We start from the raw sequence: 72,089 nt of genomic DNA, 5'->3' as shown, positions 1-72,089 counted from the left end.
TTAATCAAAGCTGACTTTTAACTTTGGCTGGGAGATTGATGACCCATGTAGATTTCATTTGCAATGAACTGACTTAGTAATCTTAGCCTTGCCTTGTGTGCTGACCCTCCCTGACTCCATCAAATCTAACCAACAGAAAGAGGGGGGAGGGAGGAGGATTGGCTCTAAACGAATAAATTTTGGAATAACTAAATTCACTTGTATCCTAAAGTATTGTTTACACTGGACTATGGCTATAAAACTGATTGTAACAAAGCCCAAAAGGGAACCCAGAAGATGCCTGCAGTCCTCCCAGGAAGTTGTGCAATGCTCCAGGGATGTCACCAGGGGGCGCTGCACCTCCCTCCACCTCTGCCTCTCCAGCATTCCCAGCAAGAAGCTACAGACCCTAAACGTTGAAGACAAAAAAACAGGAAAGCTAGAAAATGGTAAAAAGCAGTGGAGCAAAAATTCAGGAGTGGAAGGCAGGCCAGCTTCATCAGCGTGTGGCCTGTGTAGAAGCACAAGGCTCCACATACAGAGGGTCTGTCCTTTGTTCAATGCTCTGTTCAGTCTTGAAGTTTAGTTTTTAATGCAAGGGGCCTCATAATTTGTGTAGCCAGTTCTGGTCAGAGGGTTTGGAGGCTGGCACTTCCAGCCATATCTAACCTTCCCTAAGGAAGGCTTTGATTTTTTTTTTTTTTTTTAAACACAACCCATGTCCAACCCTCATGGTTCAGTGATAAAGAATCCTCCTGCCAATGCAGGAGACGTGGGTTTGATCCCTAATCCATGAAGATCCCACGTGCCTAGGAGCATCTAAGTCCCTGTGCTCTAGAGCTCACGTGCCGCAACTACTGAAGCCCACACACCCTAGAGCCTGTGCTCCGCAACAAGAGAAGCCACCGTGATGAGAAACCCATGCAACGCAACTAGAAAGTAGCCCCCACTCACCACCACTAGAAAAAAGCCCGCACAACAGTGAAAACCCAGCACAGCCAAAAAATCAGTAATAAAGTCTTTCAGTCACATCTAAAACTAGCTATAGGGTATTGCTGGGCTGCACCCCGCAGGCCTGCAAGCCTTGTTTCCCAGTCTCAAGACCAAAGAAAAAAGCCTGAAAACAGCTACAGAGACAATCAACTGTTCATTGGATAGAGAATCTTACCAGTCCAAAGCAGAATGTTCTGGAGTGACAACCGACTACCTATGGTAGAGAACAGGCAGAACATGACAGCAACCTTCACTACCTGTGGAGAAGAAGGCTACCATTTATAGGTGAAATTGATATCAGGTGGGCTCATCAGTTACCAGGGAAACCAGCGACTGGGGCGGAGGCAAGCACAAGGGCTTCTCTGATGGCTCAAATGGTAAACAAATCTGCCTATAATGCAGGAGACCCAGGCTTCATCCCTGGGTTGGGAAGATCCCCTGGAGAAGGGAATGGAAACCCACTCCAGTATTCTTGCACAACTTTCACTATGTGGTCTAGCTACTGATTAAGCCCTATAATTAAGAGGATTGAAGGAATGTATAGAGAGAGCAAGACAGTAGTCATCTTAAGTGGCCTGACTACTCACTCCACCCCTACATACACTGTACAACCCTTACAATCTTGGTCTGCCCCTCTTCCATGATATCCCTGGGGTCAGCTATACAGAAGTGCGCTGACACCAAATACCACAAATGCAATACAAACAGCAGCAGCTAAAGGGTGTCAAGAGTTAAGATACTTAGTATGCTAAAAAACAGTGATTCACCAAGAGGTGGGCAAATTCTGGAGCCAGACTCCTGGCATGCAGGACAGGAAGGAGGTAGGCATTTTCAATTGTCCCCACATAGTGGCATTAGCCTGGTCAACTTTCCATAGCGTCTCACTGCTGACCCAGCAATCAGACTCACTTCATAGTGAGACCACCCTTGTCACCCAGTCCTCAACAGATTTCCTCTGCTCAGACTAGGCATGAAACGTGAGATGTTTGACAGGCACAATACAGGGGAGACATGACTATTAAGCACAGTCCAGGCAGTCACAGCATTCTTAGACAATACCACCCCTGCCTGGGGTTTTGTCCTGGCTGGCAGTGCCACACTACCTGTCCAGCCTCAGCTGCCACAGTTGGAGCCGAGGACTGGAGACCACACACATCAACAGACGCCAAGGTTAATGTAATGGTACCTCTCCCATAAGGGCCCAGATTACTTTAGTAGTTTTAGGTGTGACCAGGTAGAAGACAGGTGAAATCTAAGTCCCTTTTTGATCCTATTCCCCAAAAGGCAGAAAACCCAAACTACCAGGGATTTACCTGCCAGTCTCAGGCCCGTTTTATGGTTTGTTCCCCTGGCAGGGTGGAGGTGGAGGGGTTAGATCCTTTGGCAAAGGTGAAAGTGAATTATTGTCTTGAGTGAAGGACCTAGTTGCCTCTAGGTTCGTGGGGCAAACACTGGACATTCAGTTATAGTCCACAGGGCTTGGTTAGCTGCCTGGTCCTGAGCAAGTTTTCGTCCTAACTGTCCTTTGAGTAGTCTACCTACACTTCCCATGAGCCCGGCAGCAGTGGGATTGTAGGGCAGGTGGAGAGGCCAGTGTGTGTCATTTCTGTTGGCCCAAACCTGAAGTTCATGGCTGGTAAAGCAGGCCCCTTGGTTTCTATTCAAGTCCAGGAGAGTCCCATGCATCACGCACAGCTGTTACAGGCTCCCAAGGAGTGGTTTTATTATGTTGTTCAAGGACTCAGGTAGGCCTTTCGTAATGTCTTGCACCTGTTGTCACACACTAGCCCGCATGTAGCCGTTAGCTCCAACACACAGTGTCATTACTCTGCCCCTTTCTATAGCTGGGACCAGAAGACCAAAGGTACTCATTTTGTCATTGCCACAGGCCCCAACCAAACTCTTCCGGTTAACTGGCCACATCGAATTCACAAGCCTGTGCCTGGGTTGATATCCCTAAAACCTGTGGCCGTAATTCTGTAGTGTAAATGCTTATCTTACCCAACCACGTAACACCCAAGTATTTGCTAGATAATCCAGATTCCTGCATTTTGTCTGTATTCAGTGGCCACCCCTATGCAGTCAGATGAGCACAAATGCAGGGCTGCTACTTTTAAAAGTAGAAACGAGCCTCTGAGGTTAACAGAATATCATCAGTATCATGATAAGCATCTCTCACAGTAGTCAGCTGCCTCCGCTCTGAAGAAGGGAGCTGCTCTTTGCCTCTATCCCACGAGACGGGGCCTCTGTGGCCTCCTCCCAGCCTTCTTCCTCTTCTTCAGTGCCCTCAGTAGGGTCACACACCTTGGGGTCCCAATTCAGATGGGCCCTGACCATCTGGCCTCTCTTGTGGGCACCCATTCCTTAGTGCACAGCCATGCCAGGGTTCCCCCAGCAGCTTTCCATTCCCCGTTCTTATTTCCCGACATCTTGGCTCTCACAGGAGTCTGTCTCTTCGGCCTCCTGGTTCACCCATCAATTGTTGGGCTGCACCCCACAGAACCGTAAGCCTTGTAGGTGCCAGCCTCAAGACCAAAGAAAGAGCCCGGAAATAGCAACAAAACATCAGCTGTTTACTGGGAAGGGAATCTTACCTGTCTGAAGCGAAAGGTCATGGAACTACACCCCACTGTGGCTGGCGGTGGCGGACTAACGACGGCAGGAACCTTCACGACCCGAAGCAGAGGAGGATGCACCACTTACGGGGCCAATGACGTCAGCGTGGCTCATCAGTTACCAGGGAAACCTGCAGCTGGGGGGAGGGGGGCAAGCACGGTAGGCAGTCACTGATGATGCCCTGTAATTAAGAGAACTGGATACTCATGTTATTAATGCTAGTTCACATGCTCAACGCACAGTGAGCCCAAACAAACTAAAACTTCAGAGTTTGGAGCAAACAAATTTTACTGCCGGGCCCTGTGAAGAGACGGGTGGCTCGTGCCCTGATAAGCCCTGAGCTCCCTGAAGGGTTTTGGCATAACACTTTTAAAGGCCAGGTGAAGAAGGGGGAGGGTTTCTGGGTCTATGGTCAGCTTCTGCACAACTCTCTGGCTGATGGTGAGGTAGCAGAGCGGTGTCACAGGGGTTAACAGTATCAGTCCTTAGGCTGCAGGAGGCCTGGGGCTATGTGCTCATGGTCATCAAGTAGCTAACTGTCTTCTATTTGTTGGAGAGGGGGAGTTGTTACAAAAACAACCCAGGAAATGTGCATCAAATACTATTATCTAGGTACTTCAGGGGAGAAGGTAATGGCAACCCTCTCCAGTACTGTTGCCTGGAAAATCCCATGGATGGAGGAGCCTGGTAGGCTGAAGTCCATGGGGTCGCTAAGAGTCAGGCACAACTGAGCCACTTCACTTTCACTTTTTACTTTCATGCATTGGAGAAGGAAATGGCAACCCACTCCAGTGTTCTTGCCTGGAGAATCCCAGGACGGGGGAGTCTGATGGGCTGCCGTCTATGGGGTCGCACAGAGTCGGACACGACTGAAGCGACTTAGCAGCAGAAGCAGCAGGTACTTCAGAGAGGAACCAAAGCAGAGGATATGGGGGAAGGCTTGTCGTTCCCTCCCCCTCAAGGCCCCGTGGGGTCCTGCTTGGTTACAGTGTGAGTGAAGCAGAGCCTGGTCAATCAGGGGATGCACAGAGAGCAAGAGAACAGCCATCTTGAATGGCCTGACCCTACAGCTATCTCACCAGTATTCATTTTATACAACTTGCTAACCCTGGCAGCTGGTTTTCCATGATTTTCTGTGATTTCTTCAGTAAGCAAAAGGATCCAGGTGGAAGTTAGCTCCTTTTGTTTCCCATGTGCTTATTTCCCATTCTTTTTGGGGGGAGTCAGGCAATATTATTTTCCAATATTCCCCAACAGTGATGATGGAAAAAGCTTCATTGTTGGGAACTGGTTTTGTGTGTTTTGGCCTAAAGATTCAGATGGAGAGGTTGGTGCCTTCGGCCCAGCAGTTTAGAGGTGTTTAACCCTTCAGCTGAGTCTGTGAGCCCTCTGTAACTTAGGTTTCTGTAGTATTTCTTGTTCCTAAAACTGAAATGAGTCCTTTTGGTTCTCATAGATATTTTATTTTCCACTGTTATCTTGTTTGTTCCAAGACATGACTGTGAGGCAGTTCAACAAGTTTTAGCAAATAAAGAACCAAGCTCCTGATGGGAACCTGGTTGCAAGGTGCAGTCACACAGAGCAGCGAACAAAGGGGTCAAGTCACAGGTTGCCACTTCTTCCTCTTTGACCTGGATTCTCCCTTTAAAATCGTAACATAAAGTCTGTAGAGATTACAATATCAGCTTAAATGGAACTTTCTGCAGCAGCGTCAATTAAGAAGTGGACACCACGTGGTCTTAGGTCATGTCGTATAGCTGAGGAGATGACTCAAATTGAAAATCATGCAATGTCATAGGAAACTAATGGATAAATTGTTTCATATGAGTTATTATGATTAAAATACTATATATCTTTTTAAATCATTTCAAACTGTATGCACAACTGCTTTACAATCAAATTGTTATTAATGCTTCTTGGTAAAGATGGGAGATAATAAAATGATGACAGAATCTCACCACATTACAAATTAGTAAAATGAACCAAAAGGAAAAAAAAAGATGAAAGCAGTCACAATGTTCAATGACAAGAAACAGACAAGAGAAGAGTCATGACCTCATGTCGTATATTTAGAAGATGACAATCAGGAGAAGAAATGGAGGATGGTGAAGAAGAGCTCTTCTACCCACCCTCCCCTCCTGCAAGCCTCACTGTTGAGTCAGAAAAGTCCTGAAACTTCTGCTTATACCTTCTAATGATGGAGAGAAGTAGACTTAATATTGTTACTTTCTTGTGATTAGGAAAGGGTGGAGGAGGGGTTAAAACTACCAGGTGAGATGGAGGAAAGGAAAAACCTGGGCTGACTTTCTTGTAGAACACAGGCTCCCAGAACTCCAGATTGAGTTTAACAATCTCTCATGAAGATATTGGAGAAGGCAATGGCACCCCACTCCAGTGCTCTTGCCTGGGATGTCCCATGGATGGAGGAGCCTGGTGGGCTGTAGTCCATGGGGTTGCTGGGAGTCGGACATGACTGAGCAACTTCACTTTCACTTTTCACTTTCCTGCATTGGAGAAGGAAATGGCAACCCACTCCAGTGTTCTTGCCTGGAGAATCCCAGGGACGGAGGAGCCTGATGGGCTGCTGTCTATGGGGTCGCACAGAGTCAGACACGACTGAAGCGACTTAACAGCAGCAGCAGCATGAAGATATCACCCATGGAGCTGAAATGAGCTCTTAATAAAGAGACAAACTCTATTTGTGAAGATTTAACACAATCTCAGAGGAGACAGCCTAATCAGTTTTTCTAGGAAAAGCTGCAAACAGCTTTATCTGAGTTGTTCTCATATTCAAGACACAAGAAAGTGGTTAGATTTCACTTCCCAGTCTTCACATAGAATTTAGAGGCAAGCTAGATTAATGAAGTAACTTAAGGCATGATATGAAATTTATATTTGAATTTACAATAATAGATATAATAGACATTACATTTCCTCAAACTCCAAAGAGCCAAAAGCCTCCCTCTTAACTTGGTCATGAAATTCAAAGAGTGATAAGTGCCCTAAACCCAGGAAAATGAGAACCGACTTCCTTCTCCATGGTGAATGCCATAAAGTACTCTGACGGGAGATTCATAGGTCACTAAGAGAGATTAGTGAAAAGTAAAATATAAGAATACGAATAACTTCCCAAACTGTGAAAACATCAGCTGAACCAGGGAGATGGCTGAAGACCTGGGAAAAGAGTGAGAAAGAATGCCCTTCTTCTATTACAGGCAGACTATCTCCAGTGAGACAAACCTCAAGAAAGATGATTGGCAGTTCTGTCAACTGAGAGAAAGCTCAAAGAGAAAATGGGTAGAGTAGGGAGAGGTTATGATAGACAAAATTGGTGAAAACACGGTTTAAATTCCAGCTTTTTCCAAGTGGCCCTTTTGCCCCTACTGTTTCACATACAGTCCTGGGCAGAGGCCTGCGAGGATCAGGAGAACTGCTGATGATCAAGTCCTCAGAGAAAAAGGGTGATACTGTGAGGACTCAGGAATCCGGTGGACAAGCAGGTCTGATTTGGCTTTGCCAGCAGCCGACCTCTGAGCATCCACAGCCACAACAGGGCATCTAGCTGTGTTTTGTGTCTCTAAAAGTAATTCACTTCTTTTTAGTTTAATTGCAGTTATTTCACTGATGCTCGTTTTGCTCCTATTGAAGTTTGATAGAATTTTATCTTCCCCAAAAATGTTTTGTAATTAATGCTTATGAACATATTTCCAACTACATTTGACCACTCTGGAATCTAAAAGCATGCTGATGGTATTTTGATTGAATGATCACCTATTACTTCAAGCAAAATTGAAATTTTACATGATCAGATGGACCCATTTTAAATAATAAAGACCATCTTATAGGTTATGAGGATGTTATTTAAAATATGCAAAAGTCATTTAATTTACCTCAATAAATTTCATGTTTTAAAAGCAACAACCACCACGATACTGGAGCTAAACTTATTTTTATTAGTTTAGCTCTAAACTTATAGATTAATTTAGAGGAGTTGACATTCTGCAACAATTTGCTTTTTATTTTGCAATTTCTTTTTGATCTTTGTTATTTTGTCCAGAATATTCCATGTTCTTCAAATGTTTCTAAATTTTATGCAGTCAGTATGAAAATTTTTTTTCTCCTTAAAAAATTAACCCAGTTTGGCTCCCTGGTGGTCCAGTGGTTAAGAATCTGCCTTTCAATGCAAGGGATACGAGTTGGGTTTCTGGCCTAGGAAGACCCCACATGCTGCAGAGCAACTAAGCCTGTGTGCCACGACTACTACTAGGCCAGCTCTCTAGAGCCCCCAAGCCGCAACTACTGAAGCCTGTGTGCCTAGAGCTGTTCTCTACAACAAGAGAAGCCACAACACTGAGCAGCTCAGGTACCGCAATGAAGAGGAGCCCCCACTTGCCACAACTAGAGAAAGCCCACGTGCAGCAACAAAGATCACCACAGCCCATAAATAAATCTAAAAAAAAAAAATTAATCCAGTTTATTTTATATAATATATAAAATTAATGTGTCCCAGATTTCATTATTAATTCAAATATTTAGTATTCGGAAAGCATCTTTCTGTAGAAATGGTCAGATTCTATGATTAAGCATACCTATAGATGCTTAACAGTTAAACCTCAGTGTAACTGAAATGCTATACATTCAAGATGAAATTGTAGATTCTGTGCACTAAGAAAATTAATTCTGTGATTAAGAAACAATTTTTAAAGTACCCTTCTTTTCATGTTTGAGAAGAACATTTAACTAGCACAAGGTGAGGGGGCAGAGGGAGGCTTGTGTGAGAAGGATGAAGAGGACTTCAAGAAACTTGCAAGGGATTTGGAGGTGTTCACACTGGCTCCCAACTTTACATTTTCTCTTATGTGGGTCACATTGCATTTATTAGCCAAAACTAATTTTATTTTGGTAACATATGAATTAATCTAAGAAAGAAAGATTTCTTAAGGTTGTTGTCGTTATTCAGTTGATCAGTTGTGTCCAACTCTTGGCAACCCCATGAACTGCAGCATGCCACAATTCCCTGTCCTTCATCATCTCCCAGAGCTTACTCAAACCCATGTCCCTTGAGTCGGTGATGCCATCCAACCATCTCATCCTCTGTCATCCACTTCTTCTCCAGCCTCCTATCTTTCCCAGCATCAGGGTCATTTCAAGTGAGTCCGCTCTTCACCTCAGGTGGCAAAAATATTGGAGCTTCAGTTTCAGCATCAGTCCCTCCAATGAATATACAGGGTTGATTTTGTTTACAATTGACTGGTTTGATCTTGCAGTCCAAGGGACCCTCAAGAGTGTTCTCCAACACCACAGTTCAAAAGCATCAGTTCTTCGGTGTTCAGGCTTCTTTATGGTCTAACTCTCACATCCTGGAAAAACATGACTACTGGTAAAACCATAGCTTTAACTACATGGATCTTTGCCAGAAAAGTTATGTCTATGCTTTTTAATATGCTGTCTAGATTTGTCATAGCTGTTCTTCCAAGCAGCAAGTGTCTTTTAATTTCATGGCTACAGTCACCATCCACAGTGATTTTGCAGCCCAAGAAAATAAAGTCTTTCACTGTTTCCAATGTTTCCCCTTCCATATATCATGAAGTGATGTTACCAGATGCCATGATCTTCATTTTTTGAATGTTGGATTTTAATTCAGCTTTTTCACTCTCCTCTTTCACCTTCATCAAGAGGCTCTTTAGTTCCTCTTCCTTTTCTGCCATCAGGTTGGTGTCACCTGCATATCTGAGGTTATTGATATTTCTCCCAGCAATCTTGATTCCAGTTTGTGCTTCATATAGCCCCGCATGTCCAGTGATGTACTCTGTAAGTTAAATAAGCAGGGTGACAATATACAGCCTTGACATACTCCTTTCCTGATTTGGAACCAGTCCATTGTTCCATGTCTGGTTCTAACTATTACTTCTTGACCTGCATACAGATTTCTCAGAAGGCAGGTGAGGTGGTCTGGTATTCCCATCTCTTGAAAATTTTCCCCCGTTTGTTGTGATCCACACAGTCAAAGGCTTTAGCATAGTCAGTAAAGCAGAAGTAGATGCTTTTCTGGAATTCCCTTGCGTTTTCAATGATCCAATGGATGTTGGCAATTTGATCTCTGGTTCCTCTGCCTTTTTTCTAAATCCAGCTTGTGCATCTGGAAGTTCTTGGTTCACGTACTGTTGAAGCCTAGCTTGGAGAATTTTGAGCATGACCTTGCCAGCATGTGAAATGAATGCAATTGTGCAGTAGTTTGAACATTCTTTGCCATTGCCCTTCTTTTGGGTTGGAATGAAAACTGACCTTTTCCAGTCCTGTGACCACTGCTGAGTTTCCCAAATTTGCTGGCATATTGAGTGCAGCACTTTCACAGCATCATCTTTTAGGATTTGAAAGAGCTCAGCTGGAATTCCATCACCTCTATTAGCTTTATTTGGAGTGATGTTTCTTAAGGCCCACTTGACTTCACACTCCAGGATGTCTGGCTCTAGGTGAGTGATCACACCATCATGGTTATCTGGGTCATGAAGATCTTTTTTATATAGTTATTCTGTGTATTCTTGACACCTTGTCTTAATATCTTCTGCTTTTGTTAGGTCCATATCATTACTGTCCTTTACTGTGCCCATCTCTCCATGAAATGTCCACTTGGTATCTCTAATTTTCTTCAAGAGATCGCTAGTCTTTCCCACTCTATTATTTTCCTCTATCTGCATTGTTCACCTTGGAAAGCTTTCTTATATCTCCTTGCTCTTCTTTGGAACTTTTCATTCAGATGGGTATATCTTTCCTTTTCTCCTTTGTCTTTCACTTCTGTTCTTTTCTCAGCTATTTGTAAGCCCTCCTCAGGCAACCGTTTCACTTTTTTGCATTTATTTTTCTTGGGGATGGTTTTGATCACTGCCTCCTGTACAATGTTAGGAACCTTCATCCATAGTTCTTCAGGCACTCTGCCTATCAGATCTAATCCCTTGAATCTATTTGTCACTTCCACTGTATAATTGTAAGGGATTTGATTTAGGTCATACCTCAATGGTCTAGTGGTTTTCCATACTTTCTTCGATTTAAGTCTGAATTTTGCAATAATGAGATCATGATCTGAGCCACAGTCAGCTCCCTGTCTTGCTTTTCCTAACTGTATAGAGCTTCTCCAACTTCAGCTGCAAAGAATGTAATCAGTCTGATTTCAGCATTGACCATCTGGTGATGTCCATGTGTGGAGTCTTCTCTTGTGTTGTTGGAAGAGGGTGACAGACACCCTGGGGTAACAGGCAAGCTCGGCCTTGGAGTAAAAAAATGAAACACGGCAAAGGCTAACAGAGTTTTGCCAACAGAATGCACTGATCATAGCAAACACCCATCCTCTTCTTAAGGTTGAAGTGAAGTAGTGAAGTATTAGTTGCTCAGTCATGTCCAACTCTTTGCAACACCATGGACTATAGCCTGCCAGGCTCCTCTGTCCATGGAATTCTCCAGGCAAGAATACTGGAGTGGGTTACCATTCCCTTCTCCAGGGGATCTTCCCAACCCAGGGATCAAACCCAGGTCTCCTGCTTTGCAAGCAGATTCTTTATAGTCTGCGCCACCAGGGAAGCCCCTCTTCTTAAGTTTACTGGGCACAAATTGAGTATAGTAGAAAGGAGTTATTAAAGAGATTGTAAGAAGGTAATTATCTGAGGATTTACTAAACAAAGACAAATAAAATGGTGACGAAAAAGGAGGACTTTCATTAAAGGTCCAGACTCATAGAGTAATATTGATTTCTTTTCTGACCTGACTCAGTTTCTTTTCGAGAAGAATGTTCTATCTCTAATGTTTATAGTTACCCTGCTATGGTATAAGTATAGGTATAGTTACCTATATTGCCTATATATATATATCTAGCTTCAGTGAGTTAGTTTTTTTATTATTTGTTTTGTTTTTTACTCATGAATCCTTTCTGGAGTTCCCAATGGCAAGGCTGCTAATGACTCCCTTGGTGGAAGGCAAGAGTGTGGAGGACATCCCATTTACCTCTGTTTTAAGAATCGCCTGCCTCTTCATTTTCTCCATTTCTTTTTAATATTGCTTGATTATTTATAACTTCCTAGGAGAATACATAAACACCTGTATATGGATGATTAAAACTAGGAGTTGTCTCAAAAGACATTGCTATCTAACCACTGTTAGAACTAATGACCAAATTTCAATTTTTCTAACACAAACATCATTTGTCAGATGTCCTCCAAATTTTATTGGGTTTATACTTAACCATTATATACAACAGGCCATTTTTTCCCCTTTACTGAAGTATGCATTCTGTAACAATATTATTTTGACAGGCGTACCTAAAGATAATCTCTTTTTTTTTTTTTTTTTTTTTTTTTGCAAAATGACAATATTACCTTCCCTGTATTTATCCTGTTCAAAATTGGTGTCATCAAGAAGCGGAATCTGTTCCTTCACTACTTCTATCTGGGTGGCCCTGTAATGCACTTTGCCCAATATAATGGTGCGGAAGTCACCGGGGGCAGTGTTGAGCCTTGCCCTCTAGACAGCCTTGCATACCGCTGCTTCTGTCCTGAAAACCTGACACTCCCTAAGAACAAGCCTGACTAAGCCTGCTTGAGGATGAGAGACCAAGTGACAGAGTGAAAAGTCATCCCAACTCCTATCCCAGGATGCGAGAGCCCAATCATGACCAACAAAGCCACTTACCGCACTTCCTTGATCCACAGCTGACCCAAAGTTCATAAGCAAACCCAGGCAAGACCAGAAAAACTGCTCACTGAGCTCAGTCTAAATTTCTGAGCTGAAATAGCATTACGTAAATAAATGTTTGTTTCAAACCACTAAGCTTTAGAGTAGTTTATTACACCACAATAGTTTATTGATTCAGAAACTAACATTGTTCATTGATTCACCAAGTCATTCGACAAATACCTGTGGCCTACTCTAAGCCTGCCCTGATAAGATATAATATTTCATTTTATCCCTTCCCTGATCTTCAGAAGTTTGTTCTCATTTGAAAATTATAAAACTAAGGGGTAGAGAGAGAAACTGAGTTGCCTAGAATCACACAGCTCATAGGTGCAAAGCCAGGATTGAAGATGTGTTGTGCTGTGCTTAGTTGCTCAGTTGTGTCCAGCTCTTTGCAACCCCATGGATACCTAACAGTTTATTTATTCCCTTGACCCACAATCAAGTTATCACTAAGAAGGTATGTTATGAAAAAGTTGATGTTCTCAGGAGCAAAGGAATATTCTAGACTTAAGCCATTAAACTCATGACATATTATCTTTTTTTAAGTTTTTATTTTGTATTGGGGTATAGCCAATTAACAAACAATGTTGTGATAATCTCAGGTGAACAGCAAAGGGATTCAGCCATACATATTCATGTATCCACTCTCCCCCAAACTCCCCTCCTATCCAGGCTGCCACATAACATTGAGCATAGTTCCCTGTGCTACACAGTAGGTCCTTACTGGTTATCCATTTTAAATATTCATGCTATGACATTAAAGCCATCATGGATCACTTGTTTATGTACCTGTGCAGACTTAAAATTGTATTTGAGAAAAAAAAATCTGACTTCTACTGAGAGTACCCCCATAGTCACCTCCAACCAACTATGGAAGACCAAGCTACCAAGAGTTGGCTAGATTCATTAATTTTCACAAAAAATAAGTCACCTTTATCATATGCTCATGTCTAAACTGTATTGGTTTCTTCTGAGTAAATAGAATATTTGTACTTTCTGTCCTCAACCAAAAAGGCAAATTCTACCCAGTTAGCAATGTGATTCTAGTTTTAACAGAAGCCTGTTGAAAGATGGAATATTTACATATATAAGGATAATTGTTTCAAGAAAAGTAGTCCAAATATTCCATGGTTTAGGATTTATCCTGGAGTCATGCCCAAATCCTTCTCTCTACATGGAGAAGGAGAGAGGTCCAACCAACATAGTTCAATGGGGTCATAGACCCTATACACACCCTGTACAGAGTGTCTTTTACCCAATTATTGAAAATAATGCTGAAAACCAGGGAATCACAGAACTGGGACCTAAAGTTGTAGTTGAAGACAGGACAAGATGGTTCAGTAGCAGATAGTGAAATATGGGAATCAGATAAATACAGAGATAACAGCATGGAGAAGTGTGCCAAGAGTGCAGGAGGGGCAAATAAAAGCAACCCCAGCATCTATCTGTTGCCCCCAGCTAACATTCTGATGTATCCCTCAGGGCTTAGTTCCATCTTATCTGCTCTGAGACATTCTCCATGATAATGCACTATATTTAATGCAACTTCCGTTCACTTTTTAAATCAAAATCATGGATTTGTGTTTCTTTCCTTCCACTTATTATAATTTTTATTTATCATTTATTTACTTGTTGAAGGAAATGGCAACCCACTCCAGTACTCTTGCCTGGATAATCCCATGGACAGAGGAGCATTGTAGGCTACAGTCCATGGGGTCGCAGAGTCGGACACGACTGAGCGAACACTTCTTCTCTTTACTTGTTGATTATCTATTTTCCTCTCTACACTGTAAGTCCCCTGGGGTCAGGAGCCATGTCTGTTTTGTTTATTCCTAGTATTCTCATAGATCCTCAAACATGGTTGGTGCTCAACATGTTTTTGTTTTTTTTTTAACAAATAGATGAGTTAGTGCTGATGATCTTAAAAAAGCCGTCTTATAAAACTATAAGCTCTGAAGCAGAAGGAGAATGTCTTATTTGTCTTGCTCTCCCTAGCACCTAGACTCTTAGTAGCTGATACCTTGAAAGAACTTAAATATTTTAAAATGGATTAATAAATGAAGTTGTCTGCTATAAGAAAAACATCAATGTATCATTCATCTTAAGATCCTTACATACATTAATTGGTAACTTCCAATTTTCTTCAGTTGCATTTATTTTCCAAATCAAGGCACTTTTTAATAGATTCAAACATTAGTTTCTTTCTACTCCCTTTGTTACCATTTATAATAATGTAAGTTAATTTCTCTCTTATGGTTTTCCAGGCAGTTTCTGAGCAAATGTTCAGTGAGTCCTTTCTGTTTCTCAGTCAGATGGTATTGATGAATACAAGCGTGAAAGGCATTTCCTTTTTAAATGAAATCATGGGCAGTTCATATAGTTTCTCATCCACAGATATATTTTTAACTCACCAGGATTTTTTTCCAAAAAAAAAAAAATGCTAACATATACAAACTGGAAGAGAAGCTTGTGACTCATTTCAAACTAGAAGAATCAAGCCAGGTTTTCATGATTTGTTTCTGGCATGTTGGTTCATCTATTTATCCTAACTAAGCTGGCACAATACAGAAATACATACATATAATATTATACACACACAAACACAGAGTTTCTTTCTCCAAGGAGCAGACAGTGCAGCAGCAAAGATAAGATATCAATTCAAACAGCCCTAACAAATACCAAAGAAGGCCAGTATGATCCAAAGTAATGGAAAAAAAGTAATAAAAGCATAGAACAAGGAAAAGTAAGTCATTGATGATTGATAAAATCAGTGAATGCCTCATGGAGAAGATAACATTTTAGGAGGGTCTTAAAGTGGGTTCATCTCAATAAATAATATAAGTAACACAGAACATTATTTGCATACTTATTATTTTGAATTGGATTCCTTCATGGCTCAGTGGTAAAGAATCTGCATGCAATACAGGAGACCTGGGTTTGATCTCTGGGTCCAGAAGATCCCCTGGAGAAGGAAATGGCAACCCACTCCAGTATTCTTGCCTGGAGAACCCCATGAACTGAGGAGCCTGGTACAAAGAGTCAAACAAAATTGAGTGACTAACAAAACAACAATTATTTTGAATCAGCAATTCAAAGGGCCATTTTCAATATCCCTTTGTGTTGTTACTAATGTCAAGGAAAGCCTCTTGGATAGTCAGAAGTTTCATCTCTTGTAAGATCTCTAAAAATTAAACTATGTGTGTGTTTGTGTATGTGAATTTTGTGAAATCAATACAGTAAAGAACATGAGAAGATAACATTTTCAAAACATTTTGATGAGCTATGTTTTATCATAAGACAAATTTAAAACCTTAAAATTTTATCTGTTATTTAGTCCACTTTCCTTATTTTAAAGTGAGAAAAAAAAGACTTGGGAATCCCAATCTTTCCAAGATTACCAGCTGGTCAGCAGCATGAAGAGGTTCCCTATCACCACCCACATTTTTCCCACTTTGATCTAGTTCTGTTGCCACCATGCTATAATACCTTTCAGATAATAATGTATTATTTATCCTGCTACACTTTACATTTTTCTGCTTGCCAATTTTGTTCATAGAAAAATCAAATTAATAAATCTTCCCTCTCCCACTCAAAAAAAAAAAAGTAGACAGGGAAAAGATGGCAGTGGATACACTTTCAAATGGTTATCAATTTTTTTTAATTATAATAATTAATACTTTTAATACTTAACCTTTGGCACAAAGTACATTAAACACTTTTAAAGTACATCATTTCATTTAAACATTACAACAGCCCTATAAAGTAGGCCTTAGCCTACAGTGTTAGTCATTCAGTCCTGTCCAACTCTGCAACCCCATGGGCTGTCTCCCACCAGGCTCCTCTGTCCATGGAATTCTCCAGACAAGAATACTGGAGCAGGTAACCATTACCTTCTCCAGAGGATCTTCCCAAGTCAGGGATGGGCAGTTTCTTTATGAGCTGCTGCTAAGTCACTTCAGTCGTGTCCTACTCTGTGCGACCCCATAGACAGCAAGAAAGCCCGTAAAGTACGCATTAACTACTGTCTGTTTTTACAAAAAGACTGAAGCAGGTATAATTTAGAATCTGCTCACTGATCACCCCCTTGGTAAATAGAAGAGTTGGGGCTTGGACCCACTAAAACCCATGCCATTAAACACTGGGCTACTAAGACAAAAACTCTGTAGAAGGGAGATCATATCCATTAACCGACTCCAGACTGCACAGACTGTATTATATCCATGATTTCATCTCCATCACCTACCACAGTGTCTGGTACTTTATAAGCCTGCTGCTCCTGCTGCTAAGTCGCTTCAGTCCTGTCCGACTCTGTGCGACCCCATAGACGGCAGCCCACCAGGCTCCCCCGTCCCTGGGATTCTCCAGGCAAGAACACTGGAGTGGGTTGCCATTTCCTTCTCCAATGCATGAAAGTGAAAAGTGAAAGTGAAGTCGCTCAGTCGTGTCCGACCCTTAGCGACCCCATGGACTGCAGCCTACCAGACTCCTCCATCCATGGGATTTTCCAGGCAAGAGTACTGGAGTGGGGTGCCATTGCCTAGTTTATGTTATTAGAATAAACAGTAGTGGTGACTCATTAATCACAACTTAATCCAATGTGATTTATTATTTGCTCAGAAAATAATTATTGATCTGATAGTCACTACGTGTTGAATCGTATTCTAGTATCTACATGAAAATACCTAAGCCCAAGGAGGTAAGGCTGGGGGTGGGGCCCTCAGGGCAGGCTCAGTGGGGACTAGGAGAAGGGAGGGCCCATTGTTGGGGGAACACGCTTCCTGAGGAGGGGACAACAGTTAGAGCCGGACCAGTACCAGGAGGAAGCTGTGCATGGGGAGGCTGTGGAAACCGCGAGCGACAACAGGTAACGCTCCAGGCTTTTCCTCCGCGAATTCGAAATCTCCTTTTCCACAGGTATTCTTTACTTAGCACTTCTTCACACTATCCTGGTTTGAGACAGAAGTTTGACCCAGCCACCTCTCCCACCCCGGGGGATTTTTGTCGTGCTATAGAGTTGAGCTCCTAGGGACACCAGAATGGGAGAGGAAACCAGGAGCCCTAGGCCTCAGGACTGAGGGTGAATTCACGCAGTATGGTGAAGAGGGGGGTTGGGGAGATAACAAACCTATTCTGGGGTGCGGAGGGCCGGCCTGAGCAGGGTGGGGGCGAGGGCAAGGAAGGAAATGGGGCTGCCGCCCACTGTGGGGGTGGTTGAATTTGGGGTTGTAGAAGTCAGGAGTCAGTCCCGGCTTCTCAGCAAGAATTTGCCAATCACTGAATCAGCAGCCTGTGACCTAGTTCACCGGGCGAGAAGACCGTACCAACTGAAGAGATCTTGCTCTTGTCCCTCATGCATTGGAGGAGAGGTAATGAAGACAGCTAGAAACAATCAGATGGCTTGGCCAGTGTGACAAAAGTGATAGCATGTGTTGCTAGCCAGTGTAATATTAGTGATGATTTTATGAGGAAAAGCACCTCAAGGCTCTCATTAGGAGGAAAGAGTTGGGAGAAATCGAGCTCAAGTAAAACGAACTTAGTTCAGGAGCCAGATTCTGAGACAAAGCTGTAGTAAAACCTTTTATTTATTTAAAATGTTAGGAACTACAGAGAAGACATACAGATGGCCAGTAGACACATGAAAAGATGTAGGTCAAAGCTATAAGGAGGTACCAAGTCACACTGGTCAGAATAGCCATCATTTAAAAGTCTACAAGTAACAAATGCTGAAGAGGTTGTGGAGAAAAGGGAACCCTCCTACATTGTTTGTAGGAATGTAAATTCCTACAGCAACTATAGAAAACAGTGTGGAGCTTCCTCAGAAAACTAAAAGTAGTTACTATATGATCTAGCAGTCCCACTCCCTGGGCATATACCCAGACAAAACTGTAATTCAGATACATGCTATGAACCCCTATGTTCATAGCAACACCATTCACAATAGCCAAAAGATGCAAACAATTTAAATGTCTATCAATAGATGAATAGATAAAGAAGATGTGGTACATATGCATAATGAAATACTACTCGGCCATAAAAAAGAATGAACTAATGCCATTTGCAGCAACATGAATGCAACTAGAGAGTATAATACTAAGTGAAATAAGTCAGAAAGAGAAAGAGAAATACCATACAGTATCACTTGTATGTGGAATCTAAAATATGGCATAAATGAACCTATCTACAAAAAAGAAACAGACTTGCAGGCATAAACAGACTTGTGTTTGCCAAGAGCGAGGAGGGTAGGGGAGAGAAAGACTAGGAGTTTGGGATTAGCAGATGCAAACTGTTATATGTAGAAAAGACAAAGAACAAGGTTCTATTGTATAGCACAGGAAACTATATTCAATATCCTGTGATAAACCATAATGGAAAAGAATATATGTACATAACTGAGTCACTTTGTTGTATAGCAGAGCATGACTCAACATTGTAAATCATCTGTACTTCAATAAAATAAATTTTTTAAAGTTAGAAATTAAGGAAAAAAGTTGTGAGGAAAGATTTTTCATCATTCAGATTATCCTATAAATTAAACAAAAATATATATTGTGATGATTTCTAAATTTTGCCCCAAAAGGAATTTTACTGCATTTAAATATCACCATCCCATGATGCTATTACAGTTAGTCTTCTGTCTTAAGGATCAAGTTTTAACTATTTTAGAATTTTACTACTATATGTGATACAGAGGATAATAATTCAGTAAACTGAAAATACACAGCTAAAATTCAAACTTAAAACCACTAATAGTTGTTAATGCAGTATAAAATAAAAAGAAGAAGGAAATGGGATTTCTTTATACAGTAACAAATTGTCAAACAATGTCTATGTTTTGGAGTACCTCATTTTAAACAATATGTCCCCAAAATTATTTTGAGTAATTACTTTAGGAATTTTACGTACATTTTACTTTGGACTACTTATCACAGCCACTGTCACACACCAGGCATTTGCACATGCCCTGTTGGAACCAGAAATCAAATTGCCAACATCGCTGGATCATGGAAAAAGGAAGAGAGTTCCAGAAAAACATCTATTTCTGCTTTATTGACTATGCCAAAGCCTTTGACTGTGTGGATCACGATAAACTGTGGAAAATTCTGAAAAAGATGGGAATACCAGACCACCTGACCTGCCTCTTGAGAAACCTATATGCATGTCAGGAAGCAACAGTTAGAACTGGACATGGAACAACAGACTGGTTCCAAATAGGAAAAAGAGTACGTCAAGGCTGTATATTGTCACCCTGCTTATTTCACTTCTATGCAGAGGACATCATGAGAAACGCTGGGCTGGAAGAAGCACAAGCTGGAATCAAGATTGCCGGGAGAAATATCAATCACCTCAGATATGCAGATGACACCACCCTTATGGCAGAAAGTGAAGAGGAACTCAAAAGCCTCTTGATGAAAGTGAAAGAGGAGAGTGAAAAAGTTGGCTTAAAGCTCAACATTCAGAAAACGAAGATCATGGCATCCGGTCCCATCACTTCATGGGAAATAGATGGGGAAACAGTGGAAACAGTGGCTGACTTTATTTTGAGGGGCTCCAAAATCACTGCAGATGGTGATTGCATGAAATTAAAAGACGCTTACTCCTTGGAAGGAAACTTATGACCAACCTAGATAGCATATTCAAAAGCAGAGACATTACTTTGCCAACAAAGGTCTGTCTAGTCAAGGCTATGGTTTTTCCAGTGGTCATGTATGGATGTGAAAGTTGGACTGGGAAGAAAGCTGAGTGCCAAAGAATTGATGCTTTGGAAATGTGGTGTTGGATAAGACTCTTGAGAGTCCCTTGGACTTCAAGGAGATCCAACAAAAGTCCATCCTAAAGGAGATCAGTCCTGGGTGTTCTTTGGAAGGACTGATGCTAAAGCTGAAACTCCCATACTTTGGCCACCTCATGGAAAGAGTTGACTCATTGGAAAAGACCCTGATGCTGGGAGGGATTTGGGGCAGAAGGAGAAGGGGATGACAGAAGATGAGATGGCTGGATGGCATCACCAAACTCAATGAGTTTGAGTGAACTCCGGGAGTTGGTGATGGACAGGGAGGCCTCGCATGCTGCAATTCATGGGGTCACAAAGAGTCGGACACAACTGAGCAACTGAACTGAACTGAACTGTCCTCAATCTAGAATACTGAAGTGTCACATTTTTATTTTCTCCTTTGTGTTTGCTAGGGAAAAGTCTAAAGACAAGTATCTCATACATTTAGATTGTTTTAATCATGATTCTTCTAGCTGTTCTCCTACCCTCATATGTAAATACTTGCTGTTTTGCAAAAGTCAGTTTCCATCCTAACTAGATGAGCTTACCTCTGGAATTCTGCAGAATGTCTTATGACTGATTCCATAGAACTGAAACTGGAACTCTTATTCTTAACTTCAGCAGTTAGTTGGTTATACCCCAAAGTACTCTTATGTAAAATAAAAGAATAGAAATACTTAGTGCTTGCTTTAAGCATATTAATTTCCTTATGTTCATTATTTACCAAACAGGTTGCCAGCCAAAAAAAATAAGAAAATTAATTGTATATGTCTACTCAGGCTGCTGCTATAACAAAATACTACAGGCTCAGTGGCTTAAACAACAGAAATTTATTTTCTCATAGTTCTGGAAGCTGGGAAGTCCAAAATTAAGGTGACATCAGTGTTGATCCTCGTGAAGACTCTCTCCCTGGGTTTCAGAGAGCCACCACCTCACTGTGTGCTCACAGGGCCTGTCCTCAGTGTGAACGTGTGGAGAGAGAACAAAATCACTCTCTTCCTCTTCTTATGAGGCCACAGTCTTATCAGATTAGGGCCACACCTTTATGATTTCATTCAACTTCCATATTCTCCTAAATATTCTATATCCAAATATAGTCACAGTTGGATTTAGAGCTTCAACATGCAAATTTTGAAGGAGACATAATTCAATTCCTAGCAACAAGCAGACTACCAAGAAATTCAGCAAAAATTATTTGTGGCATGATAGTTAAATATTTTAAACACTTTAAATTGAGAATACATACAAATACAAGTGTCAGTCAGTCGTGTCCAACTCTTTGCAACCCCGTGGACTATAGCATGCCAGGCTTCTCTGTCCATGGAATTCTCCAGGCAAGAATACTGGAAATGGGTAGCTATATTTAAAAGCCATGTATCAGACTTAGTAATGCATCAGATTTTAAATGCAGTCATACTGATGGCAAAGAGCTGAGTGATGAATGGTGACATAATTTTTGTGTAATAGGGACAAATAATTTCTACATATGCACATATCATTGCACTAATTATAGATTGATTTAGAGAAAACTTGGCTGGAGAGGCTGTGTAGAAGAGTAGAGAAGCCTTAATTCATTTGATCGTTGTTAATAATGGGGGTATAATAAGAATTCTCTTGAGTGCAATGGAGCTCAAGTATGTGCTCTATGAGTGGAATACAGGAACTTTAGTATTTGAACTATTATCATTATTATAGTGCTTTGTATTTTGTTTGTTTGTTTTAACACTATCTACTCTTCACTGTTTAGATATGAATCAAAACAGCGAAGGATGTATGAAAAAGATTAGCAGTGTGAATCTTGACAAACTTATAAATGACTTTTCACAGATAGAAAAGGTATGTAAAGATATCCAACAATTGTGGAATATAAGGGAAAGTGTAACAGATTTTGTCAATGGAAGGAGTTAGGAAAAAATATATATATAAAAAAAGAAGCAAGATAAAAATAATGGAAATGTATTTTTTTAAGCCCCTTCTCTCTCATTTTTAAAATCTATATTTAGAATGTATGTGGTTGTAACTCATTAATACTAGTATCAAAATGTTTTGGGGGCAAGGGAGCAAACAACTGATATACTTGTGCTAAAGTTAAAGGGGAAATACATATGTATATACCCTGGATGTCCATAAACTCAAGAATGGTTTAGTAAGGATTGAAGTAGATCCCTCACTCCCTCAATCCCTTACTGTTATGACTAATTTCCTTTTTAGTCTTTCCTGTTCTATCTGTTCCTTTTCTCTTTTGCCTAAAAGCAGACCTGTTTGAAGTCCCCCTCCCAAACTCGACACAAATTGTATGTCAGACTATATCCCCAAGTATATACTAGGCTTTTTGTCTCCTCTGCCTGGGAGAGGAGTAGGAGTATCTGTTGAGAAATGTAAGTGGATAAATCAGATTTGGGAAGTGGATTTGTAAAATAGGAATAGGAGGAAGAATAATCCCTACCTCTATTTTCTCTCTTTTTCTTATCATCCTTCTCTATTCTTTCTTTTCCTCTGTACAGTGTAGTATTGCCATCTTAAAAAATTTTCATGATGATGGGTATTTTCATATAATGAGCTTTTTTTCCAACAATGGACTTGTATTTTTTTTAACCAAGTGATTCTGACCCAAGTAAGAGAGGAGAGAGAAGGAAATAACACTTTGGTGGGAATAGAACTGGTACAAAGCATTTGGAGCTTAATTTAGGATTATCTCTCATATTCTTAGATATTTTAAATTAGAAATATTGTTTTTTAATGCCATAATGGTATTGTGATTGTACTTTTGAGTCATCTCTTAGAGAAGCATATAAATGATAATATTTATCAATGAAATAATATAGTGTCAAGGAGTTGCTTTGAGATAAATTCAGAAGCGATGAGAATAAAGAATGGGTAGAAGTACAGATTATACAGGATAGGTTATGAGTTGATGATTTTTGAAGGTGTTTGAAGGGTACATGGCAGTTATTACATTAGTCACATATATGTTTGAGAATATTTATTCATTGACTGTAATAGCAAAAAATGGGAACAGCACAAATTTTCCTCAATAGGGAACTATTTAAATAAATTATATTCATGAATGAAACTCAATGCAGCTGTTAAAAAGAATGAGGTAAGACTTTTACATGCTTATATGCCATCATCTCTGAGAAAGTAGTACTAAGTGGAAAATCCAAGGTGCAAAACAGAGTATAATGTGACCCTTTCCTATAGTTGTTTAGTCATAAAATATTTTGGAAATATTTATAAGGAATGGTTAGTTTTAGGAGTGGAGGTTGAATAGTTGGAAAGAAGGGAATTCAAATTAGGTCATATTTTTACTTTTTATAACTTTTCATAACTATTCACCTATTTTAACTTTTTATTATGTTACTCTTTAAATTAAAGATAAATTAGGAAGTTGACTTATTTAAAAATGTGTGCCAAACTTAATTATTAGACTTTCAGGTATTAAATGGTTTATACTTTCATTCTTAGGTTAAAAAAAAATCAAAATAGCGGCATTGATTTGGGAATAAAATGTATTCTGTTTCTTCTATAGAAAATGATAGAATCCAGTGGGAAGAACAATATCCTGGATATGCAGTTGGAAAAAGCTAACTGTTTATTAAGAGTAATGCAAACAAAAGAGGTCGCAATGAAACAAGGTTAGTTCTTTGCTTCCTGTAGAAACAGTTATTCTAATGAGTGTGCTTTTTGCTATAACTTTACATTTGTAAAATATTTTGTAAAATTTGTAAAAATTTTACATTTGTAAAATTTACATTTGTAAAAATTTGTAAAAATTTTACATTTGTAAAATTTACATTTGTAAAATTTGTAAAAATTTTACATTTGTAAAATATTTTTAATTCACATAGAACTTTTCAGATTATCATTTCATTTTGCCCTTAATATAGCCCTGAAAGACTATATAGATAGGACTGATGTTATTATTCCACTTTAATAATGAAGAAACATAAACAAAGGAGGGTGATCTGTCTGCATCCAGTCAGCTAAGAAATGACAAATCCAAGGGTCAGTCCAGGCCTTCAAACACATGGAAAAAGTACAGTTGAATTCCTGCCTCACAGTTACACCAGAAGAAACTTCAGATGGGTCAAAAATTTTAGTGTTAGAAAGATGCTGTCCTAGTCCCGCTTACTTCTCAGACATCCATGCCATGTGCTCTGCTCAGCTTCCAGCTGCCACCATCCCTCCTTGTGTCTACTCTGCCCCCTCTCTGTGCACCCGTTAGCTCTCAGGGAGCGTGGGAGCCTGGGCACCCAGCCTGGCATGGTGCTACTCGTTGAGAAAGTGGCATTGCTCTGCAGCACAAAGGTCTGGGACCACACTCAGTTGAACAAGCTGCCTGGCAACTTCACCCCAGGCCTGGTAATGCTGTTCTTCCCATGCAACTCGTTCCTGGCATCAGGAGAACGCTAGGTACAAAGAGAGCCTGAATTCCCTCAAGTTCAGAGACTTTTCCAGAAGTGTATGGTGAGTGGCACGCAGATGCATCTGCTCTGCACCTTCCTGTGGAAGGCCTTGCCCTGGCCTTCTGACAACCACTGTTTTCAACAGATTCCAAGCTCATCACTTGATCTCTGTGTGCTGCAGCGATGTTGCCTGAAACTTGGAGAAGTTCCTGGAAGGTGCATCTGTGCCCAGCATGGAAACACTGCTGTCCCAGGAGCCCAGCTATGCCTAGGGCTCCCCTCCTACTTCTGCTGTTTGCCAGTCACAGTGATACCCTCTGTGTGGGTTTCATCCATATTTCCTCTAAACCTTCATGGAGAAACCACCTGATGACCAGGAAAATCCCCCTAGATGAATGTTAGTCCTGTCCATCCCAGCCTCCCCTTTCGTGGACCAAGCCTCCTTACTAATAAAGTGCTGGGCATCAGGAAAAGAAAAAAAGAAGCCATATACATACACTTCCTTGTTATGTCAACCGAGAGAGCACATAATCCATAGCAACAAGCAAAACTAGCACAAAGTTTCTAATACTATCTTATTACAAAAGGAACCAGGACTTCTTGAAGAAATGGCTGATTCTAAGACGGGGGCAAGAAATATATAAGTCGAAAGCATCTTGTAGTACCAGGAAATAAAGTACTCAAAAAGGAAAAACTGCATAATAATGGGGTATGTCAAAGATACAGGACTCAAGTGAAAAAGTACTCAATGACCAAAGCTGGAACAATTTGAGCAACAAAATAAAGTAGTATTAGATTAAAACCCCAGGTATATCCATGAGTACATATTCATAAAAATAAATGAATAAATAAATATATGGGATGAAGAGATAAATCTCTGCAGAATTCCAAATAGCTTATGTAAATGACTTGGCCTTAAGGAAATATAACACGGCACTCATCAGGTGTGGGCTGTGTATAGTGATTTTTTTCACTATCAGATCAGATCAGATCAGTCACTCAGTCGTGTCCGACTCTTTGCGACCCCATGAATCTCAGCATGCCAGGCCTCCCTGTCCATCACCAACTCCCAGAGTTCACTGAGACTCACGTCCATCGAGTCAGTGATGCCATCCAGCCATCTCATCCTCTGTGGTCCCCTTCTCCTCCTGCCCCCAATCCCTCGCAGCATCAGAGTCTTTTCCAATGAGTCAACTCTCCTCATGAGGTGGCCAAAGTACTGGAGCCTCAGCTTTAGCATCATTCCTTCCAAAGAAATCCCAGGGCTGATCTCCTACAGAATGGACTGGTTGGATCTCCTTGCAGTCCAAGGGACTCTCAAGAGTCTTCTCCAACACCACAGTTCAAAAGCATCAATTCTTTGGCGCTCAGCCTTCTTCACAGTCCAACTCTCATATCCATACATGACCACTCGAAAAACCATAGCCTTGACTAGACGAACCTTTGTTGGCAAAGTAATATCTCTGCTTTTGAATATGCTATCTAGGTTGGTCATAACCTTCCTTCCAAGGAGTAAGCGTCTTTTAATTTCATGGCTGCAGTCACCATCTGTAGTGATTTTGGAGCCCAGAAAAATAAAGTCTAACACTGTTTCCACTGTTTCCCCATCTATTTCCCATGAAGTGATGGGACCGGATGCCATGATCTTCGTTTTCTGAATGTCGAGCTTTAAGCCAACTTTTTCACTTTCATCAAGAGGCTTTTTAGTTCCTCTTCACTTTCTGCCATAAGGGTGGTGTCATCTGCATATCTGAGGTGATTGATATTTCTCCTGACAATCTTGATTCCAGCTTGTGCTTCTTCCAGTCCAGCGTTTCTCATAATGTACTCTGCATATAAGTTAAATAAACAGGGTGACAATATACAGCCTTGACGTACTCCTTTTCCTATTTGGAACCAGTCTGTTGTTCCATGTCCAGTTCTAACTGTTGCTTCCTGACCTGCACACAAATTTCTCAAGAGGCAGATCAGGTGGTCTGGTATTCCCATCTCTTTCAGAATTTTCCACAGTTTTTTGTGATCCACACAGTCAAAGGCTTTGGCATAGTCAATAAAGCAGAAATAGATGTTTTTCTGGAACTCTCTTGCTTTTTCTATGAACCAACAGATGTTGGCAATTTGATCTCTGGTTCCTCTGCCTTTTCTAAAACCAGCTTGAACATCAGGAAGTTCACGGTTCACATATTGCTGAAGCCTGGCTTGGAGAATTTTGAGCATTACTTTACTAGCGTGTGAGATGAGTGCAATTGTGCGGTAGTTTGAGCATTCTTTGGCATTGCCTTTCTTTGGGATTGGAATGAAAACTGACCTTTTCCAGTCCTATAGTGAAACATATACTGAATGGAAAAGGGGGTGATAAAGAGTAATTATATAGTGGGGAAATCTGACGTACACGACTTAAGGCACGAAATCAAGGTCAGCTTGATGTCATGTTGATAGTAGGTACCCTTGCTATGATGTGATGAAAATGGCACTTTACTTCTATGTTTTTTCTCCCTATAACCTCATCTCATCATGAGATAAGCATCATATTCACATAGAGGGATATCTACAAAAGACCTGGCCAGTAGTTTGAAAAACTTAAGTGCATCAAAAACAAGAAAGCTCTGAGAAACTGTCACAGCAAAGAGGACCTGAAGAAGACACGACAATTAAATGTAATGTGGTATTGTGGATGGAATCATAGAATAGAGAAAGGACATTAGGTAAAAATTAAGAAAATCAGAGTAAAGTATGCATGCGTGCGAAGTCGCTTCAGTCGTGTCTGACTCTGTGCAACCCTATAGACTGCAGCCCACCAGGCTCCTCTGTCATAGAGTCTCCAGGCAAGAATGCTGGAGTAGGTTACCATTTCCTTCTCCAGGGGATCTTCCCGACCATTGGCAGGCAGTTTCTTTACTACCTGCGCCATCTGGGAAGCCCGAGTAAAATATAGATTTTAGTTAATAATAATGTATCAACATTGGTTCATTAATTGTAACAAACATACTGTACTAAAGTAAGATATTAATAATAGGGGAAACTTAGCTTAGGATATTTCACAACTCTCTGTAGCATCTTCCCAAGTTTTCTGTACATCTGTGCTCAGTCGTTCCCGACTCTTTGCAACCCTGTGTTCTGTAGCCCGCCAGGCTCCTCTGTCCATGAGATTTTCCAGGCAAGAATACTGGGGCAGATTGCCGTTTCATACTCCAAAGGATCTTCCCGACCCAGGGATCAAACCAGCATCTCTTATGGCTCCTGCATTGGCAGGCAGATTCTTTACCACTAGCACCACCTGGGAAGCCCATCTATACATCTAAAACTTTTCTGAATAATAAAGTTAATTAAAGGTCAAAAAGTGAAGCCACAATAGAAGAGAATATAGGGAGTTTTGTTTTTATGTTTTTAAGACTGAAGAAAGCCTTTCCAAGTGTGACATCTATCAGTGGATATCTGGTTAAATAAATTATGGTATATTTTGTAATGAACTACTATATAACTGACAAAAAGAATGAAGTATCTTTATATGATATAGCATCAGTTCAGTTCAGTCGTTCAGTCATGTCTGACTCCTTGCGATCCCATGAACTGCAGCATACCAGTCCTCCTTGTCCATCAACAACTCCCGGAGTTCACTCAAACTCACGTCCATCGAGTCAGTGATGCCATCCAGCCATCTCATCCTCTGTCGTCGCCTTCTCCTCCTGCCCCCAATCCCTCCCAGCATCAGTCTTTTCCAATGAGTCAACTCTTTGCATGAGGTGGCCAAAGTACTGGAGCCTCAGCTTTAGCATCATTCCTTCCAAAGAAATCCCAGGGCTGATCTCCTTCAGAATGGACTGACAGTTGGACAGTTGGATCTCCTTGCAGTCCAAGGGACTCTCAAGAGTCTTCTCCAACACCACAGTGCAAAAGCATCAATTCTTCAGTGCTCAGCTTTCTTCACAGTCCAACTCTCACATCCATACATGACCACTGGAAAACCATAGCCTTGTCTAGATGGACCTTTGTTGGCAAAGTAATGTCTCTGCTTTTGAATATGCTATCTAGGTTGGTCATAACTTTCAATCTCCCACATATAGTAAATGAAAATAATAATGTACACAGCAGTGTATTATCATTTTTAAAAAATATATCTTAACGCACAAACACCCTCCCCCCTGTATATTTGTAGATCCCTGGAAAGATAAACAGTGCCCTAGTAACAGTGTTTGCTTTGAGGGGAGGGAAATTGGTTAGTTTGGGGGCAGAGATTGTCAAGATACTCACTTATCACTAAACTTGTGTTTCATGTGTGTATATTATTTGAAAAACATAATCAAATACTTCCTTAAAAATTAGTTATACTTATTCTAAACCTAATGACCTTTTTCTGAATAATACACAATAGACGTGAAAGAACAAGTGAGAATGATCTCTTAGAAAGCAAAGTGCGTACTAATTCACTTAGGAAGGACAAACCATGTATGTGACTGGACTTGTTCAAAAGTAAATCATGATATCTTTATATTTTCTTCACTTGATATCAGATAAACAATGCCTTTGCCAGCTCAAGATGGTAACAATATTGATATTGAAGATCAACTACTATAAAAAAAAAGCCTTTTGTGCACATTTTATTTAATATTTCCAACTGATTTATGATATAGATATTAATACCCAAATTGTTTATAATGGTAGAGCCTAAATTTGACCTTAAAACAATCACTGATTTACTAAATTATACAATATAAGTGATAGCTTAATGTTCTGAGCTCTAGTTTTTAAGAATTGGATAGGATAGTTCTTCAAATTGTACTGTAAAGTCCAACAGAAATGATGCATAGGAGAAGTTTTGCAAAGAGAATTAAAAGCTATTATTCTAAAATAATGAATGATATTCTATTTTATGGGGCTTCCACGGTGGCTCACATTTGGTAAAGAATCCGCATGCAATGCAAGAGACCCAGGTAAAATTCCTTACTGAGCCAGTTTCCTGTTTTCAAAAATGTGTTTAGAGAGCCACCTTGTGTTCTAAATTTGAAAATACACAATTTGGAAACATTCAGTATACTTTCAGTTTCAGGGTTCTGTTTTCAGTTTGCTAATTACTGAGATAACATACTTTATACGTGCTGGATTCATGCTTCTAAAGGTGCAAGGACAAATGACAGCAGGATCTGTGCCTCCATTTTTAATTGCAGCAGCTAATACAGTAATATACATGAAGTAGGTGATGTCAGTTGTCATTTAACCATCATTCTGTTACTGGGACTCAGCAACAGAACAAAATGAAGGATGGTGGGAACTTTGAGTTGGCGATAGGGGAGGTAGAGTGGGAAAAAGGAGGAGTAGAACCTTGTACTTGCATAAAGCTTTTAACTTCTACCGAATACTTTCATTTCTATTAATGTAGTTGAAGTACATGGAGACTGAGTTATAGGACCTCTAACTGAAAACGGGAAGTTTTGAACTCTCCCCTCACAGTATTGGTTCTCTCATTTAGTTAATAAATACAAAAACTATTGAACACTTATGAAATAGTCATCACATTAGAAGTAAAGATTATCAAAATAAATATCTTTACCTGAAAGAGTTCACTATCTAGTGGGAGAAACCATCTAACTAAAATGTAATGTGAACAATGGGTAAAAGTAATATATACAAATTGTGGGACACAGAGGAGAGAAACAGTAACAATGTTAAATATCTGTGAATGAACTTAGAAAGTATATTTTTTCATTTGGTTGTCAGAACAACCTAATATAGGAGAAAAGTACATTACCCAGAGTGTCATAGTTACAAAGTAAAGAAGAAAAAAACTCTAATCCAGTTCTGATTCCAAATTTCATGGTTTCATCAGCATGTTATACAATTCCTGAGGAAGTCTTGAATTAAGAGCACAGGATTTGAAATGTGAAAAACCTGTGTTCAAACCTAGACCTTCCATGTACTGTGGAATCTTTGTTAAGTTACCAGATATCTATGGATGACTTCCTCCCTTTGTGAAATCAAGATAATGATGCCAACTTCTCAGCATCAGTTTGAATACTGATTATAATGTTTATAATGTATTTAATGTAATGCCTGACAGGGTAAATATTCAATAATGTACTCTAATGTACCTAGACAACTTTTTACTGTTAGATAAAAGTGTGTCACATTAATGCACAGTGGCTGAATATCTACTGTGGGTCTCTAAAACTGAAAGAAAGAGAATAAGGTTCAGTATTTAATAGCCATTAAGCCAAGCACATAAGAACAAAATTGCCTAATCTTTCTTTTTAAAAATACTGTTACTCTTTGTGAAGTTTTCATCATTATATATTTAGCTACTATAATTGTAAACTTAAACTGGCGCAACCTGGGTTTCTCAAACTTATAGTAAAAATGTGATAGCAATAACTATCACTAAGTCTTTCTCTGGCTCTATTCCTGTCCTCTTTCCAGGGCCTCTCACCTACTCAGATTAGTCTGAAGAAGTGATCCTATGCTGATCTTCTTGTTGGTATATTAAAGTAGTTAGAATCATTGACGTTAGTGCTGGACTGCTTGAGTTCATGTTGTAGCTCTACCATCTACTACTTTTAAGTGTGAGTTTGGACAATTTGCTAAACTTCTATGTGTCAATTTCCTGATATATAAAAATGAGGCAAATACTAGAATCAATGTCATAGAGTTAAAAGGGTTAATTCATCACTATTAATTCATTTAACAGTTGCAAAGCACTTATATCATACCACTGTTTCTCCATTTACCCCTTACCATTATAATGCCTGTCGATCAAATCACTTAACAAATATTTAGGAAATGACTATTATGGACCGCAACTCTTCTAAGTACTAGGGAGAAATGGTAAACAAGACAGAAGATAGTCCCTGCTATCCTGAAGCTTATAGCCAAGGGCTGCTTAAAGTTACAGAAGTCTCCACCACTGTTGCCCCGCTTCAAATGTTTAGCTGTTGCTGGTGATACCAAGAATATACATACTGAAAGCTTTTTTGCACATTTCGGGCTTGATTGCACAGAATTCTCCCATTATGCAAGAAGACATTGGCACCAAAGTTGCTGATGCCTTGTAACCCAACACATTGAGTTTTTACTCTTTGTCGCTACTCCCTTGTCCTAGGACTCAGGCAAGAGGACAGGTTAGAGGACAATGAGGAAGAAAACCCTTATCTTCTCCCAAATGACACTTGCTCACCAGCTCTGACTCTGTATCTTTGAATAGAACTTCATTTTCCTTGACTCTCTTTCCTTGGAATGTTCTCTCTTTCCTTGGAATGTTGTTTTTATGGAAAAGCCACTTGGATACATGCCTCACAGTTCTCCAGACATGTCCAAATGTGCCTTATTTCTAGGGCAGCTGTTGCTAAAGGCACATAGAGGGAATCCCTACTTTACTGGGTTTTTCATGCCTTAGAAAACTCATAACTAAATCATGGAGTGCATTTGATTTAAAGACTGATTTAAAAAGTGTGTATTACAGATGGCTAACAAGCACATGAAAAGATATTAACGTCACTCACTATTAAGAGAAATACAAATCAAAACTACAATGAGATACCACCTCACACCAGTCAGAATGGCCATCATAAAAAAATCTACCAATAAATGCTGGAGAGGGTGTGGAGAAGAGGGAACACTCCTGCGTTGCTGGTGGGAATGTAAACTGATACAACCTCTATGGAAGATGGTATGGAGATTCCTTAAAGAGCTAAGAATAAAACCACTGAATGACCCAGCAATCCCACTCCTAAGGAAAAAAAAATTGAAAAAGACACATATACCCCAATGTTCATTGCAGCACTATTTACAATAGCTAGAACATGGAAGCAACCTAGATGTCCATCTACAGATGAAAGGATAAAGAAGCTGTGGTACATGTATACAGTGGAATACTACTCAATCATAAAAAGGAATGCATTTGAGTCAGTTCTAATGAGGTGGACGAACCTAGTGCCTATCATACAAAGTAAGTCAGAAAGAGAAATATTGTATATTGACACATATATATATGGAATCTAAAAAGATGGCTTTGATGAATTTATTTTTAGGGCAGCAATGGAGAAACAGAGGTAGAGAACAAACCTATGGACATAGAGGAGGGGAGGAGTGAGAAGGGGAGGTGTATGGAGAGAATATAATGGAAATTTACAACACCATATGTAAAATAGATAGCCAATGGGAATCTGCTGTATGACTCGGGGAACTCAAACAAGGGCTCTGTGACAGGCTGAAGGGTGGTATGGGGAGGGAGATGGGAGGGAGGCTCAGGAGGGAGGGGACGTGTGTGTACCAATGGCTGGTCCTTGTTGATGTAAGACAGAAAAACCACAAAATTCAATAAAGCAATTACCCTTCAATGTAAAAAAAAAAAATGTATTATATAACTTATTTTGAGATGCCTGGTTGCTTTATTAGTCTCAGAATTGTCAATTAAATATTATTTTAAGTATTTTTTGACTTTGAGATAATAATTTCAAAACAAAAGTAAATATTCAAATAGATTAATCTTTTATGTTTTAGAATGTGCTACTCTTCATGATATGATAAAAGGGCTACAGCATACCATTGAATATCAACATAATTTGAAGGGTAAGTTAGAAAAAAAGTAAAATCTAAAAAAAATGGTTGTATTTAAGCATCTTTTAGAAAGTTTTTACATTGCTGACAGTAATCTTCTCTTAATCTGATCTTGTTAAATTTATCAGCTAAGAGCAGGATTCCTTACTACTCAATGATATCTTCCTAAATTATTGTAAAATAAGAAATGTCATGCTGAATAGAACAATTCAGTCATATTCCGACAAAAACATCAGGGTTTTATAGTTGATTATAATAATTCTCTTCATTACTTAAGAAAGGTTAGAAGTATATTTATTCTCAGTAGTATTCTTGGTCTTCAATAACCTTGTGTTCAGTTTTAAAGGATGGGTATTATGAGTAATTACATCATAAGTATTCTGTTCAAACTTCAGAGATAGTTTAGTTTACTATTTAATTTCTGTCATTAAGTAAGGTTTTATTTGTGTAAATTAAGCCAACATCTTCAGCTTGTCTTACTTGGACAGTCATGCTAAGCCAATAGGCCGCCACTGACAAAACAAGACAACCAAGTGTTTTGTCTTGCTTTAATTTAGCTACAGTGCAATGTTAGTGGCATTTCCCTCTACTATAATTAATTAATTAATAAAAGTCACTCAGTCGTGTCCCACTCTTTGTGACCCCATGACCATACATTCCATGGAATTCTCCAGGCCAGAATACTGGAGTGGGTAGCCTTTCCCTTCTCTAAGGGATCTTCCCAACCCAGGGATTGAACCCAGGTCTGCCACATTACAGATAGATTCTTTACCAGCTGAGCCACAAGGGAAACCCAAGAATACTGGCGTGGGTAGCCTATCCCTTCTTCTAGGATCTTCCTCTACGATGATAGAGTTTAAACTAAATTGCCTCCAAGGTCTCATAAAACTGACACCAAACAATAAGAACTTTTTATCTTAGTCCTCTGCTTTTCTCATAATGAAACTATTTTACATATATAGGGGAGATACAATACTGACCTTATATGGTATTTATTTGATTTGATGTGTTATTCCTCATAGTCTTTTAAGAATTACTATTAGTTTTTACTTTTCCCCCATTGCTTTACCTTAAAATATTTCCTAAAGTGTTAATGAAACAAATATAGGAATTGGATCAGAAGACTTCATGCTTACACTGCCCAACAGCTTCTGCAGTACATAAGGATTCATTTCCATGTTGATACACCACTAAGAGCTGTTCTGGAGATCAAGAAGGGTAGTAGACAGGGAACCATACCATCTCCAATATCTTTTTTTAAATTTTTTCCTGCAGATGTCTGATCACGGTATGTCCCATAGGTTTTTGCTTGGCTTAGTTCTAGCATCCTGCTCATTTTTTCCCAGTATTTGGTCCCTATCCCACACCTGGTTTGGGCTTTCATTTTTCCATCTCAGTGCCAAGGGCTCAGAACAACTTTTCCTTTCTCTGACTAAATATGACACCTAGCTGCACTTTTTTTAATGTATCTGTTCATAATCCTTTACAGGATTCAACTCTTTCCAGGAGTTTAACTCTTTCCAGGATTTTGTTCAAATAAAACATCTACCAGAGATTAACATTAAATACCTTGAAGTTCCAGAAAGTTGATTATAATTATAAACATGTTAAACATATTGCTTTAAAAGAGGTTATCAAATATCGACCAATAGTCAAGAATATATTTTCACAGATATGGTAGTACAGATCTTTTAATAATCCATTTCTGAAAAATGGATATTCTATGCTGCCTCTCAGGAAGAAATAGTGATATACTGATTTCATTTGTCCAGTGCTCCTACAGGTTTTGCCCAACATGATAGATGTGAACTACCTGTCTTTCTTCTCTTTGATCTGTTTGATTCTCAAGATTGTATGGATAATTTGCTTATCAAGGTTACAGTGGTTGTAAATATCTGCCTCCCCAGAAACTATTTCCTTTTCTTAATATAAACCTGACTTTTTTTTCTAAGATTCATTCTTAATCCATGTGATCATATGCCTCGGGAGAAGCTAGTTACACCCCAATTCCAAGGGAGGGCTTCTGAAATATTTTCCTCTCTTCCAAAAAACTGTTCTTCTGGTTGTTGTTAAGTCTGCACATAATGCCTGAAATTGTTGCAGACTCTGCTTTCAACCTGAAAGTGATGACAACATTGAGGAGGGCAGCAAGAAAAGACTAAAAGGATGTGGTGTCTTGACTGCATTATTGAGTTACTGAATCAGTTGCCCTCTAAGCTTAAGAGTTTCTTCAGCCACTATGAGAGAAATGATACCTCCCTTTACTCTCATCCATCAGTCTTTCAGTAGGTGCTTATGGGCTGTGTAAAAGATGATCTATTGAGATGCAGAAAGAAAACAGCACAATTCCTATTAATGCTTATTTTTTATTAAAAGTAGTCAGTCATATACTGGAGAAGGAAATGGCAACTCACTCCAGTACTCTTGCCTGGAAAATCCCATGGACAGAGGAGCCTGGTAGGCTACAGTTCATGGGGTTGTGAAGAGTCAGACACGACTGAGCGACTTCACTTTCACTTTTCACTTTAATGCATTGGAGAAGGAAATGACAACCCACTCCAGTATTCTTGCCTGGAGAATCCCAGGGATGGAGGAGCCTGGTGGGCTGCAGTCTTTGGGGTAGCACAGAGTAGGACACGACTGAAGCAACTTAGCAGCAGCAGCAGCAGTCAGTCATGTATGGATGTGAGAGTTGAACTATAAAGAAAGCTGAGTGCCGAAGAATTGATGCTTTTGAAATCTGGTGTTGGAGATAACTCTTAAGAGTCCCTTGAACTGCAAGGAGATTCAACCAGTCCACCTTAAAGGAGATCAGTCCTGGGTGTTCATTGGAAGGACTGATGCTGAAGCTGAAACTCCAATACTTTGGCCACCTGATGTGAAGAGCTGACTCATTGGAAAAGACTCTGATGCTGGGAAAGATTGAAGGCGGGAGAAGGGGACGACAGAGGATGAGATGGTTGGATGGCATCACCGACTCAATGGACATGAGTTAGAGTAAACTCTGGGAGTTGCTGATGGACAGGGAGGCCAGGCGTGCTGCAGTCCATGGGGTCGCAAAGAGTCGGACATGACTGAGCGACTGAATATATTTTGATGAAAATTTAATAATGGAATGTTATTCTTTATTCTTTCTGCATATCAGCTATACATCATTTCTGATATACAAGATTCTTCTTCTCCCAAGGAGAGAGTTCTAAAACTAAACAGTTGCATCTTTATTTTTTCTCGTCTCAGTGTCCTGATATGTAGTACAGTCTACATGGACCTGCTTAAGAGGGTTTATACATTATATTAGCTACTTACAATCAAAATAATCCTTTCAAACTGGAAAGTAGCTTTAAGAAATAAAATGTTTGACAGTACTAATAATGCAAGCACAAATCAGCAATAAAAAAGCAGCAAAAAAAGTAGCAGAGCTGTCACTTCTACCCTTGTACAAGTTCGGACACCTTCAAAAGTTTAAAAATAATGAAAAACTATCATAACTGATGAAATGTCAGCCAATGGTGGCCAAGTGTAACTGCCTTTGAAAAAATTAATCTATAGCAGGACTGTTTGCAAATGAGTATTTAGAAATGGTTCCATCATTAAGTGATTGGGGGCCAAAAATGTGTCAACTTTAAATTTTCTTACTTGCATATTAAACTTGGCAAAGAAAGCTAAATTCAATTAAAAATTCTTCAAACAGTGATCTAACAATGATTCTCAACCCTTTGTTAAATGTTTGTTTTCAAAAATCTTTTGAGAGGCTTATAACAACATCAAGGAAGATGGATTTGACAGAATTTCAAAAACAAATCACTTTTGCCTAATCAGTGTTTGGGACTGAAAAATGAGTACAGTAGGCCCTTCATATCTGAAGGTCATGCATCCTGGATTCAACCAACCCAGACTGAAAACACTTGAAAAAAAAATTCAGTAAGTTTCAAAAAAGCAAAACTTGAATTTACCAAGGGCTAGTAACTATTAATGGCAGAAAGCAAAGAGGAACTAAAGAGCCCCTTGAGGAAGGTGAAAGAAGAGAATGAAAAAGCTGGTTTAAAACTCAATATTAAAAAAACTAAGATCATGGCACCCAGTTCCACCCCTTCATGGCAAATAGAAGGGGAAAACGTGGAGGCAGTGACAGATTTCCTCTTCTTGGGCTCTAAAATCACGAGGATGGTGACTGCAGCCATGAAATTAGAAGATGACTGCTTCTTGGCAGGAAATCTATGACCAACCTAGAAAGTGTATTAAAAAGCAGAGACATCACTTTGCTGACACAGGTCCATCTAGTCAAAGCTTTGGTTTTTCCAGTAGTCATGTACAGATGTGAGAGCTGGACCATAAAGAAGGCAGAGCACCAAAGAATTAATGCTTTCAAACTGTGGTGCTAGAGAAGACTCTTGAGAGTCCCTTGAACAGCAAAGAGATCAAACCAGTCAATCCTAAAGGAAATCAAGACTAAATATTCAATGGAAGGACTGATGCCTAAGCTCCAGTGATTTGGCCACCTGATGCGAACAGCTTACTTTTTGGAAAAGACCCTGATGTTGGTAAAGATCGAAGGCAGGAAAAGAGGGCAACAGAGGATGAGATGATTGGAGGACATCACTGATTCAATGGACGTGAACTTGGGCAAAGTCCACGAGATGGTGAGGGACAGGAAGGCCTGGCATGCTGCAGTCCATGGGGTCACCAAGAATTGGACATGACTTGGTGACTGGACAACAACAAAAGTAACTATTTACATTGTATTTATAATTATAAACATAGCACTTACATTGTATTAGGTGTTATAAGTAATCTAGAGATAAAAAAGATATTAAAAAGATATACAGGATATGCATAGGTTATATGCTAATACTACACCATTTTATGTAAGGGGCTTGAGTATATCCATGAATTTTGGTACCCACAGCAGTCCTGGAACTACTCTCCAATGGAAACCCAAGGATGACTGTGTTGTGATTTAGTAAGTGCTGCCAGTGATGCATTTGAACCATCAAATCCAAGTATCAAGACAGCCTGAATATTAAACAAATTTTCATAATCAAAGAGTTAAATCAACATTGTAAAAGCTAATGATGCATTTCCAGTGGCATCATCTCACTAAAATTTATTAACAATAATAGTGATTCAATAATTTTAAAGTTTTATAACAGTGCTTTAAATAATATTAGAATAAATTAACATTTTTTTCCTCTTTAGTTCACCTTAACTTCTACTTGTATCCATTTTAAGAATTATATACAGTTGTTGTTGCTAAGTCACTTCAGTCGTGTCCGACTCTGTGTGACCCCATAGATGGCAGCCCACCAGGCTCCCCTGTCCCTGGGATTCTCCAGGCAAGAACACTGGAGTAGGCTGCCATTTCCTTCTCCAATGCATGAAAGTGAAAAGTGAAAGTGAAGTCGCTCAGTCATGTCCGACTCTACGCGACCCCATGGACTGCAGCCTCCCAGGCTCCTCCATCCGTGGGATTTTCCAGGCAAGAGTACTGGAGTGGGGTGCCATTGCCTTCTCCGATTATATACAGTAATAAAGTGATATATATACATAATTTATAAATAACTAGACAAGAATTGGGGTGTACATTCTCATTATTTTTATTAACAGAGCACACAATTATGAAAGTTTGGAGACTATTAGTTTAGAACTTCACTTTATCTGTTTGTCACTACTTTTTAGATTTTGTGATTTTGTTATTTATGTTGGCCCACCTATTCCCTCCTAATATTTACCAGTTACATGTGAGACAGTGGATGATCCCTCTTACCATTCCCTGATGGCTCAGTGGTAAAGAATCTGGCTGCCGATGCAGGAAACTCGGGTTTGATCCCTAGGTCAGAAAGATTCCCTGGAGAAGGAAATGGCAACCCACTCCAGTATTCTTGCCTAGAGAATCCTATGGACAGAGGAGCCTGGTGGGCTATAATCCATGGGGTTGCAAAGAGTCAGACATGACTTAGCAACTAAACAATAACAAACCATTTATGACAATAGCATTGGAATTTCATAACTTAAGGGAAAACTTGAATCCCTCATTCTCATCAGTGATTGGATGATTAAGTTAAATATATTTTCTGAGATGTTCTCATTGTCAAGGACCAAAGAACCTCTTCATTTATTACTGCTGATCTGACACAGAGAAGGAAAGTCATGAAACAATATTTATTGACATCTGTTATGCCATCTATCAGGCTGGAGAAAGGCAAGGGCCTGTTGTGTAGATTATGCAAGAGTGTTGGCAGCCCTTTATACCATGAGCCTTTGTTTTCTTGCTGCTTCATTACCTTATCCTCTGCTTCCCAATTTGGTCTTTATACTTCAAAGAATGAATTCATTCTATCTTTGAAGTAATATGTGTTTGGAGTTCAGGATATGAACATAAAATAGAGTATGATTCATCACAATATATCATAAATGATAGGAATATCTTTATATTGTTTCTTATATTATTGTAAATACATTATTCTACATTCTACTTTAGGAGAATCTCAGTAATTAACTACATGAGAGATAGTGACATTATACCTGCTAACTTATCATCAGTGGTTATTACTGCCCGGGCAAAGAAAACAAGATTCAGAGCCTTTTTTCCACTAGAGGAGAATTATTGCGATATAACCAGCCCTAGATCAATTGAATTTCAGGAATTTAAACACATGGGCAGTGAAAAGAGAAAAAAATAGAGACGTAAAATCAGCCAAATATACAGAGCACCTCCAAAATCAGTAGAATTCAAATGTATTTGCCAATTTTCTCTAAATAATTTATTACAACTTAATATTGCTTTTTTCCTGTCTGAACTGAGCCTGAATAACTTAAATTTACTTGAGCCCTTATACTCTAAAAGAGTGGATTTTAAGGAAGACATTGTTATGGACAGTGCAGCTTTACTGTACAAAATTGTGCTGAACAAAATGATGTAGTCAAAACTGATCACTGATCAGAACGTTTTGAAAAGAGCAAAAGCATATATTCAGTGTTATTCTATAAAAGAATTGTATGAGAAACTAAGCTAATCCATCATCAACTACTACTTAAGAAAAAAATAATGCTTACATGAAAATTAGTTTGAAAAATGTAGAAATACTTCTTTCAATGTAATTGTGAGAAAGACCTTCTTAAAATAATCAGACTTGTTAGCTTATAGTATATCTTTTGAAGAATGCTATCATATTTATATAAGCATCTTCTAAGTATGGGGAAATGACTTCTTATGAATATATACTGTAGAATCTTCATTATTTAAAAACTGCCACCTTCCAAGAGAGATTTCCTAAAGGAACATTAAAAAGAAGGTAAGGAACAAAACCTATAAATAATTGTGGCCACCAACATAATTTTCAGGGCACAGTGCAAAGTGAAAACGTGGAGTCCATGTTCAAAAATCAGGGGAAAAAAATAACATTAAAGGTTCTGAAATATAAAGCTTTTTCCCTTCTTTTGTGGTCTCTCTCAATTGTCACAATATTTTATTTGTTGTTTAATATCACTCTCAGTGAAAAATGCTTTTAATTTTAATTATGAGCATGCATTTTACTATTCATCTTTCAATTGTACAAACTAGTTTTAAATTCAAAGAACACAACTCATATGTGGAAGTACAGAAGTACACAATTAATAGTTCATAGTTTATACATGTATATCTATTTCATTCTTACCAGAATAGTGGAAATGCTACACAAAACTACCTCAACCATTTTTCATTCATTCATTTTAATTCTTGAGAAATGCACATTCTACCAACACTCTCTACCTTCTGCTTACTGATGAATAAAAAAAAAAGACTGAAATGAAAAATAACTGTGAATTTCCCTATTTTTCCCTTTTCTTCCATGTCATCATTTTTTGTCTGGCTAATAGAAGTAACAGAAGTAGTAAGAAAGGATATGATAGAGTTGCTTGGTCATTCATGTTTCTTAGAAGAACATTTCCTTCTTTCTGGATTTAAAGCAAAGTCTAGCTCAGGTTAAAGAGCAATTCCTTGTCAAATATCAGGACCAGGTAGACTCTACAGTGATCAAGATGCTATTTGAATTTATCTCTACTCCAGCCAGTGCAGCAAGAGCCTTATACCTTAAGGAAGTAGCCTTAAGGAAGTGGAGATATGTGTATGAAAATCTAATGTAAAATCTGGGAAGATGATGAAAAAGAGCTGTGCCAACAATAATAATATAACATGGATTATAATAATAATATTACATGGATTATACTACAGATGAAAGCCAACAAAAAGCCACCTGAGGTGCACTAAAATATTAAGGAGGTTAGCTATTTCTTCAGTAGATGACTTTAATTCATAGGTAAGTTATGTGCTTCTGTTTAGCATAATTACAGATATGCCAAAGCTAGATACTAACATAACATTTAGATGGGTTGATCAATATTTCTGGCAGAGGGAAGACTTAACATCATTAAAATGTCATTTTCCTGAATTTAATATACACATTTCATGTAGTTTAAATTAAAATATTAAATTTAGGGGTAAAGGAGAAGATTGCATAAGCTAATCTTACAGTTCATTTGACAGAAGAAACAAATAAACAAAAACAAAGTATGAAAAATAAGAAGAACATAAGGGAGAAGGACTTCCACTACCAGAAAACAGCATGCTCTGAAGCCATTGTAATGAAATCAATATGGTATTGGCATAGAAAGTGAAAAAGACATCCATGGAAAGAATGATCTAGATTCTAGAAACAGGCCCCAATATTTGCTAACTTAACGATTGATGCAAGGAATATTTCAATTTATTGAAAAAGAATGATATTTTAAAGTATGGTACTGGCACAACTAGCTTACCATCTGGAAAGTTTTCCAACCATATCAAAAATAAATTCCATATGGATTAAAAAAAAACACTTTAGTGCAAAAAAGAACAATAGAAACTTAAAATCCAGGAAAAGCATACAACCTGGAGCTGAGGGATATCATCTTAACCAATCTGAGAACCTCAGTTACTATATAAAGAAAAAAAAAAAAAAGACCTAACACACCTTCTTAACAATGCAACAAAAGTACAAACAACAACAATGTAAAAAGAACTCTGCATGTTATGTGTAAAACAAAAGTCAAAAGCAAATAATTTATTTGAAGTAAAAGTGTTTTCAAATACCAATGTAATTTATATCTACAATACAAAGAGCTCTACAAATTAATCAGCAGGAACAAAGAGAATTTTTAAATGAGCACCTTTAATGTCTGGCTCAGGTACAGATCCTTGCTCTGTTTCAAACCCTCACCACACACTAAATCAGGACTGACTTTTTCCTGATCTAAGTATATCTGATTTTCCTTAAAACACCTAGTGGTTGAAGCACCCCTCCTTCTCCATCATGCCTTGTCAAGAGAAGAGTTTTGATTTTTTTAAAAAATGTCAAAATTATGATAGGTATGAAATAATGGGGCAAATTGAAGATGCAAAACTGTATTTTACTTAAATTCATTTTTTCCTAAGTTTTACTTAATAGGGCATTATATAACTATGGTTCTCAATAATATTGTTCAAAGATTAAACCTTCCTTTCCTTCTAGTTTAGCTTAGCCTACTATATCAACTCATCTTCTTTTTAAAAGTATTTATTTATTTGGCCACACCAAGTCTTAGTTGCAGTGTATGGGATCTAGTTCACTGACCAGGGATCGACCCCTGACTCCCTGCATTGAGAGGTCAGAGTCTTAGCCACTGGACCACCAGGGAAGTCCCTCATCTTTTTTGTACAGTGGTTTTGTTTCCCTCACCTATCCTAAAATACAAACTATACTAATCCTCAAATACAGATCAATCCAGCCATATACTTGCTTGACTTACAGTGTTATAGGCACTGAAGGCTATTGGTAAACATAAATTGCAAAGTCATTTTGAGTCCCAGTTTCACATATACCCTTAATTTATCCAGGCTTTTACATTTTTCATTCTTTAAGTCCCCAACTTTAAATATTTCTTTCTCATTGAACCTACTTTACTTTCTATTTCATAGAAAAAGCTGTCAGACATAAACTACCTGATTTCCTGTCACCCACTATCCCTTCTTCCCACTGCACTTCCTCCAGTGTATTCATACACAGACATATCCTTTCTTCTTCCTCCTTAGCTTTGAAGAAAAAAAATCCTTCTTCCTATCCAAACTTATTTTTCCACTTAACTCTCATCTCTCAATACCTCTCTTCTGGGATGTTGCATCTTCTACTGTCCCTTCCTTTCTCTCTCATTTCCCTCTTTCTATTGGTCATTCCTCTCAGCTTTTAAACAACTCAGATCTCTCCCATATTTTCAATAAACACAACAAAGTGTCCTTGATTTTGGATTTATTCCCTACAATTACTCTCACTCTTTGCTTTTGCAATGGAATCTCAAGGGAATAGTCTGCACTCACTATCTCTATTTCCTTACCTTCATCTAGTTTTTGGGCTTCCCTGATAGCTCAGTTGGTAAAGAATCCGCCTGCAATGCAGGAGACCCCTGTTCGATTCCTAGGTCTGGAAGATCCACTGGAGAAGGGATAGGCTACCCACTCCAGTATGCTTGGGCTTCCCTTGTGGTTCAGCTGGTAAAGTATCCACCTGCAATGTGGGAGACCTGGGTTCAATCCCTGGGTTGGGAAGATCCCCTGGAGAAGGGAAAGGCTACCCACTCCAGTATTCTGGGCTGGATTAGTCATACACGGACTATACAGTCCATGGGGTTGCAAAGAGTCAGACATGACTGAGCTACTTTCACTTCCACTTCACTTTTCATCTAGTCTTCAACTTAGAACAATTGGGCATCTCCCAAAGATTTTGGATTCAGAATTCTCTCATTTCACCTTTTTATTGCATTTACTGCCATGCATTATAACCCCCATAAACTCTCTTCTCTTAGTAACACCCTCTCCTGCATCTCTGGACACTTTTAGTCTCCTTTATAGGTTAGTTTTCCTTTAGCCACCTCTAAATGTTTCTCAGCCTACAAGAAATATTCTCCTGGATATCTCAAGCATTTCAAATTTGGCGTGGTAAAGATAGAGATCCATCGTTCAACTCCTAAAAATCTTCCCCTTTAAATTTTTCCCTAATTGATTAACAGTTTTCATCCACTCAAATCAGAAACCTAGAAGGCAAAGGTTCCCCTTTTGCTTTTGCCACTGCTATCCAATCAGCATTAAGTTTCCTGGTAATTCTATCATCTATATAGTTATCTTTATTTTCCATTGTCTCTTACTGCCAGTGACCTACTTTAGGCTCCCATTATTTCTTACTTGATCTATTACTGATGTATGGACATCCTCTGGGTTCAACCCCTTCCCTATTCATCTTCTGCACTGCCAGATAATCTTTTTGAACATGTAACTAATAATTTCATTTCACTGTTCAGAATTCTTTGGTGAGTCTATAACCTATAAAATAAAATTCAAAGTTTTTCATCTAGAATCTGTCTACTTCCTATAAAGTTACTTCCCCAATCTATTTAACACATTCTCCTTATAATTTACACTCCAACAATACTGTACTTGAATTGTAATTTTCCCAAATGTGCTATATTGATTCAAGCCCAAAGTCTTCTGGATATTTTTCTGTATCTCCCTCCAACTTACTATTTAAGTCTCAGATCAAGTGCTCCCTCTTCTACAAACCCTTTCCTGACTTAGAACTGACCTAAGCTTTTCTTCCATATCACCCCACCATATTTCAGACACACTGCCATTACCAAACAGTTATCACAGCATTATCATAACTGCTTACACATCTATCTGTCTTACCACTAGGCTGTAAGTTCTTTGATGAGCAATAATTTTTTTGTTTCAGCATTCCCAATGTCATTCACAGAGCCTAATGTGTAGTAGATTTTGTATTCACATGTTTAATACATATATGAACAGAAACTTGATGGGTTAAAAATATTCCCATATTAATTGAAAAGTTCTATATAATACTCTTCAATGACTTTTACACAGGTGAAAATGAACAACTAAAAAGAAATGCTGATCTTATGAAAGAAAAGTTTAAAATGCATGAACAGGTGAGTTTATGTGTCTTTATATTCAATCAAATACCTGTGGAGCATTTTCTTCCCAAATTGGGGGGGGGAGTCATTTTTAATTAATATAGGCAGCCAAAAAGATACAAGTTTTGAAGACCCTCAGTGTTTTACAAACTAATGCAACAGTATATTGCTTGCATTACTTTCTTTCAAACAAAAAGGGATGCAACAACTTTGCCATTTATTTAAAAAGTTATCTTAGAGTTTTTACTCTTCAGTATACTCTTAAGTAGCACTTTATAAAAGCTTTTTTATGATAAAGTAAATGCCTTCAGTATTTATGATTTGAGTGATCTATTGAAATTTTATGGCACCATCCAAATGAAGAGAGCATTTTATGTGGGTCACCAATTTTCTCCCAAGAGCCAGCATACACTCTGCTACTTTTTCTTATCTCCTATAAAAACAGCATCATGATGATAATAATTATAGAACATAAAACCTAGTGCCTAGAACATAAAATATCCTCAATGAATATAAGTTCCCACCCCTCTGCCCTTTGGGAGGTTTATTAAGCTAGTTTTTTCTCATCTCCCAAGAGCCAATATGTCAAACTCTAAGATTTCCAAAACTCAGCTTAGATCTGTATCCACCTTAGGACTTCAACTTGAAGGATCATCTCTGTTTCAATCTGGTTCTTCACTTAAAGAGCCTTTGAAGAAACACAAGCTAATTCTGTAAACATGCTGGGGCTTCTAGATAATACTCAGGAGTAATGAATGGTATCTCATGTATTTTTGGAAAATTTAGCTTCTCATCACCAATTTTGAAATAATTTAAATATCCCTGGGTTATATCCCATTCTTTATATTTCCTTTATATCTTTCCTTTATTTTTCCATCCCTTTCATATCTTTCCTCTACATTTCAACAATAAATGTAGTCAGGGTGTAATTGGAACAGAAAGGGAGAAAACTTTTGCCTCCTCTTCTAAAATGTCAGATTGTAGAATACTTCTTTGTCTAAAATAATAGGAATTTTCAGAGGGGTGGGAATGACAGAATAAACACCATAACCCAAGATTCTGAGCTTATTAACTGCTGTCCAAAGCAAACTAAAGATTACCTCAATCTAATGAACATTCTCTAGTACAACACCTCCAGGCACATCCAAGACATATGGAGAACCACTCCCTAGAAATAAACTTTGGAGTTACTTAACAGCCATATTTATGAGACTGGAAGATTTGTAACTTGTATATGAAGAATGCTTAGGTTTTATAAGAAGATATAACCAGAAGCTGTCCCTTGGAATTTAAAGTTCTCAAGAAAGCAAATGAAAAGAAGGCAATCAACAAGAACCTGTTGGAATTTTGTCCCCTTAAAAAGAAGAAAGGATTGGATTCTTTGGGGCTGTTACAGATTATACTAAAGGAGAAGAACCCAGTGAGATACAGCCTGGTACCAGCCCAGACGTTTAAGATAGGCTTCATGCCTCGAGACTACAGTGAAAATCCTCAGTCTTACCAAACTGATGGCAACATGTCAGGTGGAAAAATCAATGGAGAATGAAAAGACATGTAGATTTGTCTCCTAGAGTTTCCCAGAGCAGCAACTGCTTAGTGCACCCATTTGAGTCAGGAGTCATTTATGAAAGCCATTGTGTAGTTGTCCATCTAGAAATCTAGATACAAGCATAGGAAAAATATCAGTCTATGAGATTGACCCCTTCAGTCACCTACCTAACTTTAATCAAAGGCAATGGTTGCATAGGTTCAGCCATTCCTGTAAGTTTTCTGGCAAACTTCCTGACTGTATCCTCTTGAATTTAAGGAAATTTTTAATTATATATATATATATATATTAATCTTTATTTTTAATTATAGCTGCTTAAACCAGTGGATCTTGACTTTTTTTATCTCCTCAAATACCTGAATATACTGAATATCTATTAAAACCCATGAACCCTGATTAAAAAAACGTGCTCAAAAGGGCACATGCATGCATACACATATGATTTTGCATACAATTTCAGGAAGTTAACAGACCTTCGAAAACCCTTTATCTGGGTCTAGGGTAAGAACCTCTAACAAATAATTCTTATTAGCATTCTCATTCATTGAATATATATCAAGGGATATACACCAGGAGATAGGAATACAACAGTGAGTAAAAACAAAGTCCCTGCTTTTACAGTGTTTAACACACATGCGTGCCCAGCCATGTCCAACTCTTTGCGACCCCATGGACTCTATCTAGTCCACCAGGCTCCTCTGTCCGTGGGATTTTGGCAAGAACCGTGAGTGGGTTGCCGTTTCCTACTCCAGGGGATCTTCCTGACCCAGGGATCAAACTCTCATTACTTGCATCTCCTGCATTGACAGGTAGATTCTTTACCACTGGTGCCACCTGGGAAGCCTTACCATGTTTATTAGAAGATTTTTCTGGGCCTCCTGCCTTCATCATTGTCTCTTTCTTACTATCCCACTTCGCTTTTATTCTTCCTTCTTTCCTTTACTCCTCTCCATTTAGAAATATACCTCTGGAAAAATTGATAATTTAATCTCTCTGGTGGATTTCTCTTTCCACACTTCTCTCAATGCCACTGTCCAGGGACTTCCCTGGTGGTACAGTACATAAGAGTCCACCTGACAGTACAGGGGACGTGAGTTTGATCCTTGATCTGGGCGGATTCCACATGCCACAGAGCAGCTGAGCCCATGCACCACAACTACTGAAGCCCATGTGCCTAGAGCCTGTGCTCTGCAACAAGAGAAACCACCACAGTGAGAAGCCCAGGCACCCCACCTGGAGAGTAGCCCCTGCTCTCTGCAACTAGAGAAAACCCTTGTACAGCAATGAAGACCCAGCACAACCGAAAAAATAAATAATTTTTTTAAATGCCACTCTCCTTATGAGCATAATAAATCACTTCTCTGCTTCAACAACCTATGAAACTAACCTCAGGAGGCTGTTGACCACTTCTCAGATCCCAAATTCATCCTTCTTTAGCCTCCTCATAAAGCTGACCCTTACCATAGATAATGCTTAACCTCCTCCTGGAAATTAGGGATGTTTATATAATTGTCAGAAATGGAAAATTCAGCCTACATTCAAAGAGATTCACCCTTTGTTAGGGTAAGCTTGCTGCTGCTGTTAAGTCGCTTCAGTAGCGTCCGACTCTGTGCGACCCCATAGATGGCAGCCCACCAGGCTCCCCCATCCCTGGGATTCTCCAGGCAAGAACACTGGAGTGGGTTGCCATTTCCTTCTCCAATGTGTGAAAGTGAAGTTGCTCGCTGACTATCAAATGATACATAAAGTTGGCTCTACAATATACTTTGGCTTTTTTGAAATATTTTAATGTTCATGCCATTTCTGCACACACTTAAAATATTTTGAGCATCTATGGTAAGTTATGGATATGGTGATGAGAATTCAGGAGGCAAAGATAAAAAATCATTGTGTCTAGATGATCTGTCTACTTGAACAAGATATTGGTCCTTCTCAAAGTTTAGCATTCAAACAATGAACAATATCTTTCCTCTCTAGATATAATTATATATCAAAAATTAATATAAACTTTGAAAATTTCATCTAATCAAAAGATGTGAACACATAACTTAAATTGAATAATGAATGTATGTTTTAATCCATAGGAACATAGGAATAATATTGCCAAACTTATGAGTGAAATGAAAATCAAAGAGGAGGGACATAAGATTGAAATAACAAAACTTTATCAAGATATGCAGAAAAAACGTAAGTTTTTATTTTTAATTTACTGAATTCTAAGATACCATATATGCCAGCAAATTTGGAAAACTCAGCAGTGGCCACAGGACTGGAAAAGGTCAGTTTTCATTCCAATCCCAAAGAAAGGCAATGACAAAGAATGCTCAAACTACTGCACAATTGCACTCATCTCACACGCCAGTAAAGTAATGCTCAAAATTCTCCAAGCCAGGCTTCAGCAATACGTGAACCATGAACTTCCAGATGTTCAAGCTGGTTTTAGAAAAGGCAGAGGAACCAGAGATCAAAGTGCCAACATCCGCTGGATCATGGAAAAAGCAAGAGTTCCAGAAAAACATCTATTTCTGCTTTATTGACTATGCCAAAGCCTTTGACTGTGTGGGTCACTGTGGAAAATTCTGAAAGAGATGGGAATACCAGACCACCTGACCTGCCTCTTGAGAAATTTGTATGCAGGTCAGGAAGCAACGGTTAGAACTGGACATGGAACAACAGACTGGTTCCAAATAGGAAAAGGAGTATGTCAAGGCTGTATATTGTCACCCTGTTTATTTAACTTATATGCAGAGTACAACATGAGAAATGCTGGGCTGGAAGAAGCACAAGCTGGAATCAAGATTGCCGGAAGAAATATCAATAACCTCAGATATGCAGATGACACCACCCTTATGGCAGAAAGTGAAGAGGAACTCAAAAGCCTCTTGATGAAAGTGAAAGAGGAGAGTGAAAAAGTTGGCTTAAAGCTCAGCATTCAGAAAACAAAGATCATGGCATCCGGTCCCATCACTTCATGGGAAATAGATGGGGAAACAGTGGAAACAGTGTCAGACTTTATTTTTTGGGGCTCCAAAATCACTGCAGATGGTGACTGCAGCCATCAAATTAAAAGACGCTTACTCCTTGGAAGGAAAGTTATGACCAACCTAGATAGCATATTGAAAAGCAGAGACATTACTTTGCCAACAAAGGTCCATCTAGTCAAGGCTATGGTTTTTCGAGTGGTCATGTATGGATGTGAGAGTTGAACTGTGAAGAAAGCTGAGTGCCAGAGAATTGATGCTTTTGAACTGTGGTGTTGGAGAGTACTCTTGAGAGTCCCTTGGACTGCAAGGACATCCATCCAGTCCATCCTAAAGAAGATCAGTCCTGGGTGTTCATTGGAAGGACTGATGCTGAAGCTGAAACTCCAATACTTTGGCCACCTGATGCAAAGAGTTGACTCATTGGAAAAGACCCTGATGCTGGGAGGGATTGGGGGCAGGAGGAGAAGGGGATGACAGAGGATGAGATGGCTGGATGGCATCACCGACTCAATGGACCTGAGTTTGAGTGAACTCCGGGAGTTGGTGATGGACAGGGAGGCCTGGCGTGCTGCAATTCATGGCATCGCAAAAAGTCGGACACGACTGAGCAACGGAACTGCAGCTACCATAAAAAAACTTACATGCGTATATAATTTTTTTCAGTAATTACCAGTATTCTTGAATAAACACTGCCTTTACACATCTCAATTTAGGTTTGTTGCTTTCTATATATTTATGTGATATAAATTACATTTATAAATTGGACTCATGGAGTTTGAATTTAACATTAATGTGAGATAGTTAATATTGTAAAATTAATATAAAATGTAAGTTAGCTTTGATATTTATATACTCATCATAAGAATTTATATACTCATCACTAAGAATGTAATTTCTCTAAGAAATTATATTCAGTATTCAATAAGAATGAAATATTCTTCCTTTAGCAAAGTAGGTCTCATGAACTAATGTTGAGAGTTAACTGGTTTCATAAAGGTATTAAAAAGTTTCTTAACAAGCCTAGATGCACACCATATGCAAAAATTAACTTGAATAATAGGTCTGAATGTAAACCTATATCTATAAAACAGCCAGAAGAAAGCATAGCAGATAATCTTTGTGACCCTGAGTTAGCCACAATTTCTTACAAAGAAACAAAAAGCACAAACAATAAAGGAAAAAATTCTAAATCGAACATCAAAAACTATTAACTTCTGTCCTTCAACACAAAAGAAAATGAAAAGACAGGCTACAGACCAGTAGATAATACTTACAAATGCATAACTGATAAAGAACTTATGTTCAAAAATCTATAAGGAACTCTTAATTCAATAATAAGTCAAACAACCCAATAAGGAAAGGAACAAAATATTTGGACACAAATAATATATACAGATGAAAATAAACACATGAAAACATGTTCAACATAATTGGTCTGTAGAAAAATGCAAATTAAAACCATAGTGAGATACCACATTGCACCTTCTGTTGTTGTTCAGTCACTCAGTCATGTCCAACTCTTTGCAGCCCCATGCACTCAAAACCTCAATGCCAAGTGTTGGTGAGGGTATGGAGCATTGGAATTCTCATACATTACCAGTGGGACTGTAAAATTACACAACCACTTTAGAAAAGAGTTTTGTTGTTTCTTTGGGTTCTCTGAGAAGCAGATGCCTAGATAGAATTAGACATTCAACAGATTTGTAAAGGAAAACATTTGTGAGAATAGATAGGGAGGGAACTGGGGGAGAAGGAGATGGGTTAGCTGTTACAGGTTGAACCGATGTGAAAAAGAGAAGGAAGAAAGGTGTGCTGGACAGGAGAAGTCAGTCTGTGACACATTTATAAGAAAAAAGTCAGCAAAGTTGGGCCAAAGTTGCCCATCAACCAAGTTCTGCAACTCTCAGGAACAACTCTGCCTTAGTATCCATGCCAAGTTCAGTCAGTGGCTAGGAGCAGCTCTTGGGAATCGTGACCTCAGCATAAATGTGGTCATGAAAACCAATGAGTCAGTTACATTCCCTGAAGTTGGAGATCTGAAAGATGCATTTTCATGGGCACAACAGTTTCCTCCTTATGCTACACGTACCTCCTTCTCCATAGGAGTTCAGGCAGCAGGTTCTCCATACTTCTGTGGACGTTTCTTCCTCAGGAGAAACCTAGAAGAGGGGTTGTTGAAGTGTTCTTCCTCCTAGGGACCTAATTGTGTATTTTCAGCCAGCAGGTTCTAGATCAAAACCTTGGTTCTGGTTAGGGAACCGAGCAAAAAATAATTTTTAATGGGGCCATGTGCCCTCAGCCTCCTGTTCCTCCATTTTTATTTCTTTTGTACTTGTTAAGCAGCATTTACTGCTCATATGTTAACTAACTCTTCTGCTGCTGCTGCTGCTAAGTCGCTTCAGTCATGTCCAATTGTGCGACCTCATAGACGGTAGCCCACCAGGCTCCTCTGTCCCTGGGATTCTCCAGGCAAGAACACTGGAGTAGGTTGCCATTTCCTTCTCCAATGCATGAAAGTGAAAAGTGAAAGTGAAGTCGCTCAGTTGTGTCTGACTCTTAGTGACCCCATGGACTGCAGCCCACCAGGCTTCTCCATCCATGGGATTTTCCAGGCAAGAGTACTGGAGTGGGGTGCCATTGCCTTCTCCGTAACTAACTATACGATTCTCAAAAACACCCCTTTGGCTGCTTTCTGACCTTTCTGGTCATTATGATAATTGTGGCCTCCTGGCTTCTGGTAGTTAAACACCATCATCTGGCTTCTATAACTTGGTGGGGGAAGGGGGACACCATTCATGAATATTAATGAGCCCAAATTTATAACCTCTTACTGTCAGACCTAGCTTGCAGATACGAGTGAAAGTTGAACTTCTTGGTGATGCTGGTTTGTCTCTCACCAGCACATTCCCTGTGGCTTGATTAATAGTGTGTCTTCTGTGTTCTCCTAAGGAACATAATCCTTTGGTGCATTTTCTTGCCTCACAAGATACATATACTCAAGAATGCCAACTTTTGAGAGCCTCCTTATACCTTTCTTGCTAGCTGCCAGGGCATCTCAGGTGTTGCCACTTCACTCTGTTTTGGCCAGTGCTTTCTCTAGAGGTCTAAGGCTACTCCAACAGAATTTGCCCCGTATCCTGGGTCCTTGCTAGGGTATTATGTCCCCTGACCCTAAAGAATATCTTCAAGTCCGTGAATTCTTGCTTACCTAGTCTTAATTTCTGTCATCTTCTATCCAGCACCCTCAAAGTGCCTTGTCAAGGGTATTCACATGGCTCTTCCCAATACAGCCTAGCTAGTTCTTGCAGCTCTTTGGGGTGTATTCACTTTCCCCGCTTACCAGCCCCAGTACTCCCCCAGCCAGGTGATACTGAGCTTTAACCCTAGTTATTGGCCTAGCCACCAAAAGAGGAGGCGGGAGCAGCTTTGGAGAGGAGCCTCTGCAGCATCTTTCATCAGTTAAGCTAAGGGTTAGCTCTTACTAGGAAAAGGTAGGTCACTTCTGCCAATTCTGAGCATTTAGGGGAGCTGTCAAAGCAGTTTCCTCATTGGCATTGATCCAGATATCCCTGTCGTATTTTTTAGGATATTAGGTGTTTCCAACCAGGATCCTAATTTAGCATGGCACACCTGTTTCAGCTGAGCATTTAAACCTCTCTGAAGTTCTTCAACTTAAATGATTAGATTCTGTTGCTCAGCTGTGCCTGCGCTTCCACTAGGGTTCGTAAGAGCCTGTCTGTGGGCTTCCAAAGAGACCGTCTGACTCTCACACCTGTTCTTTAAATCTTTACCTTCTAAGAGCTCTGTTTCTTATTATCCCAATGCAGGTAGATGTAAGAGACATGGGTTCGATTCCTGGGTTGGGAAGATTCCCCCAGAGGAAGGCACGGCAACTCACCTCCAGTATTCTTGCCTGGAGAATCCCAGATTCAGAGGACCCTGGTGGTCCATGGGGTCACAAAGAGTCAGATACGACTGAACCAGCTGAGCATGCACACACAGGAGGTCAATTTAATTTAGCGATAAATAACTCTCCTGTCTTTATGGGCCTTGTTTCTCTCATCTTTCAAATGCCTGAACTATTATACCTACAAGGCATTCACCTCCACTAGGACATTTTCCCAGATAACTGCTGATAAAACCTTCAGTGGGCCTCCCTGGTGACTCAGTGGTAAAGAATCCGCCTACCAATGCAGGAGAGGCAGGTTCAATCCCTAGGCTGGGAGGATCCTCTGGAGAAGGAAATGGCTACCTACTCAAGTATTCTTGCCTGGGAAATCCCATGGACAGAGGAGCCTGGCAGGATACACTCCATGGGGTCATAAAAGATTTGGACATGACTTAGCGACTAAACAACAACAACAAAATCTTGAGTAATCAGACCCCTGTGTTGTACTAGGAACTCGCAGTCCTCCACATACCACTGATGATGGCGTCCTCTTCCTCACAAAGTGGTCAGTGCCCATCCTAACTGTTTCTTGTGCTGATTCAGATCCTCCAAGGAACCACCGAGATGGGAATAGAAATTCAAAGAAATTTATTGGACAAAAATGCCTATGAAGGGAAATAGGGAGGGAGCCAGAACAAGCTGGTATAGCTCTAGTCATCCTGTGATGTGAAGCCCTCTATACACAGGAACCCAGGCTTTGTGTCTCTCTTTAACCAATAAATCTCCTATTCTCCAGGCATTCAGAGAACATTATTCTCTAGATATTTAAGAGTACAAATTAGTTTACTCATTCAAAAGCATTCAATGGGCAGCCCTTTTGTTTCAGTCATTTTTAAGGGACTTGTTAAAAATATATAAAAGCTACCCTGCACATAAACAGTTTCTAAAATATGTTTTTATTAATAAATAGTATTTTCTTGTCATTTTTTTAAATACAAAAAAGTAATCTTTTAAGATTTTTGAAATGTTAAGGTGAATTTTTTTTATTCAGTCATATCAAGTGAAGAAAAGAATAAAGAACTGATAGAAAAAAAGGAGTTGGAAATTTCCGAATTAAATGCAAAGTTAAGAACTCAAGAAAGGGAAAAACAAAATGAAATGATCAAACTACAGCTAGAGGTAAGTGTTTAAGGCTCTGCTGAATTTGAGGATGCATCCCTCAGTCTAGGCCATTCTTTGTCATCACAGTGAGATAAATTTAGTTTCACACATGCTTATTCTTCATCCATAGCATGCAGTGCTCAAACCCTGCACAATTGTTACACTGCCTTTCAGCACTTGGCCTCAAGGTGGGACTCTTCAGTCGTTCAAAAGGTGCTGATTTCCACAGAGGGTACTATCTCCTCTGGCTGCAGAGACAGCTCAAAGATTACCTACATTTGACAGCTGAGTCTATGCAGCCCTTTTAAGTCTACCGTTCTAGCAGTAGGGAGAGTGTTTTTAATCCTTAATGTTACTCTCTCCTCAGCAGTAATTGTGAAACCCTGATGAACCAACTGGAAGTTTTTCATTTACAATAAATAACTTTTTTTTTCCTAATAAATGTGTAGAAAGATAGATGGTGAAAAATCTGCCTGCAATGCAGGAAACCTGGGTTCGATCCCTCGGTTAGGAAGATCCCCTGGAGAAGGGAACAACTACCCACTCCAGTATTCTGACCTGGAGAATCCCATGGACTATATAGTCTGCTGCTGCTGCTGCTAAGTCGCTTCAGTCGTGTCCAACTCTGTGAGACCCCATAGACGGCAGCCCACCAGGCTCCCCCGTCCCTGGGATTCTCCAGGCAAGAACACTGGAGTGGGTTGCCATTTCCTTCTCCAATGCATGAAAGTGAAAAGTGAAAGTGAAGTTGCTCAGTCGTGTCCGACTCTTCGCAACCCCATGGACTGCAGCCTACCAGGCTCCTCCATCCATGGGATTTTCTAGGCAAAAGTACTGGAGTGGGGTGCCATTGCCTTCTATAGGGTCACAAAGAGCCAGACACGACTGAGCGACTTTTACTTGCTATTCATCTTCATTGTAACTATCCATTCTCTCCCCAAAGCAGAACAGGATCTCACTGAGTTTATTCTTAGTTCGCACTGAGGCTACAATAAACTCAACCTGAAGGAAAAATAATGGAAGATTTTGCAAAAAAAAAAAACATGACCTGTAAGAATGGCCCATGAGAATTTTTTTAACCTGATACAGCTTAATGTCAAACCAGCAAGCATTCAAACTAAATCAGTAAAATCATATCCAAATTCTACTCTTTAGCCTCACAGTTTCTATAGAAGGGTATTTAAATGTTTTCCCATGACTGTTGATTACGCTACATTTTCTTTACAAAATACACTCATAGTAATATGAAAGTATTTTTATCTACCTTTAAGTTCATGAGATTCTCAACCCTAGTTAACTAGATTCTTAACCCTACATGATGGAATCAATGGATGTCTTGAGGAAAAATGCTCCTGACCCCACCCCAGAATCTCTAAGATAGTATCCAGGTATTCGGTTCTTTAAAAAACCTGCCCAGATAATTTTAAAGTGCAGCTGGTGTCAATCTTGTTTGGGTAATCCTTGTTCTGAAGACTTTTCTATCTTCTGTTATACAGTGAATACACTTGAACTACAGACTATACATCTAAGAATATAGTGGATTATATTTATAGAAACAATTGTTTCATTTAACTAGAATGTTCTCAACTTTGTTTTTAAACTTGATTCAGTTTGATGCCAAGCTAGCAAGAGTTCAAACTAAAACAAAATCATATCCAGATTCTACTGTTTCACCACACAGTATCTACAAAAGGGTACGTGAGTTTTTCTTCCATGACTGTTCAAAAAAATTCTTAATGTGTTTCCATAAAAGTTATATTTGAAACAATATACTTAGTAGTTTTCCTGAAAATATATTTATCCCACTATGAGACATTAAATTTTTAATAATCTTTGTAAGTCACTTTCAATTTAAACTAGTAAATCTTAGTAGTAAATTAAAACATTAGACAAGTCCTTTGACTCTTTGGACTATCTCAGGAATTCCACAGTGTACTTGGAACTAAAGCTGACTTACTATTCTGAAGTTGTTTAGGTACTCAGATAGCATATTTATTCTTGTTCAACAAATAGTGCTAATGTGTGTTTTTTGTCCTTACACCAGTTTTACCCTGTTAATGCCTACAAAAACAAAATTATAGACCTTTTAAAATATGGTATCTTTTTAAATACCTTCTTCTACTTAAACCAGAAGCATTATTTTTGCTGTTTTGTAGTTCCTTGTATTAATGCTTGGTTGTATTATTTATGAACTGCAATAACAAAATTGTTCTGCTCCACTTAGAAACTTCAACATCTTCAGCAAGAAAAAGACAAGGAGATTGCAGTTCTTCGTAATACCATTCGTGATTTAGAACAACGCCTCTCTGTCAGCAAAGATTCTCAAGTTAAACTTGTTGGCAAAGATCCTCACTTTAAGCGTAGGCGGTTTTGAGTAGATTCATCAGTTGCTATTTTATTTCTTTAAAAGCATTTCAAAATTTATTTTAATTGTCAATATAACGTACTACCTAAGTAATAACAACAATGAAAACAAAAAGCTTTAAACTTTTTTATTGAATTTAAACATCCACATTTTTGCCAGTCCTGTTGTACATTTCTGCTTAATAGTATTAACCATAAAAAAAAATTCAGGTTTATAGGACCTGGTTTGCCTATTGAACCATCACTGACTATGGAAATACTTTCTAAGCAATCAACAGACAACATTCTTTTATCTTTTTCCCATCTATCTTTCAAGATTGGCAATCTCAAATTTAAAGAGTATGATTAAAAAAAACAAGATATAAAGGCTTCATTCATATATGATAGTAAAAATCAAAATATGAGTCTTAGATATAAAAAGGTATAAATGGATATCTAAAATGTAGTCATAGCAAAATATTCATGTGTGAGTATTTCTGGGTCTAAAGAGACAGAATTCACTTCTTGCTTTAAAGGTTTAATCTGTTTAAAACCTAGGATTAAAAAGACAAAGATAATATTGTTTTGAGAAATAAGTAAAGAAAATGGAAAACATGTCTTTGTTGTTCTTCCTCCATTCTAAGTTGCCAACTATCCAACAGAAACCCCTAGGTTATAGTTTACGTTTCTGTTCTCATTAATGCAAGTAGAATACTGGAAAAAGAAAAAGAAAAACATATTAACCAAATGCTGCAACCACCTTTCAGCTGAATAAAAATATGGTTTGGGTCAAAATTTCTTTGACTTAAATTTTAAAGTGTGGAAGTCAATTTCTCCATGTTTGCACAAATCCAATTCCTGTTTTTGGATCACTATTAATTATGTAGCTTATACAAATGCTGGAAATGTAATTCTGTAGATTGACTTGGGGAATATATCCAATTTCATATATTTAATTTGAAGGTCATTTTCACATTTTGGCCTTATTTTTTCAGCTTCACTTGGTGCTGGCTTCTGTGGGGTTGAGCTGCTGACCTGCTGCCTGTCAGGCAGCTGGAGGCAAGCGTCACTGTCAAGATTCAATGACGTTCTCCTCCGCCAAAAGGCCCTGTCAGCTACACAAAGAGGGGAGCTTCTCTGTACACTGTCAGGTGATTGCAGATCCTGTTTTTTCAAATACCAGATGTCGACAGTGGCAACAGCAGCTACTCAAAGCAGATTCTGAATCTTTGGGAAACTGTCAGAGTAACTGATTTATGCATCTTTTTCGTCAGAGCTTCTTTTGTGGAAGAGAAAGTTGTAAACTTTCACTTCCTACTGGTGTATCACAGTTATCTGAGTGCCCCTGTCTTTGGTGACCCTTGTGCCTATGGTGGTGGTGATGAAGACCTGAAGGAGGGGGATTCTCAGGGGTATCTGGTGTGTCTGGTTTTGGAGACTCTGAAAGATGAGCATTTTCATGAAGCTGATGCCCATGATGGGGATGGGGATGGGGATGGGGGTGGGAATGGGGGTGGGGATGGTGATGGTGATGTCGCTGTGAAGCCTCAGCTGTTTTCTCCTTGGTAGCCAGAGATACATTTTTACAGATGTCTTCATCTTCCAGTGTCTGGAATACATTTTATAAATCACTTAACAAATTTATAGATTTAGCAAGAGTGCATGAAAAAATGAATTCTGGAGTTAACATATATGAAAGTCAAACTGCTTAATTAGATTTCAACTGGTTTTGTGTTTCCGGCATCGTATTAATAAGAGAAAAAAAAATTGATCTCAGCCTCAACGCCTAGACATTTTATTAAAATTTGGTTCCCATCCATACCTAATTATAAAGTGCTTCTTGTACAAAGTTTGCATTTAACTAAAGAATCTTCAAACATTTTGCAAATAAATCAATGTAAATGTTTTGAAAATAGATTTTTAAAAATGTAAGTTAAAACTTTAACAATTTACTTAAGCTTCTATACTAGTTAAATCAACAGCAGAATTCAAATTTTCCTTTCCTTATTAAGAGCATTTCCTAAATTTTTAAGAATTCTGAGGAAGAATTTGAGAGATACATAAAGCTTAAAAAGAAAACAAAACCACTATATTTATATCTGCAGAAGCAAAACTAAATAAACTAACTGGTTAAAAGAACTTAGATTGACTGCAGTAAAATCAAACAACTATCAAATCCTAAAATCAGTTTACCAAACGGAACCTTTCACACCAGTGTCAACAAAGCATAGAATCTAATATTATTTTCTGAAACAAACTAATTCCTCTCTGATAACTCAAAAGAGCCAATAAAATTAACTCTGCTAATATTTATAATTACTAGGCATTTTCCAAATTTCAAAATACTGAAACAAATCCCAAAATAGGAATCAACATAGCTAACATTCATTAGGCACTGAGTATAAGTTAGAATTGAGTTAGTGCTTTACTTGCTTTACTTCAGTCTCATCTGTAAAAGCAGTAAAATAACCCTCACAATATTATTATGCAGATTAAAATGTGAAGAATGACACATCTAAATTAAACTAAACTGTTGGATTTCTTATTAACTTAAGTGAGTCATTAGAATGTGAATGGCTTTCTTTAGAGTTGGGAAAAATCTAAAGGAAGCAGAGCTCATAAATAAAAATTTTAAATTATTTTTGAACCAGAGTTCAAATTTTGCCAACTTGCTCTGTCACAGAAACATTGTTTGGAGTTATTTTCCTTCTCAATCTGAGAGGAAAAGAAGTTTATTTAATATAAGAAGTTTAGTTAATATAAGTTAAAATCAATTCTTTGAGTATCTTTTTTATAAATCATACATACATATAGTGTTTCTCATAAAGAATAAATATTCTAGTGGTTGTGAAGAAGTAAAAAATAAATAAAGTTATTAATTTTAAAAATAAAATGATTTTTAAAAAAGTATCAGTAATTCCAAGTGCATTGTGTAAGAGCATCACAGAAAAGCTGACAGTCTTACATTCTTGGTGAATTAAGTAGTTATCTGGGCCTGTTCCACTTCAGGTAATGCCATGGATAATCTTTGCTATCACTATGTACTTATATGAGCACATTCATAATATTGCAATAGTGTATTTTATGTTGGCTGAATTCTTTAAGCACTTAAAGTCATGCAGTATCATTTGGTGGTAATTAAAATACGTTGCTGCATTGATTTTTGTTCTCTAAACTCCTAGATAAAAGCAATATGAATCTTGAAAAGATGTTTTAAAGTGTATGTTACATAACAGGAAGTATAGGTAATTATAAAAATGACTATTGTAGTTTATTTCTAGTATATCAAAAGAAACGCTGATTTAGCTAATTAGTCATGAAACACTAACTTAGATAGCTCTTAAAAGATTTCCTTTTTTCTCCAAAGAAAAATAATTGAGAAAAATACCTTGAGAGAGCAGTTTCCACATTTATCTTCACAGTAAACAGTCTTAATGGAATCTTCTACATATGTGAAAGTTAGGAAGGAATAAGGCAAACCAAGATGATATACAAGGCGGCCACATCTGAAAAATATAACAGTCATTACAATATTTTGGCTTAAAACTCAATATTCAAAAAACTAAGATCATGGCATCTGGTCCCATCACTTCATAGCAAATAGATGGGGGAACAATGAAACAGTGACAGACTTTATTTTGGGAGGTGCCAAAATCACTGCAGATGGAGACTACAGCCATGAAATTAAAAGATGCTTGCTCCTTGGAAGAAAAGTTATGACCAACCTAGACAGCATATTAAAAAGCAGAGACATTACTTTGCTGACAAAGGTCCGTCTAGTCAAAATGTGAGAGTTGGACTATAAAGAAAGCTGAGCACCGAAGAATTGATACTTTTGAACTGTGGTGTTGGAGAAGACTCTTGAGAGTCCCTTGGACTGTAAGATCAAACCAGTCAATCCTCAAGGAAATCAGTCCTGAATATTCATTGGAATGACTGATGCTGAAGCTGATACTCCAATACTTTGGCCACCTGATGCAAAGAACTGAGTCACAAAGAGTTGGACATGACTGAGTGACTAAACTGAAGTGAACAATATTTTCAGTGTCATGATCCTACTCATGCACCATCTGGCATGAGACTGTAGGTTTAATGGTCTTATAACTGTTATAAGACCCTTTCATAACTTTAGTAAATTTCCCTGAAGGGGATCTCAAGCTTCCTGGCACTGCATACCAGGTCAGATCATGACAAGACTAGTGAGTCTGATATGGTTGCCAGGTGGGAGGGATAGTAAAGGAGTTTTGGATGGACATGTACACACTGCTATAAACTGGATAACCAGCAAGGACCTACTGTATAGCACATGGAACTCTGCTCAATGTTATGTGCAGCCTGAATGGGAGGGGAGCTTGGGGAAGAATAGACACATGTGTATGTATGGCTGAGTCCCTTCACTGTTCACCTGTAAATACCACAATGTTGTTAATCAGCAATACAAAATAATACAAACCCAATACAAAATAAGAAGTTTCAAAGAAAAAAAAAAGACTACAGTGAGTCTGATACTAGCATTGTGAAAAATGAAATAGATATATGTCACAATAAATAATGTCAAAATTATGTGGTTAGTTATTTTGATTTGGTCAAATACAATTTTGTAATTGACTCATAAATTCTATCAAAGTTCAAACCACTGACCTCATAAATCAGGTCTGCAAATCACATGATCTTTTCATAACTGCTAAGGCAGCACAAATTCCACACAATAAGAAATCACAGCATAATGAGAAAGATCCTCAAGTCTTGGCCAGTAGCCCACCGATTTGAATAAGAATCTGATGTAGCAAAAATTTCAGCACAATGAAAGAAATGGAAATACACTTGGCATTTTCAGAAATGGTGGAGTTTAAATGTCCTTGCCCCCATTTTATCCTGTACATACAATTTTATATGAATATCAAAAGGTTAAACTTTGCAACAGATTAAATTAGAAGCTTGCAGTCCTAAAAGAATAACATGTAATATTAAAAATACTTAGAGTAAGACCAAGTAGGTCTCAGACCTAGGCAGAGTCTGGCTTACCATCCCTGAAGAGCCAAAAAACAAACAAACCAGCACCAACTAGAAATGATGCTAGCAAATAATGTATGCATTGAAGTTCTTTCATAATACAAACATTTTATTCATTCATGTAATCAAAATCAGATTCATACAGATTATGCCTAAATGATTAACATACTTTATAGTTAAGAAATGCAGGTATATAACCTTAAAATGTATTAATAGTAATTTTAGAGATAAGCCAGTAGTCTGCAAAGTACAGTTATTCATCTGCAAAATTTTTAAGTGAGAATTGTACAAAAGGTACGAATTGATTTTTCTTTTTATTTAATCAGAATGCTAATGTACAGGGGGAAGAAAGTGTAGTCAATTTTGCTTATTTCCCTATTGGAGTGGTGAATTCTTTTGTGTAAAAGGAAGTCATCTGGCAAAACCAAACATTCTAATGGGCTCACTTTGAGTATTTGGTAACAAGATAAAAGCAGATGTTTTATTTTAAATCACTTATTACATTAACTATGAAGCAGGTATATTGTAATTTGGGGGTGGGTGTGCATGCACTTCGGAGAAGGCAATGACACCCTACTCCAGTACTCTTGCCTGGAAAATCCCATGGACGGAGGAGCCTGGTAGGCGGCAGTCCATGGGGTCGCACAGAGTCGGACACGACTGAGCGACTTCACTTTCACTTTTCGCTTTCATGCATTGGAGAAGGAAATGGTAACCCACTCCAGTGTTCTTGCCTGGAGAACCCCAGGGACAGGAAGCCTGGTGGGCTGCCGTCTATGGAGTCACATAGAGTCGGACACGACTGAAGTGACTTAGCAGCAGTTCATGCACGTGTGTATAAAGGTGGGTACACACCTGTCATATATGAGGAAGTCATCTTTATTTCCATTTAAGAGAGTCCAGACATCTGGTTGGTTTTCTTCTTGTTGGTAAACAGGAATATGTTCTGAAACCTTATTTTTAAGATGCACATATTTTAATCGAGAAGCGATTCCTTGATGATTAACAACAACATAGGAGACGTTAGAATATCCTTCTTTCTCCAGTTTTACTCGCAGGTCCTCCAATCTAACATATTTGGAAAAAGTACAAAAAAAGGAATAATTTAATTAGTGACTTCTCCCTATCTCCTCTATTTCCCTACATGAAACCCTTTTGTTATTTTTTACTTACTCAGACCTCTTTTTTATATTGTTTTAAAAGACAAACTTTTCTAATTATTCTTTCTATTTTTCTAATTATTTATTGAACTCTTATACTCAGTAAAAACTATATGCCAAGTGCTTGCACAAACATTAGTCCATATGGTCCTCAAAGGAATCCTATGAAGTGTGTATCTTTTTAATCCATCTCCCAGTTACAGAGAAATTGTACCCAACAAGTATTTCGCAAATAACCCAACAAATATATATATTTATAAATACATTAAATGACTCAAGACCTTTCGTGGCAAGTATAATGTTTGTTCTACTCTGGCAAAGCTCTCATATCTGCTTCCTATATTGAAATAACTAATCCATTTGCAGGAGTACAATTTAAAACATTTTCCTTACACAAGTAATGCATATTTAGTAGGCTACTATAAAATATAGGTACACAAAAAGAAAAAAAAATTACATAGCTCCAGGAAAGCCACTGTAAACATCCCCCTTGTCTTCTCTCTTCTAACATGTTCTAGGCCAACTAATATAGTTTTTTTTTAATGCAATTTAGTAAATATATCTTTTCTATTTTTATTGTTTTTTGCATGTATCCATTGAATAGCTATCCCCTTAAGAAATTCTAGACCACAGAAAGACTACCTTACCTAGATGCCTGCAGAATGCACAGGTATCAGCTGGCTTGAAGAAGAGCAACCACGGTCACTGAACCATAGGAGTTCAGCATAGGTTCTTGATCCTTTATGCTCCAGGGTGGAGGTTGCTTACAATAGGAGCTTTGGCCCTGGCTCTCTGTTCCTCCGGTTAGGAGGAGGCAGAGAGCCAGAGCCAGCCCCAGGCCTCTCCACATGGCTCGGGTTGTCCTGTGAAAGAGAAAACCTTTCTGTCATCTTCACAGTTGTAACAAGGAATCTCTATAAACCAGCAGGTATAATTCTACTTTCTACAAATATCTAGCCAGTGGATTCTGTCTCCATGTTGTTAGGTTCTTTGTATTGGGAATCTTAGCACCAAATCTCCCTGTAAAGGGGAAAGATGAGCCCAAGTCAGGGAAGCTGCCTAAGCACCTCTTAACTATCTGACTTAGCGAGATACTTGAATAAGCCTGCTATGAAGATTAGCCTGAACAGGCAGTCAAGTGCTTCTCTAGTAGAAGATATATGTCCAGGAGAAAATACATGTCTAGGGAAATTCTGAGAATACAGCCTCTACAACCAAGTAACATTCTGTAGACATGATTTGATTTTTGAGATACAACAAGTTCTGACTGCTTCTTTCTTTCCTCTACCAGTCTAAGCACAGGAAGGGTACATAGGGAATTCTGCATAGAAATGAAAAGACATCATGGGAAGAGAACTTAGGAAGAAAGGAGGTGGCAGTGAGGGCAGTCTGCCAACATGAGATTCAGATGTTATTGCCTGCCAAAATATTGCTATTATAGCCAAGACCAATACGGACCAATGAGAAGACACCTGGTCAGGAAGAAATACTACAAATCACTGGGCCTTGTACCGCTTAAGATTCACTGAAATCTACACTCTTATGAGTCTACTTATTGGCTACCACTACTTTCAGGAAGTTCCTGTGACTAGATGGCATGTTCTTGGGTAAAAAAAAAAATGACCCCTCTGAGTAGGAAAGTTAAATACATGATGAGAAATATTCCCAAAACAAGGGCCAGAGCTCTCTGCAGAGAGGTACAAATAAAACACATAAACTGTAGCTAGGTGGTGGAAAAAAGAACATATTCAGCAGAGATGAGCAGAGAAAGAAAAATCCATACATTTAATTTTTAATTTCAGACACACCAAGTGAATCGGGTCATCCAGATAAGCGTGCTTATTTTGATATGAAGGTCGGTGGGAGATCAAGGCAAAATTCCAGAACTAGGAAGTTGGCACATGTTTAGGCACTGATCTATGATAAAAAAGTAAAAGTACTTTGGGGACAGGGTGGTTGGGGGAGAGGAGGCAGCTAATGATAAATTACCTAGAGTGAGCCCAGAGGTAAGAGGGGAGCAGAGAAGCTAAAATCAGACTGATATGGGCTCTATGGCACTAGTAGCTGTGGATAGAACTTTTAAAAGCCTGATTACAACTATATGACCATTATCTCTTTTTGCAGCTGGGAAAACTGGCTAAGTGTGAGTTTAGGCAGCTTGCCCAAGTCCCACACAGGTACTAAGTCACAGGGAAACTGAATTCAAACCAGTTCTACCGATTCCAACACATGACCTCTTACCTACAGCAATATATTGACTCTTTTCAGATAGGTCACCTTTAGTAACTACAGTAGCCAGAATTTCAGGATTTTAATTTATTTATTTAATTGCAGTATAACTGCTTTACAATGTTATGTTCGTTTTTGTGCTTTCCATCACGTACAACAGCATGCATCAGCTGTATGTACGATATACCCCCTCCCTCTCTCTCCTCCACCCCACCCCTCTAGGTTAGGACAGAGGGGATTGAGTTTTTTATGCCCTAAAATGACAAAGAAAACATCAAAATTATTCAGGCTTCTTTTGTTTCTTACTAGAATGACTAGATTTTCCCCACTTTATAGAATATAAATTCAGTAGTTACAGACCCTTCAGCATAAACTCGGCACCTGGCACCCTCACTCTGCACAGCATTCCAACTGACTGAAGAGTGAATATAAATGAAAAGGTTATTTCACTCATTTAGTTTTTTGATGAAAAAATAACTAAAGCCATTGGCAGAGGGTAGTGGATTACAGAGTTCACACTTCGAGATTTTCCCATCACTATAATCAAGAAGCTGTTAACTTTGTTTTCTTAAAATCACTTTTTACATAAACTTTTGATTGATTGCAGCTGTCAGATGACTACATAAAATAATGCGGATAAATAGAATTAGATTTACTGGAAGGTCTTGTGGCTCAGATGGTAAAGAGCCTGCCTGCAATGCAGGAGACCTGGGTTCAATCCCTTCAATCTTGGGAAGATCTGGAGAAGGAAATGGCAACCCACTCCAGTAATCTTGCCTGGAAAATCCCATGGACGGAGGAGCCTGGCAGGTACGGTCCGTGGGGTCACAAAGAGTCGGACACTATTGAGAAACTTCACTTAATGCAGTAACAATTAAAATGTAGTTGTGAATTTCACTAATCTCATCACTTTACAATCACAAGCCTGGATTCTTGACCACAAACAGACCTATATTTGTTTAAAATTCCCCATTTAAAGGCAAAATATGCAGAAACATTTTCCACCCTCTTCCCCTACCCTGCATCCTCAGACCCACTTCTGAGGGTCCCCTTCTCATTCTCCTAAAAGCACCAATAACCACTGATTTTGACATGGGTTTTAACTCTTTCAAGAATGACTATTCTCCACAGTGAACCAAACCTGCTTTCTCTTTTTTTTACCTTAAAATTGTTCACAATATCCCTGGACATTTCTACAGCACTCTATACACAGACCAGATCTCAGTCTCTGCTCCTCAAACCCACCAGCTGTTTTGCCATTAGAGCTCTCATTTGCATTTCAGTGGGAAATACTTAAGCTTGAACACACAGTATTGCCTATGTAACAACACAACTTTTTGCAGAGGAAAAATATTCCACTTCTCCAGCCTCCTCTGCCCCTATCTTTATCCTCAGCTGTGCAGAAGGCAGGGCAAAAATCAGCTAGAACTGATAATGTCCCCACTACACCCGGAGTTCAGACTCTTGTGTTCTTTATTTTCTTTACCCATCTCTTTTTTAAAAATCTATTCTAAGGACAAAAACATTTTATCAAGACCCGAAAATCTAATCATTTACCAAACTCGCAAGGAATCAAGTTTGGAAAACACAAAGTTCCTACTTACACAACCCCTTCCGACCAGCTTGCTTCCTTTCTCTTTGCTCAGCTGGGCGGCTCCACAAAGCCGCAGTGAGAAACTCAGATATTTATAGTCCTGTTGTTTACCTCACCCCCTGAGCTAAAGTCAAAAGTTTAATGCATGCTCAGCCTGTGACCTTGCAAGGAGAGACCAGCCCTGAACTGATTATTACAATCAACTTTTAAAAGTAACAAGCGCTGGCATGCATAAAATGGGGGGAATTTGGGGGTAATTACTGGTATATTCCCTATCGTTTTTAGTCACCCTGTTTGCTAGGATTTAATGGTACAGTCGGGGGCGGGAGGAAGAGCTAAGAATAAAGAAGGCTTCCAAGTTACGTTCTTTTCCAAACAAACTATAATAGGGAAAAATATTTGCTAAGCCAGCGAGGTAAGCTGTCACTTTAAAAAAAGAAAAATAATTTTTTTTTTCTTTAACTTTGTAGTGGTCAGGTGATAGCCCAACCCAAACCGTGTGAGCTTTGTTAGAAAAGTCTCCTGCTGTTACAGACCTGCTTGGTTTATTTTGCGGCTTTAAAACTTGAATCTCTGGGATCTCACAGGACTTCTGCTCTTTTTTTTTTTTTTTAATCATTTAAGGGAAGGAATAAGGAAACAGAACTTCTGCCTGAAAGAAACGAGGCTTCAGTTTTCTCATCACAGAAGTCCCACTCCCTGGAAGACATATGTATCCCATAGAAGTTCTTAAGAATCTACTATAAAATCATTACCAATTTAAGCACCATACAAATAAGTTAGCTGTGATAGTAGCTGCACATGGAAAAGAATATGGACATTTCAAAGTATACAAATATATTGAGAATTACCACCCTTTCAGACAGTGATACAGTCTTTCTATTAACTGCTGCCAATGAGCACATCCATGACAGGTAAGGCAAGTGGCAATGCCGAGAGATGTCGGCCCTGGATAGTGATGATTTTCAGGTAAGCCTTGCTTTCCCTACCAGTGCGCTTTGTCCAAATGAACCCCTATGGATTGCTGAGCTGGGCACTGCTTTACATGGTGCAGAGAGTGCAAAGAGGCTCAGATGTGATCTTTCCTGTCAGGAAACATATTATCAAAGTAGAAGCTTTGCGTTTGAAAGCCAAATTCTATTTACTCACACCAAGAAGTAACCTTAATCTTTCAGGGTCCCTTTGAGAATCCAGTAAAATGCTTAGTTTCTCCTTGGGTGGCAGGCGGGGGGGGGGGGGGGGCGGCGGGGACAGGGTGCACATATACATCCTTGTTTTTCAAAGAATCTTTTGGGGGAAAAAAATTTCGAAATATAACAGATAATTCCCCCTGTGGTTCATTTGCTTAAGAAGTTTAAATAGTCATGTTGGGTCTTTCTGCAACAGAGTATTAAGTATATTACCATCACCTCCTTCCTTTACATGTGGCTTAGCATTTGCCTCCTGTACCAAAGAATTCCCTGCAAGTATGCAACTAGCTCCATAGCCAAGCACCCAGGACTGTGTGTGTCCAGGCAACTGTATGCCTAAAACCCCCAAATGGCCAAAGGAGATGATGGGGAGTTTGCAGTATTTGAAGGGAATCCAGGCTTTTTTAACTAAAGTATAGTTAACTTATTGTGTTAGTTTGAGACATACAGCAAAGTGTTTCAGATATAGTTTTTAGATTATTTTTCATTATAGATTATTACAAGGTATTGAATATAGTTCCCAATGTTGCCCAATAAATCCTTGCTGCTGCTGCTGCTACTAAGTCGCTTCAGTCGTGTCCAACTGTGTGCGACCCCATAGACGGCAGCCCACCAGGCTCCCCCGTCCCTGGGATTCTCCAGACAAGAACACTGGAGTGGGTTGCCATTTCCTTCTCCAATGCATGAAAGTGAAAAGTGAAAGTGAAGTCGCTCAGTCGTCTCCGACTCCTAGCAACCCCATGGACTGCGGCCCACCAGGCTCCTCTGTCCGTGGGATTTTCCAGGCAAGAGTACTGGAGTGGGGTGCCATTTATGTATAGTAGCTTGTATTTGCTAATCCCATACTCCTCTAATTTATTACTTCCCCCTTTCCCCGTTGGTAACCGTAAGTTTGTTTTCTATGTCTGTGAATCTGTTTCTGTTTTGTATATAGATTAATTTGTATTTTTTTAGATTCTACATATAAGTGATATCATATAATATTTGTCTGATTTCATTTAGTATGATAATCTCTAGATCCATCCGTGTTGCTGCAAATGGCAATATTTCATTTTTTCTTTTGGCTGAGTAATATTCCACTCTATATATGTACCACATCTTCTTAAACCAGTTATCTGTTGATGGGCACGTAGTTTGCGTCCCTGTCTTAGCTATTATAAATAGTGCTGCTATGAACAGTAGGGTGCATGTATCTTTCCAAGTTAAGAGTTTCCACCTTTTCTGATACATGCCTAGGAGTAGGGTTGCTAGATTATATGGTAGCTCTAGTTTAGTTTTTTAAGGACCCTCCATACTGTTTTCCATAGTGGCTATACCAATCTACATTCCCACTACAGGGTAGAAGGGTTTGAAGGGAATCCATTTTCAGTAGCCTCTTCTGTGCTGGGCAATCTAGGTCTAGTCAGGTTCTTAAAAAAGCAAAGGTTTTGAACAGACTTTTAGTGAGTATTAAATTATATTAAATCAAAGAAAATCAAACATTTATTAGGGGCTTATGCTAGACACAATGTTGAGTTCCTTGTTCTGAAGGACTTCAAAATCTAACAGAATTGACAGACAAGTAAGCAGTGAAAAGACACTAGAAAGTGTGACTATCTAGAATGCCTGTAAGCACAAGGTTCTGTTGGAACCCTGGAAATGAAAAGAGCAGCATCGTAACGCAGCCTGGACTCGGGGCCAACAGGACAGTTAGCACGAGTTCAACAGGCACTTCATCTTAGGCTTCTCACTCTACTTCCAAAGTGCCCAGTAACTCTGATCATAGGACTGTCTAGAAAATTACTTTGTTTCAATTTTTAACGAATGATTAAAATCTCCTGATAGCTTGTTCCAGGTACCACCATACAGTGAACATTAAGATGACTGACTGTATCCCATCAAGCTGAACTTTATCCTAATGATCTCATCTCCCATAACTTCCAGCCCTGGAGCCAAGATTCTGTCTTTCTTCGTACTTTCTCATTCTTCCATATCCTTATCATTTTTCCTCAGAATGTTTATGTAAATGTGTAAACTATGTTTTTAATAAGCATTCTCAACTTTTTAATGTGTCTTGGGTGATTTTCATGGAGAATAGGGCCCTAAGAATCTGAGTTCATTATAGACTTCGAAGAGGACTATGAACTGTGATTTTAGAAATCAATTAGCTGTAGCAGGTGATAATATGACATTAGCATTTAACATTTGTAAGACACTGATGTCTCAAATAATTAACAAGGGAGTGTCATAACCATATGAAGGAACTATATAAAATATTAACCCCCTTAGCTTGGTTGTCAGATGGTGTTTTAAAAGCAAAGGTAAATGAAGATTTTTTTCGCAATATTTTGAGAAATGGAACCCTTTGACCTAAATTCTTTTTCCTCCCCTATCAAATACATGAAGGTGCCCTAGACCTCATGTTATGCATTATACCCAATATAATACTTTTTGAACATCCATGTTGAAAGGTAAGTGACTGAGTATGCAAGGGTTGTCCAGGAAAAAACAAGATGCTTTCAAAGTAAAAAAAGCAAAATAAGAACAATGGCCAGAGGAAGGCATGGACCAGAAGCTTAGATTAGATAAGGAGTAATATAAGCCTTTGAGGTTCATGTGAGCTGAAATATGCTTTGAAGGGAGCTCTTCTTCAGGCTCAGAAGTTTGACAGATCTGAGAACTGTTTGCTATATCAAACATGAATGCAATTGAGGGAGTGACTACATAGAGTGCCAAATTTCATGCAGGACTGAGCACATTCAGAGAGTAACAGACAACAGAAGAATTTCTGTTTGAAATAGGCTGTTATTAATTTTTTTTTTTTAATTTAAAAGCTTGTGTAAAACAGCCAGCACCAGCAGCTCCTCAGAGGACACGGCATCAACATACAAGAAGCAAGGGGACATCAAATAGCCCCTTGATGACACATAAAGAAGGAAAAATGATTTTCCCTCTCCCCTTCTAGGTTCGTGGCTGAGACCCTATGTAATACAAGGTACAGTAACAAGAGAAAACGAACAGAAGTTTGATGACAAGTGTTGTTGTTGTTGTTGTTGTTCAGTCGCTCAGTCATGTCTGACTCTTTGCAACCCCATGAACTGCAGCATGCCAGGCTTCCCAGTCCCTCACCATCTCCCAGAGCTTGCTCAAACTCATGTCCATTGAGTTGGTGATGTCATTCAACCATCTCATCCTCTGTCGTCCCCTTCTCCTTCTGCCTTCAATCTTTTCCATCATCAGGGTCTTTTCCAATGAGTCAGTTTTCACATCAGGTGGCCAAAGTATTGCAGCGTCAGCTTCAGCATCAGTCTTTTCCTCGAATATTCAGGACTGATCTCCTTTAGGATGGACTGGTTGGATCTCCTTGCAGTCCAAGGGACTCTCAAGAGTCTTCTCCAACACCACAGGTCAAAAACATCAATTCTTCAGCACTCAGCCTTCCTTATGGTTCAACTCTCACATCCATATATGGAAAAACCATACCTTTGACTAAATGGACCTTTGTCAACAAAGTAATGTCTATGCTTTTTAACATGCAGAGTTTTTAATATGTAGAGATTAATATATAGGTTTGTCATAGCTTTTCTTCGAAGGAGCAAGAGTCTTATAATTTCATGGCTGCAATCACCATCTGCAGTGATTTTGGAGTCCCCCAAAATAAAGTATCTCACTCTTTCCATTGTTTCCCCATCTATTTGCTATGAAGTGATGGGACCAGATGCCATGATCTTAGTTTTTTGAATGTTGAGTTTTAAGCCAGCTTTTTCACTCTCCTCTTTCACCTTCATCAAGAGGCTCTTTAGTTGCTCTTTGTTTTCTGCCATAAGGGTGGTGTCATCTGCATATCTGAGGTTATTGATATTTCCCCTGGCAATCTTGATTCCAGCTTGTGCTTCATCCAGCCCAGCATTTCTCATGATGTACTCTTCTTAGAAGTTAAATAAGCAGGGTGACAATATACAGGTTTGATGTACTCCTTTCCCAAT

The 72,089-nt window shown here is 38.9% G+C and overlaps 2 protein-coding genes across 4 annotated transcripts; one reads left to right on the top strand and one right to left on the bottom strand.

Annotated features, from left to right (window-relative positions):
• Nucleotides 1-17,079: 17,079 nt before the first annotated feature.
• On the top strand, nucleotides 17,080-57,055 carry CCDC152 (coiled-coil domain containing 152). 3 transcript variants are annotated; one of them, XM_055554869.1, is made up of 9 exons: nucleotides 17,080-17,176; nucleotides 21,831-21,919; nucleotides 23,613-23,718; nucleotides 32,980-33,048; nucleotides 44,963-45,027; nucleotides 48,646-48,748; nucleotides 54,486-54,613; nucleotides 56,206-56,289; nucleotides 56,820-57,055. In XM_055554869.1, exons 1-9 carry the CDS (start codon nucleotides 17,143-17,145, stop codon nucleotides 56,967-56,969), a joined length of 828 nt encoding a protein of 275 aa, XP_055410844.1. In that variant the 5' UTR covers nucleotides 17,080-17,142; the 3' UTR covers nucleotides 56,970-57,055. The 3 variants fall into 3 exon arrangements, with proteins under 3 accessions (XP_055410844.1, XP_055410846.1, XP_055410845.1); XM_055554870.1 differs by having other exon boundaries at nucleotides 17,139-17,226; XM_055554871.1 differs by lacking the exon at nucleotides 32,980-33,048.
• A 17-nt stretch (nucleotides 57,056-57,072) lies between these two features.
• Nucleotides 57,073-67,090, bottom strand: SELENOP (selenoprotein P). Its single transcript, XM_055554868.1, has 5 exons — nucleotides 66,945-67,090; nucleotides 63,759-63,974; nucleotides 62,807-63,019; nucleotides 60,327-60,444; nucleotides 57,073-58,547 (listed from the first exon to the last, which is right to left on the bottom strand). Exons 2-5 carry the CDS (start codon nucleotides 63,959-63,961, stop codon nucleotides 57,891-57,893), a joined length of 1,191 nt encoding a protein of 396 aa, XP_055410843.1. The 5' UTR covers nucleotides 63,962-63,974; nucleotides 66,945-67,090; the 3' UTR covers nucleotides 57,073-57,890.
• Between the last annotated feature and the right edge of the window lie 4,999 nt (nucleotides 67,091-72,089).

Source organism: Bubalus kerabau, chromosome 18 (genome assembly GCF_029407905.1).
Source record: "Bubalus kerabau isolate K-KA32 ecotype Philippines breed swamp buffalo chromosome 18, PCC_UOA_SB_1v2, whole genome shotgun sequence".
Taxonomy (NCBI): Eukaryota; Metazoa; Chordata; class Mammalia; order Artiodactyla; family Bovidae; genus Bubalus; species Bubalus kerabau.
Note: the sequence above shows the minus strand (reverse complement) of the source record. Positions and strands in the feature narration are given on the sequence as shown.

Bases quoted from the DNA above. Each gene is read 5' to 3' on its own strand.
- CCDC152 (XM_055554869.1), top strand. From the start codon at position 17,143: ATGGGGAGGCTGTGGAAACCGCGAGCGACAACAG. The intron at 21,920-23,612 runs GTATGTAAAGAT...TTTCTTCTATAG, and splicing joins ACTTTTCACAGATAGAAAAG to AAAATGATAGAATCCAGTGG. The intron at 45,028-48,645 runs GTGAGTTTATGT...TTTAATCCATAG, and splicing joins AGTTTAAAATGCATGAACAG to GAACATAGGAATAATATTGC.